Source organism: Cherax quadricarinatus, chromosome 85, assembly GCF_038502225.1.
Source record: "Cherax quadricarinatus isolate ZL_2023a chromosome 85, ASM3850222v1, whole genome shotgun sequence".
Taxonomy (NCBI): Eukaryota; Metazoa; Arthropoda; class Malacostraca; order Decapoda; family Parastacidae; genus Cherax; species Cherax quadricarinatus.
In genome coordinates, this window is record NC_091376.1 from 6,382,659 (window position 1) to 6,454,747 (window position 72,089).

Here is a 72,089-nt window from a genome sequence, read left to right on the forward strand (position 1 = left end):
AATGCTCCTGCAACACAGGTGTCACTGCAGTGAATACCCTCACCCACCTTGGTGCTAGAGTGAAGACTAGAGATTTTTTTTTTTTTTAACAAGTCGGCCGTCTCCCACCGAGGCAGGGTGACCCAAAAAAAGAAAGAAAATCCCCAAAAACAAAATACTTTCATCATCATTCAACACTTTCACCTCACTCACACATAAACACTGTTTTTGCAGAGGTGCTCAGAACACAACAGCTTAGAAGCATATACCTATAAAGATACACAACATATCCTTCCAAACTGCCAATATCCCGAACCCCTCCTTTAGAGTGCAGGCACTGTACTTCCCATTTCCAGAACTCAAGTCCGGCTATATAAAAATAACCGGTTTCCCTGAATCCCTTCAATAAATATTACCCTGCTCACACTCCAACAGATCGTCAGGTCCCAAATACTGTACCATTTGTCTCCATTCACTCCTATCTAACACGCTCACGCACGCTTGCTGGAAGTCCAGGCTCCTCGCCCACAAAAACCTCCTTTACCCCCTCCCTCCAACCTTTTCGAGGACGACCCCTACCCCGCCTTCCTTCTCCTACAGATTTATACGCTCTCCATGTCATTCTACTTTGATCCATTCTCTCTAAATGACCAAACCACCTCAACAACCCCTCTTCAGCCCTCTGACTAATACTTTTATTAACTCCACACCTTCTCCTAATTTCCACACTCCGAATTTTCTGCATAATATTTACACCACACATTGCCCTTAGACAGTACATCTCCACTGCCTCCAACCGCCTCCTCGCTGCTGCATTCACAACCCAAGCTTCACACCAATATAAGAGTGTTGGTACTACTATACTTTAATACATTCCCTTCTTTGCCTCCATAGATAACGTTTTTTGTCTCCAAATATACCTCAACGCACCACTCACCTTTTTTCCCTCAACTTTAATACTTTAATACTGGAATAATGTGCTGAAATGCATTTAATAATGTGTATAGATTTCTTAACTGAAATTTTCACATTCACTGTTCACTTTATGATGAAAACATAACTGAACACGAGATGCCAGGATGGCCAAGTGTGACAAAACTTCAATCTGATGTCCATAAACTTTAAGATGCTTTCAATATGAACTTATAGTAAATAAAATTACCAAAGCAAAATAATTCATAATATTTAACACATACGTGTACTACAATTGAAGGTAATCCCTATTCCAACAAATTCCATTCCAGGTTTGAACCTTCAACTCACAAGATTCATCACCATTAATGTAAAAAAAAAAAAAACATTATATCACATAGTATTCTAAACAAAAATCTAAATCCATCATTTCAGAAACAACAGACAATGATTTTTAATACTACTACTTTTGCCTATGTGAACCAAAGTATTCTTCTAAAATGGGTGAGCTAGCTATCAAACAATCACAACTCATCATTTGTTTGTTTCACAATTTTTTTCTAATATATAACAACTGTACCACTTCTTGTCTCAAAATGTAACCTGATAGCTTCCTTTAGAGAACAAAGCCTCAGCAAATCCTAATACAGACTCCCCCTTTGCTCCTATCACCATTTTTAAGACTGAATCCAAAGCCTCTTAATTTCTGAAACTGTTACAAGTATTAAAAATATATACAGTAGTCCCCCAGTATCCGTGGGGTATAAGTTCCAAGACTTACCACGGATACCCAAAATTGCAGATAGTAGCGAACCCTATATATATATATATAAAAGTCATTTTTCGTTTACATACATACCTATGATAAAGTTTAATTGATAAATTACACACAGTAAATCAAGACTCACGAAATCGTAATGACATGATTGCAAACAAGCCATACCACAGGCGGGGATAGAACCCACGATCAGAGAGTCTCAAAACTCCAGACTGTCGCGTTAGCCACTGGACCAGCTAGCCACAATAAGATTCATCCAACTAGGTATATTTCTACACCATAGGAAGGTTAGCATAGGAACCACTGTGACCACAAATGCAACTTTTTACAGACGAACCTCCAGCTCGTCACGGCCACGCTAGCCGGAGATTCGTCTGTAAAAACTTGCATTTGTGGTCACGGTGGTGCCTATGCTAACCTTCCTATAGTGTAGAAATATACCTAGTTGGACGAATCTTATTGTGGCTAGCTGGTCCAGTGGCTAACGCGACGGTCTGGAGTTTTGAGACTCTCTGATCACGGGTTCTATCCCTGCCCGTGGTATGGTTAGTAAATCGAGAATTAGCATTTTTTTACTGATTGGAACCACTTCACAACTTCTCTTAGGCTTTGAAGAACTGTAATCACTACTATGTAACCATTATTAAGCAAAAGTAAGGCTTTATTTTTGGACTATGGTAAGCCCTGGATATGTAAAGTAAAAAGACACAAGTGCAACTAATGTTACATTTTATTGTGGCAACGTTTCGCTCTCCAGGAGCGGCTTGACAAAGCTCCTGGAGAGCGAAACATTGCCACAATAAAATGTCACATTAGTTGCACTTGTGTCCTTTTACTTTACATATTGTCGGTAACTCTACCAACATTATTACAAGCCCTGGATGACTGAAACTGCAGAAACCGTATGCACGGATACAGGGGTTCTACTGAAAGCTGAATATTTTTAATTGAAATATTCCTGTGTCCTGTGGGCATTGCAAGCTGCAGGTAGCAATAGCATGACAATTCCACTGGTCACTAACAAAACTCAGCATCAGGATGGGTTAAGAAAATAAAAAACTCTCAAAACTAGCTACAGGTAAAATCATATTAAATAAATTTTCTAGATAAAATTCAAAACACTAATTTACAATGTCTGATGTTTCAATTTGAATTTAACATAAAGAATATTTTTTTAGCATCCATATTTTTTAAAAACTACCCTAAAGTTTGCTAGCATGTATAGTATGCATACTCACCTACATAGTGTTGCAGGGTTGAGATGTAGTTCCTGGGCCTGCCTCTTACTCTATGCTTGATCAGTGCAGATGATTCCTATTTCCTTAGGAGCTACCTTGCCTTTTTTAACGCTGAGTATGGTGTCAGCCTCCAATATCTACTAGCTTTCTTATTCACTATTCTTCCTACTAAAAAGTTCTTTCCAACATCTCTGGTGTATTCAGAAGTGCAGCTTTCATCTATGCCAACTTTTCTTCCAAATTATCCTTGGCATTCATACCGATGTGCCTCAGAATCTTGTGTTGTGAACATATCCCATCTAGATCCTTAATCTCTGAGTATCATGAGATCTAGTTATTGTAGTTTACCCTTACAGGTCACGCCCTTTTGTCCCTGAACTAATCTAATGGAAAACATCTAGTTTCTTCAGCTTTACTGTATGTCTGTACTAAGATTAACCTTGCATATATGTATGCACTGTATAATATTTTAAACAGGTTCCAGAAGACTGTATTAAAGTTTGCTAATGTCACAATTTTTATTAGTTTCTCAAAGAAGAAATTTGGTGCAATGTTTACCCTTATTAGCCTTGATGTTTACTGCACTACAGGAGTCTCCTTCCAGTATGATGTCTCCAGTATCATTTCCCACTTAGTTTAATCATCATGTCTTTGTCAAAGTTGAATATCACCAGCCATCTACAGAGCCATTCCTCTAGTCCATCGTGATCATGTAGTTTGTTACACTTATCCACTGTACCTTAATAATTTCACTCATCAGTCTTTGCCACTTGGAGAGGAAATGGCTTCTGTAAATTTTTTGGGACTGCTAATGTAAGTGCCAACCTACTATGGATACAGGAAAAACAGCATATACAGAACATTAAATATAATGACAGTGTATTTGCCCCTGCTACTCTCCAAGTTACTTGAACAATGTCTAAGTAAATTAAGTTGAGGAAGTTGTCAATGTTTGTACATTCTTAGGATGTTCTCATGTTATGAACATCCTATTTCCTGGCAGTACAAAGGAACAAAAGAAATATTTGTACTTCAGAGTTCAAGGTTGTGCTGCACTCCTTCATTTCTTCTTGCTTTTATCTTTAATAGTATATTTCAAATTGTTGAGAACACGGAGGGCCCGGGTTCGATTCCCGGCGGGTGGAAACATTTCGACACGTTTCCTTACACCTGTTGTCCTGTTCACCTAGCAGCAAATAGGTACCTGGGTGTTAGTCGACTGGTGTGGGTTGTTGAGAAATGGCATTACCAGCTAAGCTTAATTTTAAATTTAAATATAGGGAACACTTAGCTGATAAAAGACAGCAAATCGTCTACACAGCCGCCCCTGCAGATGAGGTCTTGAAATGTTGTCAAAGTCATCTCTCAATGGGCTGTAAAGAGTTATAATTTGTAAGATTATAAATTACCCCTTGGGGGTGTTATGTCAGCATATTTCATTCACTGATGGCTGACAAACTTACTTGTTTGGACTCAAAAGTCCGCACCTTACTGCCGACTATAGGTTGATTACAAACTCCTTGCGACTCAAGAACTGCGCAGTCCCCCGTACTACAAGAAATTCGTAACCTACCTTGCTCTTGTAGCGTGAGCTATGGTGTTCTTCACACCTTCGACAGGTATCGGTGACTTGATAGAAGCTGAAGTGTCCTTGGATGTCCACGTCTTCCATAGTCTAGGAAACGCACACTGGTACACTATGTTCCACAAGATTTGTCTTTATTGTTCACAATCTTATCACTAAAGAAGCTGATCACACTTCTCTTAAGTGTTTATTGTGTTTTATGAGACACTTTGTTCACACTAACGCACAGATCGTTCTTTGTTGGTTATCCTGGCGTCAGTGTCACTCTCAGTAGAGTCAAAAGTAATCTGAAGACGCCACAGCGCCCCACGCCGTCACTGCCCCCAGCACAAAGGAAAAGCTGACCTAGTACTTTTGCTTCCTTGCCACTTCCTCGATGAAGCAAAGCAGAATGTTTGATTCTTGCTGTCTTAAGCATAGACAACAATGTCCACTATCTTTACTATGGTAATAAAGTGGGAGCAGGATTTTCCTTAATTGTCCTGCTAAGGTAAGAGATGTACTGTCTCTTATTAAAATACACTCTGCAACACTGGACTGCAAGGAGTGGTGGTCGCTTGACCACGTCGCATACTCGTACTGCATCTGCGATCAATTACTCGCTGTAGCAGTAAACAAGACATTTGCCCCTTCTGAGAGGGCTGGGCCCCTCAGGGCTGAAAGGGGCTGAAGGGGGCTGATATCCCCCTCCTGGAGAAAATTTCTCCACACTGGGGGGCGGCGGAGGTTCGCTGCAGGTGAACTATTCATCACTTAACATTAATTTGATTTTCTCACTCGCCACCACTGCTGCTTGTCTTTTCTGAACAGCTTTAGTCTGTGTGGTTTCTGGAGAATCACTAATTTTGTTTTCAACACTGTGTAATTCTAACGGCACTAGTTTATTTATTGTCCGCTTATTCACTACACCTTTGCTCAAAACATCAACTGTCCTGATGATTCCATTTGCATCAGGATATATGGTCACAATTTTTCCAAGTGGCCATTGGGACCTCGGACCATCATTGTCAATAATCACTATGTCACCAGGTCTTAAGGACTTATGATTTTCAGGAACACCAGCTCCATAGAAGTGTTCTCTCAATGAGGTGAGATAGTCTTCTCGCCAAATTTTCTCCCAACGTTCAATCACTTTATTAAGGTGTTTGAATTTACGTCTGAGTTGCTCAGGTTCGAAATAAGTAGGATCCTCTATGATTTCTTTATCATTCATGGGAGGAACAGGTTCGAGCCTTCTGCCATGGAGTAAATGAGATGGACTTAACACTTCTAAATTGTCCAGATCATCGGTAACATAAGTTAGAGGTCTGTTGTTGACTCTATTTTCTATTTCAGTCACAACTGTACGGAATTCTTCTAAGTCGATTCTCTGACGATGAAGAGTCTTCCTTAAACAACGTTTTACAATGCCGATCATTCTTTCATAAAATCCGCCGTGCCATGGAGATTTAGGAGGAATGTATCTCCAACGACAACTGCGTTGATTCAGCATCTGTTGTACTTCTGGTTGATCAAAGATCTTGCTTATATAAGCAGCACCAGCAACAAAGTTCGTTGCATTATCTGAAATCATCAGTCTGGGACATGCCCTTCTGGCTGCAAACCTTCTGAATAATTTGATAAAGGTTTCAGCAGACATGTCAGTGGCTACTTCTAGATGTACTGCTCTAGTTGTAGCACAAGTGAACAAACAGATGTACACCTTGATGGGAACTTTGTCAACTGTTTTGGTTAAAATTATTGGTCCAGTGTAATCTACACCTGTCACCTCAAATGGAGTGATATGACAAACTCTTTCAGAGGGATATGGAGGTGGACCTGGATACTGACATACTCGCATATCGTAGTGACGACAAGTAATACAGTCCTTTATTTGTTTTTTCACACTTTGTCGACCTTGAGGTATCCAGTAGGATTGTCGTATATGACAAAGTGTGTCAGCTACCCCACCATGTAACACGTTACTGTGGGCGTTTTGCACAATCAGTTTTGTTAGCCAATGATTCTTGGGGATCAATATTGGATGTATGGCTTCTTTAGGTAGTGAAGAATTATGAATTCTTCCTCGACATCTTATAATCTTTTCTGAGTCGAGATAAAGTCCTAAAGAATTAATCATAACAGGTTTCTTTGGGGATTTATCTTGTGTTTCTAGAAATTTATATTCTGTAGAGAAAACATCTTTCTGTATTAGTTTCACCCAGTATTTAATGGGTTCAAGACATTCATAATCAGGTTTTATTCCTTTAATGAATTTAAAGACAAGAGCTGTAACTCTTAAGAGTTTACCCAAAGATGAGTATTTAGATCCATCAATGACTATTTCTGTTGTGTCTGCAGTATTTACACAACTTATTTCTGCTGTGTTCAAGCAGACTGTTTCTTCTGGCATAATGTGAGCTTTTTGCTGAGGCCAGTTATTTTCATTAGAGAGCCAGTTCGGTCCGTGGAGCCATAATTTATTATCCACAAATTTCTTGAGTGGGACACCACGTGACAACATGTCAGCTGGATTCTCTTGGGTAGAGACGTGGAGAAAGAGATAATCTCTCTGCATCTCTTTTATTTCTGCTACTCTGTTCTGTACATAGACCAACTTACTCTTATTATTTCTTAACCACTGGAGAACTGCTTCATTATCACTCCAGATCACGGTTTTTTCAATAGTGAGATGATCAAGTACTTTGTTGAGATAGACAGCTAATTTTGTACCTACATAGAGTGCTGTCAGTTCCAATTGTGGTACTGTTCTGACCTTCAAGGGTGCTACCCTGGCCTTTGAAGTAATTAGTGTACTTCCTTCAGCATTACTCATGTAAGCTACAGCGCCATAACCTCTGGTTGACGCATCACAGAACACATGTAATGTGTACTTGTTTCCCTCTTGACCTATTTGTCTGGGAAATTTAATTTGATGAAGTTGCTTAAACTCCCTGGATATTTCATCCCATGCTTGACTCATTTCTAGAGGCAAGTTCTCATCCCATCCAATTTTGAGCTTCCATGCATCTTGCATAAGCATTTTACCCTTTATGGTAATTGGTGAGACGAGTCCTAGAGGATCAAAACATTGTGATACCTCTGACAGTAAACTACGTTTAGTGAGTGTACTGCATGATTTATTGTTTATCTTTTGAGACTCAAAGTATCTTCCTGTGTGTTCCAATTAAGTCCCAGCATATTGTTGCAATCAGGAATTTCAGCTTCAGGGAAATCTTCTTTGATAAGTTCCCTTAATTGCTTTGAATTTGTATTCCACATCCTTAGAGGCATATTTGCTTCTTTCATCTCCTTGTTAGCTTCTCTGTATAAGGATTTCAAATCCTCCTCTTTATTCACAGTACCTTGAAGATTGTCCACATAGAAACTTTTCTTTAAGATTTCTTTGAAGGGACTTTCAGATTTCTTCAAATGTGTATTTAGAGTAGCTTCTAGTAAGAATGGAGAGGATGTTGCACCAAATAATACTGATTTGAAACGATAAGTTTTCACAGGACTTTGAGGATCATGTGGATTTTCAGGCCACAAGAATCGAGTATAATCTCTATCTATTTCTTGTAGTCCTACTCTTAAGAAAGCTTTGGAAATATCAGCCGTGTAGGCATATGGGTTTGTGCGAAATTTCATAAGCACGTCTCCAAGCTTCTCAGTTAGTGAGGGTCCGGTCATCAGACAGTCATTAAGACTTGCTACATCTTTATTTGCACGTGCGCTGCAATTATATACAACACGTAGTGGAGTGGTTTCAGAATCTTTTCTGACTCCATGGTGCGGGAGATAATGAGCTTCTGTCTTCAACTTATCTTCGACTATTTCCTCAATGAATTTATTGTCCAACTGTTCTTGTATGATATTATCATAGACAGTCAGTAGCTCTGGATTCTTCCTGAGCTCATGTATTTGTGCTTTCATTTGTCCGAAAGCCATGCGATAATTGCTAGGCAGATGTGGTGGATTTAATTTCCATGGTAACCTAACCCAATACTGTCCATCTTTATATTTGACAGTGTCCAAATATTGGTTATAAGTCTGAGACTCTTGTGGGCTTGGTTTATTTACATCAATACCTATCGCATCTAAATCCCACAACTTATCAACTGGTTCATTCATTTCTTCCAGTAATGATAATTTTTGCTGTGGTACATGATCAGCGGTTATTCTCGTAACTAGTACATTTTCCACTGAATCAATATCAGCTTCTTTCCCACTTTGAGAGGGAATGGGACCACATATCATGTGGCCTCCTGCTGTTTTCAGCAAGTGAACATCATGTTTACTTACTATATTTTGCACAAAACAGTGATAATAATCACTTCCAATGATTAAATCAATTGGACTAATAGTGTCCGTCTGTATGTCAGGACAGGCTAACTTGACCTTAGCTGCTTTCAGTGCTGCAACTGTTTCTTTTAATCCCTGGATCTGCACAGACTTAGGCAAATCATCTACTACCACAGCTTCTACTGTCTTTTTCCTGTTTCCTAGACCAACAGTGATTCTGGCTAGGTCATATGTCTGTTTACCAGAATTGTGGAAAAAAACAGCTATATCTAACTGTATTTTGGCATAGGGTTGTTTATTCAGTTTCTGCAACACTGTTCTTCTTATGAAGGACCTTTGTGAGCCTTGATCAAATAGTGTTAGCACATTGGTTTTGTGTAATTTATTAGATAACTCAACTCGAGCTATCGGGAGAGCAGTTGCTTTAAACTTATCTCTCACATTTAATGCTGTTGCTTGTTGACTTCCTGATTCTGTGGAAGTCTTCTGCTGTTCAGCAAAAGTATTTGGGCATAATGCTGTATGATGCATACCCTTGCATTTAAAACACTTCTTCAGTGAGCATTTTCCTCCCTTGTGTTCACCTAAACACTTGATGCACCTTTTCAGCTGATGAACACGTTGTTTACGTGCCTCCATTGATGTGTATTGAATACAATACTGTGCCCAATGTGTTCCATCACAAAGTACACATTTTGGAGTACGTTTATGTGTGACAGTCTGTTTACTGTCTGTTGTATTCACAGCTTGATAAATGCCTATATGGGATTTCCCATTCTGTGGTTTAGTGGGAGTAGGTATACTCTTTTTATACTGAGTTGAAGGTTTATTATCCACTGGATTTGTGGATTTTTCATCTTGTCTCGTTGCTTGCATGCATGAAACTATTGTTTGTAAACCATTGCTAATTTCTTCACAAGTGAAATAGCGTTTATTGAACATAATATTTAATCGTTCAATAGTTTGTGGTGACAACTTATCTTGTACAATACCACTGATAAACCAATCACATTGCCTTAGGTCATATTTAGCACCTAGAGATCTGAGACTATTGTCTAATGTGATTCTAAATGCCTGTAAGTCTGAAAAACAATGTTTGGGTGGCTTCAAGCTTGATATTAAGACTGCATGTCTAACTCTAGCCTTGTCAGCATCAAAGTAATTGTCTGCTAAGACACGTAAGGCTATTTGATAATTGCCTTTAACCACCGGAAATGACTTAATCAGTTCATAGGGTTCTCCCTTCACAAGACATTTAAGATAATTGAACTTAGCAATCTCATCTATGTCAGTTCGTGAATTTACTATGGATTGAAAACCACTAATGAATTCTTCATAATTATGACCTTGGAAAATAGGTAATGACAATGTAGGTAAGCTTGGTAATGGGACACTTGTTGTTGTTACAGGTGTAACAGGTGTTTGACCACTAGTTACAGTAGGTCTCTGTGACAGAGTTTTGCGGCAGATAGCCTGTACTCCTGTCCACCTTAATTGTTGATTACTAAAAGTATCCAAAACATTTTTAATTTCATCCTCAGATGGATCTGATTCAAGAAATTTATTTTCATAATGTGTATAGTCTGAATTAATTATTTCCAGACGTTGTGTAAGTAATTCAAATTTGACCTCAAGATCATCAAAATCTATGTTTGTATCTTGAGTTAATCCTATACAGACTGAAATTAGATTTTCTAATTGTGTAATCTTAGTCTGTAAAGACTGAAACTGAGTTTTCAAACAAGCCATTTTAATGGTATACTGAAAATTCTAGCACCACACTTAGAGTGTTTAAAAAACACTGTACTGCTATAAACAGCTGAGTTTTTGTTATGCTTAAGTCAGCAATAATCGAGTCAGACACTACTGACCCACTAAGCTTAACCTCAGGGTCAATGACCATGAAGGGTACAGAGTACATGTGGCTGGTGTTTATGGCTTGAGTTTGCTGTGTCAGCCTGACCACGATGATTAATCGTAAATAACGATGTTATACACTTCATTCACTATACACTATAAATGTCACTGTATAACTGTAAATCACACGTGAATATTACTTACACATATATAAATGTCACTGTTAATATATATTTGAAAGCTTACACTTTATATATAAGTTCCTTTAATATAACAGGTAGATCTATAAGAAACAAACTTTAACACAATCTTGTCTCTTAATTTCTGTCTATAAACATTATAAACACTATGTGTATATACACTCAGACAAACTGAACATCAGTTGGGTTGTTGTTGTCTTAGTCAGCGTTTCTCGAGATTGGAGCAGTGGATGCAGGGTGCCATCCCCCGTTTTCTTGTTGGGTGAGTCACCCAGCTCCCGTTTTCTTTGGGTGAACGCTGGGTGAGCGCCCGTTTTCTTTTGGCTGCCCATTCTCTGTGATTGAGTCTGGAGGGACTCATTTATACTGATTTATATTGTAAAACACTAGTTTTACAGCTTTTTTCGAAGGACCTTGGCTCGTAGGTTATTTGTACACTGTAGTACAACATATTTGGACCACAGTGTGGCCTTTATCCGGTTCGAGCACGACCAATATGTTGAGAAATGGCATTACCAGCTAAGCTTAATTTTAAATTTAAATATAGGGAACACTTAGCTGATAAAAGACAGCAAATCGTCTACACAGCCGCCCCTGCAGACGAGGTCTTGAAAAGCTGTCGAAGTCATCTCTCAACGGGCTGTAAAGAGTTATAATTTGTAAGATTATAAATTACCCCTAGGGGGTGTTATGTCAGCATATTTCATTCACTGATGGCTGACAAACTTACTTGTGTGGACTCAAAAGTCCGCACCTTACTGCCGACTATAGGTTGATTACAAACTCCTTGCGACTCAAGAACTGCGCAGTCCCCCGTACTACAAGAAATTCGTAACCTACCTTGCTCTTGTAGCGTGAGCTATGGTGTTCTTCACACCTTCGACAGATATCGGTGACTTGATAGAAGCTGAAGTGTCCTTGGATGTCCACGTCTTCCATAGTCTAGGAAAACGCACACTGGTACACTATGTTCCACAAGATTTGTCTTTATTGTTCACAATCTTATCACTAAAGAAGCTGATCACACTTCTCTTAAGTGTTTATTGTGTTTTATGAGACACTTTGTTCACACTAACGCACAGATCGTTCTTTGTTGGTTATCCTGGCGTCAGTGTCACTCTCAGTAGAGTCAAAAGTAATCTGAAGACGCCACAGCGCCCCACGCCGTCACTGCCCCTAGCACAAAGGAAAAGTTGACATAGTACTTTTGCTTCCTTGCCACTTCCTCGATGAAGCAAAGCAGAATGTTTGATTCTTGCTGTCTTAAGCATAGACAACAATGTCCACTATCTTTACTATGGTAATAAAGTGGGAGCAGGATTTTCCTTAATTGTCCTGCTAAGGTAAGAGATGTACTGTCTCTTATTAAAATACACTTTGCAACACAGGACTGCAAGGAGCGTCGGTCAAACTTGACCACGTCACATACTCGTACTGCATCTGGGGTCAATTACTCGCTGTAGCAGTAAAGAAGATATTTGCCCCTTCTGAGAGGGCTGGGCCCTCAGGGCTGAAAGGGGCTGAAGGGGGCCGATACCCCCCTCCAGGAGAAAATTTCTCCACAAAGTCACCACTCATAGTACCTGCATGTGATTCTTCCTTTTCTACAGATGCATCACTCACTAGTCGGACATCATCACGAACATCAAAATGAAACAGTGGTCCGCTCTTGCCCCGGGCCTAAAGAAAAAAAGTAATTGAGAGCTAAGATACTAGGTAGTAGGTTCATAGACAGCAACAGCCCAGGGAAGTACTACCATCCTGCCAAGTAAGTGCGAAACAGAAGCCTGTAATTGTTTTACATTGTTAAACATGAAACAGAACCAGTTTCCAACAGACAGTCTATAAGAAACTCTGTTGTCCTAAGAAAATCCTATGAGGAGGAAGTTTCTGTCAATGTCACACAAAATAAAAGCAGTTTAAAGACCTATCCTGGGACCTTGATCAAGGTCTCAGGACCAAAACATTTCCCAATAATTATGCCCTAGTGTCTGTTCATGTCTCTTTTTAAACCAATTTATCAGTCTCAATTACCAAGGTTTATACCAAAATAAAAGAAGTCCAAGTGAATCAAGTAGCAGTGTGTATACCTGCTTAAAATCTGACAAAATTATTTCTTTTGTAAATACAAAGGGTGTGTGAGGGACCTCGTACGTAAAGTTCATATTAAAACAGCAGGAAATAATCTAACAAATGTAGTTGACAAAAGTGCAAATGAAATTCAACGTTCAATGCTGTGCACCCACAGGTCCAGATGATGGTCATGAAGTTTATCCTAACAGGTGCTGGACTAACCATGTTACACATCTTCTTTTCAAATCCAATGATGGCTAATATGAAACTATAAAAAATGTAGTAGCAGTAGATGCAGACAATGATTTCTTGTGCTTATTAGAAAATGCTCTGCTAGTTGGGCAAATACCAGACATGGGAATACTAAAAAAAAGAATGCATCAACAGCAGATCACCTAATATGAAAAACTCCCACTATAGATACAAAGACTTGAAATAATTAAGTGAAAACAGGATTCCTGAAGTGGAGTTCCACAAACAAAAACAAGTGAACAAATCTGATACCAATGAAAGTCATGTGTCAAATGTGTTTTACAGCATCTTCAGAAGAGTACTGCAAAAGTGGGAGTGCCTATAGGAGCAAGTACAGCATATTCTATTCTAATGGTTACTGCTTGTAACCAATGGTTACACTGAAGGTTTAGGCTTCACAAAGGTACTATAGGTAACATCACTCACAGCCACCACCCTGTCTACAGAAGAAAAATCTGCAGAACTGAACAAGCATGCTACAAGTTTAACTTGCATTACAATAACTATGTATATAACTAACTGACAGGTCACGAATACTTGCTCTTCTACTGTTAGGAAGAGAAATTAAATGCCACAATCGGCTGCTTGTCTAGCAATTCAACTAGCATCTCACAGCAAAAACAAAGTTATCAGTCTTCTGTGTAGCTTTGGACTGTCTGTTAATTACAACCATCTTTTCAGGTTTTAATGAAGAAATAATGCTGAATAATGAATATACTCTTCTCCAAGTTTTATCAATGGATGGTATATTTGTTTTTTGCCATAGACAATGTGAACATTGTAGAGAATACCCATGATGATAAAAGGACACTCCATTCCAAAGCTATGGCAATTTTCCAATGCCATCAATCTGGTGACAAGAAAAGCCAGGTACATTTGCCCTTGATGCACAACCGGTGGACCTACTCAGATATGTTCATTCACACTATGCAAACATTCTCATTCTTGCCTTTAGACAATACCCAGAATTACAAGATTCATCAATCATAACATAAGTTGGAAAAAAGCACTGAAGATTTTCCCTAAAACTGTTGTGGTCTGAGCACCTCTGCAAAAACAGTGATTATGTGTGAGTGAGGTGAAAGTGTTGAATGATGATGAAAGTATTTTCTTTTTGGGGATTTTCTTTCTTTTTTTGGGTCACCCTGCCTCAGTGGGAGACAGCTGACTTGTTAAAAAAAAAAAAAAAAAAAAAAAAAAAAAAAAGCAAGAGTGCTGCTGCCTTTCCTGGATTCCACTCCTTTACAAGGGCTGACATCATTCCAGTGAGGAAATCATTTCAGCCTTTGACAGTCGTAGCAAGACAATCAAACAGACAACACTGCAGACACAGGAACAGTTTGTCAGTTGCAGCTTCCTCAAATATACATCTATAAGGTAAAAGATTTAAGATGGTGAGTATTTAAGAAGAAAATAAGCTCAAGTCTGAAAGCTGCCATCAACAAAAGAAGCACTGAAATATGCAATCCTCAGAATATATTGCCAAGCAGTGATCGGGAATAATGATCAAACTATCCAACATTCCATCACCCCAAGAATAGTTCAGATATGCTTGATGGCTGATGGGTTGAAGAACCACACCACTCCCAGCACCAGATCCACTTATTTAACTGATGAAGTGCAACTGCAGTACCCTTAAGTGCCCCAAGGCATTGCAAGTGCAGAAATGCTGGAGTGAAATATACTGTATTAACTGTATTAGTTCTTTAGTTCTATTAATGAGTGTGCAAATGTGAATATGGCTTCAACAGTTAAGAAGGAGGAAGACAGTGAGGATGACTAAGTTCATACTTATTATATCTAACTGGGGACTAGGAACTTGGGCATCCAATAGGTTTATACAAATGTGTTAGACAGCATACTCTACCAATATTCAAAAGTCTAAAACTGCTCACCGTTAAGAACATCCATACTTATTCATGTGCCTACTACATACATAGAACACTACACTCAAATATAAACCCTCCACTCAAACTTCTCACCAATCTTAACAGGACACACATCCACAACACATGACACAGATCTCTTTTTGATGTACCCTGTGTCCACATCTCACTGTGTAAAAACTGTATGAACATAAAGGGCCCCAAAATTTGGAATTCATTACCAGTAAATACTAAAGTAACTAGGTCTGAACACCAGTTTAACCCTTTGACTGTTTCAGGCCCCTCTCTGAAACTGTCATTCTATGTCACTCAATTTTTAAAAAAAAAAAATAATTTTTTCTTATGAAATGATAGAGAATCTTTTCCCGATGGTAATGACACCAAAAGATCGAAATCTGGTCGAAAACTCATGGAATTATGCTCCTGCAAAGTTAGCGGTCTCAGCGACATATGCGTATCGGCGATTTCGCCGACTTTGAGCCCTATTTTCAGCCAATTCCATTGTTCCAGTTGACCAAACTCATAGCTGTTTCTTTAGAACTCCATTTTATCTATCAGCTGAGTACAAGAAACCTCCCATTTACTAATTTGGACTACCCAATATGGTGGTCAGAAATTGGCAATTTGGCCAATTTCACGCAAACTAAAAAAGATGCCAATTTCAAAATAGGGTCCAGAATAAACAAGGTAGACATTCGTGGCACTAAAATAACATATGCTATGTTCATTAGTCACATTTCTACGCCCCTCTTATATTATTATTGCTTTCTATTTTGATTTTTTATTCATACAAAAAAATACAAAATTTACTGTTATGCAGACTACTGCATTATTGTAAAAATGGTATAAATAATATCAGTGCACTAGTGAAAGAATATTAGACTCCCCAGTCGACGTGTATTGGACGTGTGGTGTGATTTATTTACTCCTGAACATTGGTAAAAATCGAACATTTCCGCTACTTTGAGCTCAGTTTCAAGGTCGTTTTCATTGTCAAAATAATGAAAATCATCTCTATTTCTGTAATATGTTTTCCATTTTATCACCTAAGACCATGAAAATGCGAATACAACGATAAATACTATATGAAAATACACCTCAAAGTCGGCGTTTTATTCCAAAAAAAACGATCAGTTTTTTTTTCTCATTACGCAATGTGTGCTGCAGGATTTTTTTTATGTGGTGCACACTGACCACACAGACCCATTCTCTCACATGTGGGCCTACCAGCTTTCTCCCGCTTGATTTGAAGCCGCTAGAATTATTGAGTATATATACGTCAGAAACATTGGCTCGCAAGACGTATTTATACGTCGAAAACAGTCAAAGAGTTAAGGCTCTTCTCAAAAACCACCTACTCACCCTAAACTAAATACTCTGTACTCAATCTTTAAATTTACCATAAAATTATCCAAATTTTAAAACTTCAAATCTAAACGCCCAATATTCATACATTATTAATCCTACTTTGTAGTATAAATACCTACCCAAAACAATACTGCCTTACACCCAACTGTAGCATTCTCATACTGTAAACTACTTTCAACAACTCACAATGTTATATTCCCATAATTTAATTTCAATATTCATTATTGAAACTATTGTAATCAGAGTAAAACTACTGTCTGCTATAAACAAAGAAGATGTATAACTTAAACAAACTATGATCAATTTCTTTAGTATTAAGAAGTATGTAAGCCATTAAATTAAGTGTGTCCATAATGCCTAGGCAAGATTTCATAATCCCAGTGTAACCTTGCAAAGAAATAAACTTTGTTTGTTTGATTATTTGTTTGTTTGTTTGGAGACAAGTGGTTTTATGACCTGATGTGCTGTAGGAGTGTAAGCAAGGTAACATTTATGAAGGAAATCAGGGAAACTGGTTAGCCGGACTTCCTGAAAGTGGAAACACAGCGTCTGCACCCTGAAGGAGAGGTGGGAATGTTGCTGTTTAGGTCATTTGAACTGTGATATCAGTACGCTTCTGGAAAAGCAGTGATTGAATAAGTGACGTTGAAAGTGTTTCCTCTTTTTCGGGGCACTCTACCTTGATGGGATGGCCGGTGTTACAAAATACATATGTGAGCTTATGCCTAGAGGTGAATACACAACATCATGAGTAGATGATCTCTTACAATGATTGTACAAGAGCTACACTCTTATAGCTACATGTAAAATACATGTCAATAAAAACCATTTTGAATAATTATGTATTGTTTCTTTTCAGTTCACACTCCTAATTTATACAAAAGAATACTGGAATGCCTAACATAACCAATAATATACTTTTTTGTACTGTATAAATTTTATGTTATTAGAAGAATAGTTTGAAATTAGTATCAACAATTCTGAACTATTATCTGAAAATTTTGTTATCAATATCATTACGTTCAATTACTTTTAAAATTAAGACTGGAAGTCCAATTCAAAATAATAAATTTATGGTATCACTGCAATTCATTTACTTCATGATGTAAACTTAACACAAATACAGTACCTTATTAACAATAAAATCATAGAATGTATAATGATGAGGTATAATCAGATCCTCCTTTATGTACATAAGGTGATCCGCAGACACAGAGCGCAGCTCATTGAACTCCTTACGAAGAATTTCTAGACCTCGTTGGAGAAACTGATACACGCTGTTTCCTGCAAAATATTTAATAACGAAGATGAATTTTTCATTCTGAAGACAAATGTTGATTAAGTTTTAAAAATATTTAGTAAATAAAAACAACAGAATACAAGAGTACAATAATTTAGACACACTAATACAGTTAACATAAGAACATAAGAACGTAAGAACATAAGAAAGGAGGAACACTGCAGCAGGCCTGTTGGCCCATACTAGGCAGGTCCTTTACAATTCAATTGAACCCCTGTATCCACTGATTCGATATCCACGGTTTCAGTTATCCATGGTTTATTGTGGCCCAAAAATATCTCTTAATTCTGCATAATAATGGCCCCAAAGCACAAAAGTACAGAAGCTGGCAGGTCTTCAAAGCCTAAGAGAAGCTGTGAAGTGCTTCCCATCAGTGAAAAAGTAATAATTCTTAACTTACTGTGCATAATTTATCAATTAAACTTTATAATAAGTATGTATAGGACTTATAAATAGGGTGTGCTACTATCCACGGTTTCGGCATACATGGTAGGTTCTTTGAACTTATCCTCCCGTGGATACAAGAGTTCTACTGTATATAATCTGATATACAATATAGCCTGCTATTTTATAACTATTTATATATGGTACTTCTTATTCTTTGTAGTAATCCTTACAGGAAAAGGGGTTACTAGCCCATTGTTCCCGGCATCTTAGCTGACTTTTACAACACGCATGGTTTATGGAGGAAAGATTCTTATTCCACTTTCCCATGGATATAAAAGGAAAAGTAATAAGACCAAGAACTATTAAGATAAAATCAAAGAAAACTCAGATGAGTGTGTATAAATAAATGTGTACATGTATGTGTAGTGTGACCTAAGTGTAAGTAGAAGTAGCAAGACATACCTGTAATCATGCATATTTATGAGACAGACAAAAGACACCAGCAATCCTACCATCATGCAAAACAATTACAGGCTTTCGTTTCACACTCACTTGGCAGGACGGTAGTACAGTGGACCCCTGCATAACGATTACCTCCGAATGCGACCAATTATGTAAGTGTATTTATGTAAGTGCGTTTGTACGTGTATGTTTGAGGGTCTGAAATGGACTAATCTACTTCACAATATTCCTTATGGGAACAAATTCGGTCAGTACTGGCACCTGAACATACTTCTGGAGTGAAAAAATATCGTTAACCGGGGGTCCACTGTACCTCCCTGGGCATGCATGAGCGTGTTTGATAGGAGTGAATGGAGACGAATGGTATTTGGGACCTGACGATCTGTTGGAGTGTGAGCAGGGTAATATTTAGTGGATTCAGGGAAACCGGTTATTTTTATATAGCCGGACTCGAGTCCTGGAAATGGGAAGTACAATGCCTGCACTCTAAAGGAGGGGTTTCAGGATATTAGCAGTTTGGAGGGATATGTTGTGTATCTTTATACGTATATGCTTCTAAACTGTTGTGTTCTGAGCACCTCTGCAAAAACAGTGATTATGTGTGAGTGTGGTGAAAGTGTTGAATGATGATGAAAGTATTTTCTTTTTGGGGATTTTCTTTCTTTTTTTGGGTCACCCTGCCTCGGTGGGAGACGGCCGACTTGTTGAAAAAAAAAATATATATATGGTACAGGTGGGAGCAAGGAGCTAGTAACACCACATGCATAAATTAATAAATGTAAAAAGAAGAAATGCTTTCATTTATTCTTTTTTGGGTCACCATGTCTTAGTGGGAAATGGCCAGTGTGTAAAAAAAAAAAAAATACAGTACAGGAGTTCATGGAAAATTTCTCTGAATGTGATTTGATCATGTAGGATTAACATTTAAATTTATAGACTTCACTGTTGTAATAAAGTTGGTAGAATTACCGACAATATGTAAAGTAAAAGGACCCAAGTGCAACTAATGTGACATTTATTGTGGCAACGTTTCGCTCTCCAGGAGCTTTATCAAGCCATTACAAACAATACATGGACACAGAGGGTATATAAAGGCTCAGAGTGAGGTACCTCACTAGTATTCACCTCACTCTGAGCCTTTATATACCCTCTGTGTCCATGTATTGTTTGTAATGGCTTGATAAAGCTCCTGGAGAGCGAAACGTTGCCACAATAAATGTCACATTAGTTGCACTTGTGTCCTTTTACTTCACTGTTGCTCACCTACAATGCATCACCCAAATGCAATGCATACTGGTGGTTTCTTGTGCCTAACACTGTTTTATTACATGTAAACCACAATTTCACACCAGTTTTTTTTTTCAACGAACTGGCTGCATCCCACTGAGGTAAAGTGACCTAAAAAGAAAAATGAAAGTTTCACTTTTTAAAATTTAGTAATGTATACAGGAGAAGGGGTTACTAGCACCTCAGTTTCACACTCTGATGAGATAAATTTTTTGAATGGTAGTATTGGTGCACCACTGACAAGACAGTGATGGAGTGAATTATGGTGAAAGTGTTTCTTCTTTTCTGAGCCACCCTACCTTGGTGGGAAATGGCTGGTGTATTAAAAAAATAGAAATAAAATTTTATACTTGTATTTGCATAACTGGTTCTTACCTTTCTTCATCCGTACAGATCGTCTGTGACCTGAACCATCCCAGTAACTGAAGGTAATCTCAATTTCCTCATTCTTCATGGCTTCTTGTTTTGCTACCCATTCCTAAAATATATAAAAAAAAAATCAGCTTATAGGAAAATTTCCTGTAAACTGATTGTTTCCTGCATACATCAAGCAGTATGATTCATACACTGAGACATCTGGGAGTGACACGTATACAGTATTTAAGTTTATTCGAGGGACACTCCTAAAAAAATATATGTAATCTAAATAACTGAAGTTAGCGAATTCCAAGGGATTAAAATAAATATAATTGTAGCCTTCACTTTGAAGGAGGGGGTAGAGATATACTACAGTTTTTTAACTGCAGTACTGGCATGCCTCTGGCAGGATAGTGATGGAGCGAATAATGACAGAAGTGCTTTTTTTTGGGTCACCTTGCCTTAGTGGCAAATGGTTGATGTGTTAAAAAAAAATTGTAGCATGAATATGAACTCCAACAAGAGCCCTAAACTCAGGAGTGACTATCCTTGATGAAGACTTATTAACCCTTAAACGGTCCAAACGTATATAAACGTTGACTTAAGAAATCGTAATGACACGATTGCAAATAACGCTAACGCGACGGGCTGGAGTTTTGAGACTCTATGACCGCGGGTTCAATCCCGGCCGGGGGTATGGTATATAAACGTTTTTTCAACATTTGAAAGTATGTAAAAAAATGTACATCTTTTCTTTTTTTTACATTTGAAAATGTTTAAAAAAAACTTTTATCTACATTTTTTTTGTTATATTTGAAAATATGTAAAAAAAACATAGATCTACTTTTGGAGCACTACGGATTTGAATGTCGATCTATTTGGACCGTTTAAGGGTTAAGAATATCTTATGGTAATACTTGTGTTAGGCTGTGCTTCTTTGAGTTGTTAAAATTAATACAGTATTGATGTATTTGACCTGTATTTTAATGCACATCAATTCAACAAAAGATAAGTTTTAGCAAACACAAGATTGGTGTTTGGCAAATCCTCTTATTACCTGTCGTAGTTCTTCTCGGAGCCTATTTTCAGCATCTTCTCTGTCTCTGTCGGGTAAAAAACTGGTGTCAACATCGGGATTTTTAACCATCTTAAAATCCTTATCATTTCCATTAGTTTCAGAAACCTCCTCCTCTTCCTCCTCTTCTTCCTGCTCCTCCACCTTCTCCTCGTCCTTCTTTTCCTCCTCCTCCTCTGTTTTCTCTTCCTCTTCATCCTCCTCTTCATCATCAGGGCAAAAACTAAGCTTAGCAATCTGTGAAAGATTTCAAACAAAATTTTTAATTATAATAAAAGTTTCTCATGCCATTATACTGTGTTATTTTACAAATTATCTGTGTAGTATACAAACTGTAGTTTACATGTAATAAAATATTGTTAAGCACAAAGAAAGTGGTAAATTTTAATTGTCTATTATTATAAAAAAGAGCTAGTAAAAATTATAATTAGAAAAATTTATAGTAGAGGTAGCAAAACTAAATTAGATTTAGCTGGACTTGAGTCCTCGAAATGGGAAGTACACTTTAAAGGAGGAGTCTGGGATACTGACAGTTTGGAGGGACTTCTAAACTGTCGTATCTGAGCGCCTCTGCAAAGACAATGATCATGTATGAGTGAGGTGAAAGTGTTGAATGATGATGAAAGTATTTTCTTTTAGGGGATTTTCTTTCTTTTTGGGTCACCCTGCCTCAGTGGGAGATGACCGACTTGTTGAAAAAAAAAAAATAAAAAAAATTTACAATAATACAATTTTAGGTGTATAGGTATTAGACTGAATTAGGTAGGGTTATTTTTTTTTATTATTAACACACTGGCCGATTCCCACCAAGGCAGGGTGGCCCGAAAAAGAAAAACTTTCACCATCATTCGCTCCATCACTGTCTTGCCAGAAGGGTGCTTTACACTACACTTTTTAAACTGCAACATTAACACCCCTCCTTCAGAGTGCAGGCACTGTATTTCCCACATCCAGGACTCAAGTCCGGCCTGCCGGTTTCCCTGAACCCCTTCATAAATGTTACTTTGCTCACACTCCAACAGCACGTCAAGTATTAAAGACCATTTGTCTCCATTCGCTCCTATCAAACACGCTCACGCGTGCCCGCTGGAAGTCCAAGCCCCTTGCACACAAAACCTCCTTTACCCCCTCCCTCCAACCTTTCCTAGGCCGACCCCTACCCCGCCTTCCTTCCACTACAGACTGATACACTCTTGAAGTCATTCTGTTTCGCTCCATTCTCTCTACTTGTCCGAACCACCTCAACAACCCTTCCTCAGCCCTCTGGACAACAGTTTTGGCAATCCCAAACCTCCTCCTAACTTCCAAACTACGAATTCTCTGCATTATATTCACACCACACATTGCCCTCAGACATGACATCTCCACTGCCTCCAGCCTTCTCCTCGCTGCAACATTCATCACCCATGCTTCACACCCATATAAGAGCGTTGGTAAAACTATACTCTCATACATTCCCCTCTTTGCCTCCAAGGACAAAGTTCTTTGTCTCCACAGACTCCTAAGTGCACTGCTCACCCTTTTCCCCTCATCAGTTCTATGATTCACCTCATCTTTCATAGACCCATCCGCTGACACGTCCACTCCCAAATATCTGAAAACATTCACCTCCTCCATACTCTCTCTCTCCAATCTGATATCCAATCTTTCATCACCTAATCTTTTTATCCTCATAACCTTACTCTTTCCTGTATTCACTTTTAATTTTCTTCTTTTACATACCCTACCAAATTCATCCACCAACCTCTGCAACTTCTCTTCAGAATCTCCCAAGAGCACAGTGTCATCAGCAAAGAGCAACTGTGACAACTCCCACTTTATGTGTGATTCTTTATCTTTTAACTCCACGCCTCTTGCCAAGACCCTCGCATTTACTTCTCTTACAACCCCATCTATAAATATATTAAACAACCACGGTGACATCACACATCCTTGTCTAAGGCCTACTTTTACTGGGAAATAATCTCCCTCTTTCCTACATACTCTAACTTGAGCCTCATTTCTTCGTAAAAACTCTTCACTGCTTTCAGTAACCTACCTCCTATACCATACACCTGCAACATCTGCCACATTGCCCCCCTATCCACCCTGTCATACACCTTTTCCAAATCCATAAATGTTTACAGGAGAAGGGGTTACTAGCCCATTGCTCCCGGCATTTTAGTCGTATCATACGACACGCATGGCTTACGGAGGAAAGATTCTTTTCCACTTCCCCATGGACAATAGAAGAAATAAAGAGAACAAGAGCTATTTAGAAAAAGGAGAAAAACCTAGATGTATGTTTTTTTTTTGTTTTTTTTTCAACAAGTCGGTCGTCTCCCACCGAGGCAGGGTGACCCAAAAAAAAAGAAAGAAAATCCCCAAAAAGAAAATACTTTCATCATCATTCAACACTTTCACCACACTCACACATTATCACTGCTTTTGCAGAGGTGCTCAGAATAGAACAGCTTAGAAGCATATACATATAAAGATACACAACATATCCCTCCAAACTGCCAATATCCCAAACCCCTCCTTTAAAGTGCAGGCATTGTACTTCCCATTTCCAGGACTCATGTCCGACTATATGAAAATAACCGATTTCCCTGAATCCCTTCACTAAATATTACCCTGCTCACACTCCAACAGATCGTCAGGTCCCAAGTATCATTCGTCTCCATTCACTCCTATCTAACACGCTCATGCATGCTTGCTGGAAGTCCAAGCCCCTCGCCCACAAAACCTCCTTTACCCCCTCTTTCCAACCCTTTCGAGGACGACCCCTACCCCTCTTTCCTTCCCCTATAGATTTATATGCTTTCCATGTCATTCTACTTTGATCCATTCTCTCTATATGACCAAACCACCTCAACAACCCCTCTTCTGCCCTCTGACTAATGCTTTTATTAACTCCACACCTTCTCCTAATTTTCACACTCCGAATTTTCTGCATAATATTTACACCACACATTGCCCTTAGACAGGACATCTCCACTGCCTCCAACCGTCTCCTCGCTGCTGCATTTACCACCCAAGCTTCACATCCATATAAGAGTGTTGGTACTACTATACTTTTATACATTCCCTTCTTTGCCTCCATAGATAACGTTTTTTGACTCCACATATACCTCAACGCACCACTCACCTTGTTTCCCTCATCAATTCTATGATTAACCTCATCCTTCATAAATCCATCTGCCGACACTTCAACTCCCAAGTATCTGAAAACATTCACTTCTTCCATACTCCTCCTCCCCAATTTGATATCCAATTTTTCTTTATCTAAATCATTTGATACCCTCATCACCTTACTCTTTTCTATGTTCACTTTCAACTTTCTACCTTTACACACATTCTCAAACTCATTCACTAAATGGGATTAGGTCAGGGGTTTCAAATAGAGTTAGAGCTAAGAAGGAGTAGCAATAATGTTGAAGGATAAGCTATGGCAGGAAAAGAGGGACTACAAATGTATAAATTCAAGGATTATGTGGAGTAAAATAAAGATTGGATGTGAAAAGTGGGTTATAGTAAGCGTGTATGCACCTGGAGAAGAGAGAAGTGTAGAGGAGAGAGAGAGAGATTCTGGGAAATGTTGAGTGAATGCATGGGGAGTTTTGAATCAAGTGTGAGAGTAATGGTGGTTGGGGATTTCAATGCTAAAGTGGGTAAAAATATTATGGAGGGAGTTGTAGGTAAATTTGGGGTGCCAGGGGTAAATGTAAATGGGGAGCCTTTAATTGAGCTATGTGTAGAAAGAAATTTGGTAATAAGTAATAAATGTTTTATGAAAAAGAGGATAAATAAATATACAAGGTATGATGTAGCACGTAATGAAAGTAGTTTGTTAGATTATGTATTGGTGGATAAAAGGTTGATGGGTAGGCTCCAGGATGTACATGTTTACAGAGGGGCAACTGATATATCGGATCATTATTTAGTTGTAGCTACAGTTAGAGTAAGAGGTAGATGGGAAAAGAGGAAGGTGGCAACAACAAGTAAGAGGGAGGTGAAAGTGTATAAACTAAGGGAGGAGGAAGTTCGGGCGAGATATAAGCGACTATTGGCAGAAAGGTGGGCTAGTGCAAAGATGAGTAGTGGGGGGGTTGAAGAGGGTTGGAATAGTTTTAAAAATGCAGTATTAGAATGTGGGGCAGAAGTTTGTGGTCATAGGAGGGTGGGGGCAGGAGGAAAGAGGAGTGATTGGTGGAATGATGAAGTAAAGGGTGTGATAAAAGAGAAAAAGGTAGCTTACGAGAGGTTTTTACAAAGCAGAAGTGTTATAAGAAGAGCAGAGTATATGGAGAGTAAAAGAAAGGTGAAGAGAGTGGTGAGAGAGTGCAAAAGGAGAGCAGATGAAAGAGTGGGAGAGGCACTGTCAAGAAATTTTAATGAAAATAAGAAAAAATTTTGGAGTGAGTTAAACAAGTTAAAAAAGCCTAGGGAAAGTATGGATTTGTCAGTTAAAAACAGAGTAGGGGAGTTAGTAGATGGGGAGAGGGAGGTATTAGGTAGATGGAGAGAATATTTTGAGGAACTTTTAAATGTTGAGGAAGAAAGGGAGGCGGTAATTTCATGCATTGGCCAGGGAGGTATACCATCTTTTAGGAGTGAAGAAGAGCAGAATGTAAGTGTGGTGGAGGTACGTGAGGCATTACGTAGAATGAAAGGGGGTAAAGCAGCTGGAACTGATGGGATCATGACAGAAATGTTAAAAGCAGGGGGATATATAGTGTTGGAGTGGTTGGTACTTTTGTTTAATAAATGTATGAAAGAGGGGAAGGTACCTAGGGATTGGCGGAGATGTATGTATATTTTTTTTTTTTTTTTTTTTTTTCAACAAGTCGGCTGTGTCTGTGAAGTGTGACCAAAGTGTAAGTAGGAGTAGCAAGATATCCCTGTTATCTAGCTTGTTTATGAAAGAATTAGAGGTAAGACAGAATGTAGGAGCAAGGAGGTTTCAGAGTGGGTAGGGGATGTGTAGATCAAGTGTTTACATTGAAGCTTATATGTGAACAGTTTTTAGATAAAGGTAGGCAAATTTTTATTGCATTTATGGATTTAAAAAAGGCATATGATAGAGTGGATAGGGGAGCAATGTGGCAGATGTTGCAAGTGTATGGAATAGGTGGTAAGTTGCTAAATGCTGTAAAGAGTTTTTATGAGGACAGTGAGGCTCAGGTTAGGGTGTGTAGAAGAGAGGGAGACTACTTCCCGGTAAAAGTAGGTCTTAGACAGGGATGTGTAATGTCACCATGGTTGTTTAATATATTTATAGATGGGGTTGTAAAAGAAGTAAATGCTAGGGTGTTCGGGAGAGGGGTGGGATTAAACTATGGGGAATTAAATACTAAATGGGAAGTGACACAGTTACTTTTTGCTGTGCTTATGGGATACTGTGCTTATGGGAGATTCTAAAGAAAAATTGCAAAGGTAGGTTAGTGCACGAATTTGGGAGTGTGTGTAAAGGTAGAAAGTTGAAAGTGAACATAGAAAAGAGTACGGTGATGAGGGTATCAAATGATTTAGATAAAGAAAAATTGGATATCAAATTGGGGAGGAGGAGTATGGAAGAAGTGAATGTTTTCAGATATTTGGGAGTTGACATGTCAGCGGATGGATTTATGAAGGATGAGGTTAATCACAGATGATGAAGGATGAGGTTAATAATTAACCCTTTCAGGGTTTCGGCTATACTAGTAGGGCTTACGAGCCAGGGTTTTCGACGTACTAGTATGCCTAAATTCTAGCGCCCTCAAATCTAGTGAGAGAAAGCTGGTAGGCCTACATATGAAAGAATGGGTCTATGTGGTCAGTGTGCGTGGTATAAAAAAATCCTGAAGCACACAGTGTGTAATGAGAAAAAAAAAAGTTGACCGTGTTTTTGGATTAAAACAGCGACTTTGCACTGTATTTTCGTATGGTATTTATTGTTGTATTCTAGTTTTCTTGGTCTCATTTTATAGAATGGAAGGCATATTACAGAAATTGAGATGATTTTGACTGGTTTTACAAAGAAAACTACCTTGAAATTGAGCTCAAACTAGCAGAAATGTTCGATTTTTACCAAAGTTCAAAAGTAAACAAATCATGCTATGCGTCCAATACACATCAACTGGTGAGTCTAATATTCTTTCACAAGTGCGCTGATAATATTTATAACATTTCTACACCAATGCAGTAGTCTGCATAACAGTAAATCTTCTATTTTTTGTAAGAATAAAAATTCAAAGTGGAAAGCGAAAGAATGTAAGAGGGGCATGGGGACGTGACTAATGAACAGAGGAAATGTTATTTTAGTGCCAGGAATGTTTCTTGTTTATTCTGGACCCTATTTGGAAATTGGCATCTTTTGAAATTTGTGTGAAATTGGCAAAATTGCTAAATTCTAACCACTGTATTGGATAGATGAAATCGGTAAATGGGAGGTTTCTTGTACTCATTCAATAGAAAAAATGGAGTTCTAGCAAAATAGTTATGATTTTTGTCAACAAGTACACTGAATTGGCCGAAAATAGGGCTCAAAGTGGGCAAAACTGCCGATGCGTAAACATCGTCGAGACCGCTAACTTCGCAAGAGCATAATTCCGTAAGTTTTCCATCAAATTTCATATTTTTGGTGTCATTATGATCGGGAAAAGATACTATATCTTTTCATAAAAAATATTTTTTTTTTTTTTGAAATTTGGCCGACCCTGAGAACAAGTCTCTGAGAGGGCCTGTCGACCCTGAAAGGGTTAATGATGAAGGAAAAAAGGAAAGTGGTACATTGAGGTATATGTGGAGGCAAAAAATGTTATCTATGGAGGCAAAGAAGGTAATGTATGAAAGTATAGTAGTACCAACACTCTTATACGGGTGTGAAGCTTGGGTTGTGAATGCAGCAGCAAGGAGGCGGTTGGAGAGAGTGGAGATGTCCTGTCTAAAGGTAATCTGTGGTGCAAATATTATGCAGAAAATTCGGAGTGTGGAAATTAGGAGGAGGTGTGGAGTTAATAAAAGTATTAGTCAGAGGGCTGAAGAGGGGTTGTTGAGGTGGTTTGGTCATTTATAGAGAATGGATCAAAGTAGAATGACATGGAGAGCGTACAAATCTGTAGGGTAAGAAATGTGGGGTAGGGGTCGTCCTCGAAAAGGCTGGAGGAAGGGGGTAAAAGAGGAGTTGTGGGCGAGGGGTTTGGACTTCCAGCAAGCGTGAGTGAGCATGTTAGATAGGAGTGAATTGAGACGAATGGTATTTGGGACCTGACGAGCTGTTGGAGTGTGAGCAGGGTAATATTTAGTGAAGGGATTCCGGGAAACCGGTTATTTTATATAACCGGACTTGAGACCTGGAAATGGGAAGTACAATGCCTGCACTCTAAAGGAGGGGTTTGGGATATTGGCAGTTTGGAGGGATATATTATGTATGTTTTATATGTATATACTTCTAAACTGTTGTATTCTGGGCACCTCTGCAAAAACAGTGATTATGTGTGAGTGAGGAGAAAGTGTTTAATGAAGATGAAAGTATTTTCTTTTTGGGTCACCCTGCCTCGGTGGGAGACGGCCGACTAGTTGAAAAAAAAAAAAGTATTAGACTGTCATATTTCTATCTTTCAAAAATATTTAAAGTGATGATTGTTGTTTTTACTTCTTTGGATGATCCAACCTTTTGGGGAAATGAACAAAAAACGGAAATAAACAAAATTGTGCAGGGAAGAAGTCAAAATTACAGTATAGTGGAATACATCTGTTGATACCATTTTCCAGCTATATGTATACTGGTTTATGATTGTCTAAACCTTTTTGATGCATTAAAATATTAAAAAAAAAAAAAGTTCCAACTTTTTTTTTTTTTTGAGTCTACAGAATCTCATAAAACCAAAAATTATAATTTTAACCAAATTCATTTTATGGAGAAAATACTCAGTGGGCTCTAAGTATGTGATATTAAATTAAAAAGATAATTTTTTGCAGTGTTTTACTGGCAAAATATTTGTAATATAAAACAAACCTTCTCTCTCTGTTCCTTTTTCTTGGCCTGTTTGGCCTCAATTTCTTTTCTCAACAATTTTTCTTGTTCTTTCTTTTTTCTTGCTAGTTCCTTTTCTCTCTCTTTGACAACATCTTCTTGCTTAGCCTTCATTTCATTTAAAGTGACTAAACCAATTGTAGAACTCTGAAAGACCAAATAAATATTGTACTGCATATTTATAAAAAACTTATATCAGAAAATACATTCTTTTTGCTAAGACATCAAAAATGACAGTATTAAAAAATTATATAAAAAGTTTGTACTATGGTGACAGACCAGGCCGCGGGGGCGTTGACCCCCGAAACCCTCTCCAGGTATGAAACTTGCTGATAAACAGCTCAAGGAAGAAAAACTTTTCACCGCTTTCAATAACCTACCTCCTATTCCATACATTTGCAACATCTGCCACACTGCCCCCTATCCACCCTACCATATGCCTTTTCCAAATCCATACATGCCACAAAAACCTCCTTACCCTTATCTAAATACTGTTCACTCATGTGTTTCACTGAAAACACTTGGTCTACACACCCCCTACCTTTCCTAAAGCCTCCTTGTTGATCTGCTATCCTGCTCTCCATCTTACTCATAATTTTATCAATAATAACTCTACCATATACAGTGGACCCCCGGTTTACGATATTATTTCATTCCAGAAGTATGTTCAGGTGTCAGTACTGAACGAATTTGTTCCCATAAGGAATATTGTGAATTAGATTAGTCCATTTCAGACCCCCAAACATACACGTACAAACGCACTTACATAAATACACTTACATAATTGGTCACACTGGGAGCTGATCGTAAAGCGGGGGTCCACTGTACTTTACCAGGTATACTCAACAGACTTATTCCCCTATAATTTTTACACTCTCTTTTGTCCCCTTTGCCTTTATACAAAGGAACTATGCATGCTCTCTGCCAATCCCTAGGTACCTTACCCTCTTCCATGTATGGTTGGGATTCACTATTCACATTAATCTAGACCTAGCTGTACTGGCCTTAAGGCAGTCCCTGATAGAAAAGTCCTTGAAACCAGTCACAGGCACTGTATATATCCCTGGTCATATAGCACCTGGTGAATGAAAGGCTTAATCTAAGGGGAGGAGTAATTGGTTAGATTAAGCCTTTCACTAGCCTCAATGCTACCTCATTGAATGAAACCCTTCTTAATGCTTCATTCATTTCCACAAATTCTGTACAAAAATAGTGCTCGACAAGGTATACTGATTTTTAATTGGACAAGGTAGACTTTTAATGTTCAGAAGACAATAACTGATGTTTGTCTCACTGCACTTCCACTGTCTTGAGGTGACTTCACTCGTGTATAAAAAAAAGTCACTGCACTCCTACTGTCTTGAGATGACTTCATTTATGTATAGGTGAGGCCACTACGCTTCCACTGTCTTGAGATGATTTCATTCGTGTATAAGTGAAGTCACTGCACTCCCACTGTCTGGAGATTACTTCACTCATGTATAAGTGAAGCCATTGCACTCCCACTGTCTGGAGATTACTTCACTCATGTATAAGTGAAGCCATTGCACTCCCACTGTCTGGAGATGACCTCACTCATGTATAAGTGAAGTCACTGCACTATTACCCATAGGCTTTTTCAACATGTTCAACAATATCTTCACACCACAGAGCATAAAACACACAATAATCAGTGAGTAATTACTACTGACAACAAACTGCCCTGACTGATCCATTTGTGGCACATCATCCTTGGAGATAACATTTAAAGACCACACCGGAAATAAGACACACAATACTCAATGCTGCACTGACTTTCTTGGGTTATCCTGGGTGGCTTAACAGTTTGGGGTTAAAAATCCAAACAAGAATCTTACCTAATCTATCTTAACAATCGAAAAACTTTTGAATTTTGGAATTTCGAATGAAGAATTATCCACTGTACTTGTATTAGAATCAGTGATACTCAAATAACACAAAAAAAAGAGGAAAAATTCCCAGGTCTCATAGTAGACTTTTTTTTTTTTTTTTCAACAAGTCGGCCGTCTCCCACCGAGGCAGGGTGACCCAAAAAAAGAAAAAAAATCCCCTAAAAGAAAATACTTTCATCATCATTCAACACTTTCACCACACTCACACATTATCACTGCTTTTGCAGAGGTGCTCAGAATACAACAGTTTAGAAGCATATACGTATAAAGATACACAACATATCCCTCCAAACTGCCAATATCCCAAATCCCTCCTTTAACCCTTTGACTGTTTCAGGCCCCTCTCTGAAACTGTCATTCTATGTCGCCAAATATTCAAAAAAAAAAAAATTATTTTTTCTTATGAAAATGTTAAGATTATTTTTCTGAGTGTTTTAGTCCAAAAAAAAAAAAATTTGCCATCGGTACTTACCGAGATATAGAGCCGTGAAGTTTGCAGAAAATGAGCCGCGTATGGCAACAGCGGCGACTGCCGCTCACCCGGTAAACTTTAGTTTACTTGTAATTGAAGGTTTTTTGTTTTTTTTCACTATTTTATTTTTTCACATAACTTATGTGGCCTATGAGACCAAAGTAAGGTGCAATGTATATATATACACTCGTTGTATACAACACAATAAGCACACAAACATAATTATCAATATATTGTTTACAAAACTTGTTTACAAAAACAAACAAACAATCATCCTCCTCCTCCTCCTTCTCCTCCTCCTCCTCCTTCTCCTCCTCCTCCTCCTTCTCCTTCTCCTTCTCCTCCTCCTTCTCCTCCTCCTCCTTCTCCTCCTTCTCCTTCTCCTTCTCCTCCTCCTCCTTCTCCTCCTCCTTCTCCTCCTCCTTCTTCTCCTCCTCCTTCTTCTCCTCCTCCTTCTCCTCCTCCTCCTCCTCCTCCTTCTCCTTCTCCTCCTCCTCCTCCTCCTTCTCCTCCTTCTCCTTCTCCTCCTTCTCCTTCTCCTTCTCCTCCTTCTCCTTCTCCTCCTCCTTGTCTTGTGTGCGAGTGTGTGGCTTATAATTGTTTTGAGTCAGAAGTCGGCAGCTGTCAAAGTGACATATTGTCTCATTAGTCACTCCCCCTACCTCCTGTCAAAACAATGGGGTCGGATGCTGCTTCCCCTCCTCCATTCTATCTAATTATCTTTCTCCCTCATTCTATATCTTTCAATCTGTCTCTCTTTCTATCTGTCTGCCTATCTCTGTCTCACAGGTACACATAAATACAAGTATACATAGTGTAAATTACCTAGGATAACCCAAGAAATCCAGACAAAGTGCTATACTCTGCTTGAAGATGTGAGTAAACGTGATGACACAGTCTTGTGGCTCTCTCTGAGACAGAGAGCTAGATGGACAGACAGGGAGCTTGACAGACAGACAAATAGACAGACAGAAATGTTTGTGTACCAGCAAAAACAAAGGGAGGGCGATGGTCATGTAATATTACCCTCCTTTACGCTCATCAAAGTCAGCTCTTATCAGATGTTATCTCCCCTTATCTTGTCACTGTCATGGGGTGGACTTTTTTTTTTCTTGCTTCAAGGGAACAATATTATTACATCTTCTTCTTCCTCCTCCTCCTCCTCCTCTTCTCCTCCTCCTCCTCCTCCTCCTCCTCCTCTTCCTTCCCTCCTCCTCCTCCTCTTCCTCCCCTCCTCTCCCTCCTCCTCCTCCATTGCTTTTGGTCTCAAACTCCTCCAAATCATGAAATTGATCTTCACTGACACTTCCATCTGTGTTAGAGCATCACTTGGGAAGAGAAGAGTCCCAGATTTGCTGGGGAATCACATATTTCTTACCGCTAGACATGCTGAAAAAGGACAACTGAAATGGCATTCCCACAATGCACCACTGGCTCCCCGATTTTTTTTATATGGTGCACACTGACCATGGAGACCCATTCTCTCACATGTGGGCCTACCAGCTTTCTCCTGCTTGATTTGAAGCTGCTAGAATTTATGCGTATAAATACGTCAGAAACATTGGCTCGTAAGACGTATTTATACGTCGGAAACAGTCAAAGGGTTAAAGTGCAGGCATTGTGCTTTCCATTTCCAGGACTCAAGTCTGACTATATGAAAATAACCGGTTTCCCTGAATCCCTTCACTAAATATTACCCTGCTCACACTCCAACAGATCGTCAGGTCCCAAGTATCATTCGTCTCCATTCACTCCTATCTAACACGCTCATGCACGCTTGCTGGAAGTCCAAGCCCCTTGCCCACAAAAAATCCTTTACCCCCTCTTTCCAACCCTTTCGAGGACGACCCCTACCCCTGCTTCCTTCCCCTATAGATTTATATGCTTTCCATGTCATTCTACTTTGATCCATTCTCTCTAAATGACCAAACCACCTCAACAACCCCTCTTCTGCCCTCTGACTAATGCTTTTATTAACTCCACACCTTCTCCTAATTTCCACACTCCGAATTTTCTGCATAATATTTACACCACACATTGCCCTTAGACAGGACATCTCCACTGCCTCCAACCGTCTCCTCGCTGCTGCATTTACCACCCAAGCTTCACATCCATATAAGAGTGTTAGTACTACTATACTTTCATACATTCCCTTCTTTGTCTCCATAGATAACGTTTTTTGACTCCACATATACCTCAACGCACCACTCACCTTTTTTCCCTCATCAATTCTATGATTAACCTCATCCTTCATAAACCCATCCGCCGACAAGTCAACTCCCAATTATTATTATTATAATCAAAAAAGAAGCGCTAAGCCACAAGGACTATACGTCAACTCCCAAGCATCTGAAAACATTCACTTCTTCCATACTCCTCCTCCTCAATTTGATATCCAATTTTTCTTTATCTAAATCATTTGATACCCTCATCACCTTACTCTTTTCTATGTTCACTTTCAACTTTCTACCTTTACACACATTCTCAAACTCATCCACTAACCTTTGCAATTTTTCTTTAGAATCTCCCATAAGCACAGTATCATCAGCAAAAAGTAACTGTGTCAGTTCCCATTTTGAATTTGATTCCCCATAATTTAATCCAACCCCTCTCCCGAACACCCTAGCATTTACTTCTTTTACAACCCCATCTATAAATATATTAAACAACCATGGTGACATTACACATCCCTGTCTAAGACCTACTTTTACCGGGAAGTATTCTCCCTCTCTTCTACATACCCTAACCTGAGCCTCACTATCCTCATAAAAGCTCTTTACAGCATTTAGTAACTTACCACCTATTCCACATACTTGCAACATCTGCCACATTACTCCTCTATCCACTCTATCATATGCCTTTTCTAAATCCATAAATGCAATAAAAACTTCCCTACCTTTATCTAAATACTGTTCACATATATGCTTCAATGTAAACACTTGATCTACACATCCCCTACCCACTCTGAAGCCTCCCTGCTCATCCGCAATTCTACATTCTGTCTTACCTCTAATTCTTTCAATTATAACCCTACCGTATACTTTTCCTGGTATACTCAGTAAACTTATTCCTCTATAATTTTTACAATCTCTTTTGTCCCCTTTCCCTTTATATAAAGGGACTATACATGCTCTCCGCCAATCCCTAGGTACCTTCCCCTCTTTCATACATTTATTAAACAAAAGCACTAACCACTCCAACACTATATCCCCCCCTGCTTTTAACATTTCTGTCATGATCCCATCAGTTCCAGCTGCTTTACCCCCTTTCATTCTACGTAATGCCTCACGTACCTCCACCACACTTACATTCTGCTCTTCTTCACTCCTAAAAGATGGTATACCTCCCTGGCCAGTACATGAAATTACCGCCTCCCTTTCTTCCTCAACATTTAAAAGTTCCTCAAAATATTCTCGCCATCTACCTAATACCTCCCTCTCCCCATCTACTAACTCCCCTACTCTGTTTTTAACTGACAAATCCATACTTTCCCTAGGCTTTCTTAACAAACTGAAATTTAACACCAACATCCTGATCACAGACAAGGCACCGAGGGCATTGATCCCCAAAACCCTCTGCAGGTATACATCCAACACATATCAACAAAAATCTCTAAGACAGTAGGGATACTCTACAAAATTCCCTATTATGTTTGACAATCAATGCTCTTAACACTTCACCTTTCTTTCATCTACCCAGACCTCACATGTGGAATCAGTGTCTTGGGATCCACTTTGGCTAAATACCTCAAATTAATTATAACTCAACAAAAGGCAGCTCTCAGAATAATAATAATAATAATAATAATAATAATAATAATAATAATAATAATAATAATAATAATAATAATAATAATTTTTTTTTTTTAACAAGTCGGCCATCTCCCACCGAGGCAGGGTGACCCAAAAGAAAAGAAAGAAAATCCCCGAAAAGAAAATACTTTCATCATCATTCAACACTTTCACCTTACTCACACATAATCACTGTTTTTGCAGAGGTGCTCAGACCACAACAGTTTAGAAGCATATACCTATAAAGATACACAACATATCCGAACCCCTCCTTTAGAGTGCAGGCAGTGTACTTCCCATTTCCAGGACTCAAGTCCGGCTATATAAAAATAACCGGTTTCCCTGAATCCCTTCACTAAATATTACCCTGCTCACACTCCAACAGATCGTCAGGTCCCAAATACCATTCGTCTCCATTCACTCTTATCTAACACGCTCACGCACGCTTGCTGGAAGTCCAGGCCCCTTGCCCACAAAACCTCCTTTACCCCCTCCCAACAACCTTTTTGAGGATGACCCCTACCCCGCCTTCCTTCCCCTACAGATTTATACACTCTCCATGTCATTCTACTTTGATCCATTCCCTCTAAATGACCAAACCACTTCAACAACCCCTCTTCAGCTCTCTGACTAATACTTTTATTAACTCCACACCTTCTCCTAATTTCCACACTCTTAATTTTCTGCATAATATTTACACCACACATTGCCCTTAGACAATAATAATAATACTGTAGTTTATTTCAGCATAATACAATATTTGTAGAGATGGGTGACATTTAGGTGTACATACAGATAGCCCATTTTTATGCAGAGCATTTGAGCAAGCTTAACCCTTTCAGGGTCTGTGCTGTAGATCTATGGCTTTACGTTCAGGGTCCAAACCGTAGATCTACGCCATGAGCTCAGCTCACTCTGGTAAGCTGTGAGCGGTAAGTTTGGGCCTAGATATGAGAGAATACATCTATGTGGTATGTGTGCACCACATAAAACAAATTCTGCAGCACACTGTATAATGAGAGAAAAAACTGAGACCGTGATTTTCGATTAAAACAGCAACTTTGCAGTGTTTTTTGTATGTTTTTTATTGTTGTATTTACTATTTCTTGGTCTCATTTGATAGAATGGAAGACATATTAAAGAAATAGAGATGATTCTGATTGGTTTTAGTATTGAAAATGGCTTGAAACTGAGCTCAAAGTAGCGGAAATGTTAAATCTTTGTCGATGTTCAAGAGTAAACAAATGACCTCACACGTCTAATACACGCCAGCTGGTGAGTCTAATATACATTCACAAATGTGTTGATATTTTTTATACAATGATTACAATATTCCATGACAGTAAATCTTCTATTTTTTTGGTTTGAATAAAAATTCATTATGTGAATTAAAAATCAAAATGGAATTCATTTGTAAAGCCTGAAAAATGTAACTAATGAACAGAGGAAATGTTAGTTTAGTGCCAGGAATGCCTGCGTTGTTTATTCTGGAGCTTATTTTGAAATTGGAATATTTTGGGCTTTGCATTAAATTGGCCAAATTACCAATTTCCAATCACTTTATTTTGTAGTTGAAACAGCTGAGTTGGCGATTTCTTGTGCTCAATTGACAGAATAGAAGTAATACTAGCGAAATAGCTAAGAATTTGATTGGCTGGAATAAAGTAATTGGCCTAAAATGAGAGTCAAATTCAACAAAACTGCCAATGTGTAAATATCACTAACACATCAAAATTCATGAGAGCATAACTTCGTCAATTTTCCATCAAATTTTGTACTTTTTGTTTTATTACCTTCAGAAAGAGATTCTCTACCATTTCATAAGAAAACATAACAAAATTATTTTTTCAAAATTCTTGGATACTGGTGAACACTTTGAAATTTCGCCTCTGGACCCTAAAAGGGTTGAACTCTACCAGTACACAACACACTATATCCTTATTCAAATCCCCAAACCTACTAAATATAAATGCAATTTATATTTACTACTGTTCAATCCACATGTTCAAACCACTGCGCTGTAATGCTGATGATGAACTCAAACAATTCATAAAAAACTGTAACAGAACACACAGGCATCACACCAAACACCAATACCTCTTTGATATCCCTTGTATTCAATTCTCTATAAGGGTTACAATGTGGGGTTTACAGGTTTTGGGTATTGTGTGGTTTACATGTTATAAAATACTAATTACAGAGGGGGCCACTACGACACCTAGCATGGCTAGGCATTTCGAGCAGACTTAGATTAATTCTTAACATTAAATCCTTACGGATTATGGTATTAAGCCTAAGTGACTACATCGCATAATTTGTGAGTTTAGCAGTGTGAATGCTTTTGTTTTGGCACAATACAAGGCGTCTATATTGGAGTATCATAGGCAAACTTATGACTAGTTAGGATTTATTATTTTAAGATTAAGATTAGTATTTCTGGGTTTATAGTCAGTGGGTGAGTGAGTGTAATTGTGAACCACCAGGTGGTTATCATGTAGTTAGTTGTCGGGGTGGATCAGGGAGATAAGATGTTTTCTAACTGTAGTTTTGAAAGTGATGAATGTGTCTGCAGTTCTAGAGTTTTCAGGTAGGGTGTTCCAGATTTTAGGTCCTTTGAAATACATTGAATTTTTGTAAAGGTTTAGTCGGACACGGGGAATGTCATAGAGATGTTTGTTTCTGGTGCTATGCCCGTGGATCCTGTCACAACTATCAAGAAAGCATTTTAGGTCAAGGTTAATATTGGAATTTAAGGTCCTGTAGATATAGATTGCATAGTAGTAAGTGTGGATGTTCTGAACAGGGAGTAAGTTTAGATCTATGAAGAGTGGGGGGGTGTGTTGCCAGGGATGGGATTAAGTGATTATTCTTACTGCGGCTTTTTGTTGGGTTATTATTGGCTTTAGGTGTGATGCTGCAGTTGAACCCCAAGTACAGATAGCATAGGTGAGGTATGGATATATAAGTGAATGGTATAGTGTGAGAAGGGCAGTTTGCAGTACGTAGTATCGTATCTTGGAGAGGATCCCCACCGTTTTGGATACTTTTTTTGTTATGTGTTGGATATGGGTGCTGAAATTTAGGTTGTTGTCGAGGTATAGGCCAAGGAATTTGCCCTCATTATGTCTGGCAATTAGAGTGTTGTCGATCTTAATGTTAAGTTGCGCAACACCTGCTCTGCTACCAAACATAATATAGTAGGTTTTGCCAGTGTTAAGTGTAAGTTTATTGGCTGTCATCCAAGTCGATATTTTGAGCAGCTCCTCATTAACAATGGTGTTGAGGGTGGCAAGATTAGGGTGAGAGATGACATAAGTCATGTCGTCAGCAAAGAGAATGGGTTTCAGGTGTTGGGATATGTTTGGAAGATCATTTATGTAAATGAGGAAGAGCAGGGGTCCAAGGACACTTCCCTGCGGAACTCCAGTATCAAGTGGCCGTATTGATGAGGCTGTGTCTTTAATGGTGACATACTGATACCTATTAGAAAGGTAGGATTTAAAATATGCAAGCGCATGGCCTCTTATACCATAGTGGTCAAGTTTGTGGAGTAGGATGCCATGGTCTACTGTGTCAAACACTTTTCTTAGGACAATAAAAATTCCTAGTGGATATTCCTTATTTTCCAATGCTGTGTAAAGCAGGTCTAGCATTTTTATAATTGCATCATTAGTGCTTTTACTTTTCCTGAATCCAAATTAGCAGGGGTTGAGTATGTTTTGTGACGTTATAAATGAATATAGTCTCCTGTGCACGAGTTTCTCGAAGATTTTGGATAGCAATGGTAAGTTTGATATTGGCCTATAGTTGTTTACGTCTGTAGGGTCATCACCTTTATGTATTGGTGTAACCCTTGCTGTCTTGAGTAGTGTCGGGAAAGTGCTAGTTTCTAGTGACCTGTTAAAAAGTAATGTAATAGCATGCGAAAGGACATGAGCCGCTCGCTTGTACAATAATGGTGGGACGTGAGACAGATTCCCCGAGTTATTTTTAAGTAACTTTATGATCGTGGTGACTTTCGTGGGCTCAGTTGGTACAAGATAGAAGGAATTTGGGAAATTCCCATCTAGGTAGTCCCCGGCACGGGCATTGGTACATGGGATTTTACTGGCGAGATTAGATCCTATGTTTGAGAAAAAGTCGTTTATCTCGTTAGCTGTATCAGTGGGATGCAGTGGTGTTTCATGAGGTTTAGTTAGGACAATATTCTTGTTTTTTTTTTTCAGTTTGTGGGTCCCCAGAATCTGGGAAAGTGTTTTCCAGGTCTTTTTTTATATCTCCTCTTGTGTCAGTGAATCTGCTGGAGTAGTACAGTTGTTTGGCTTTCTTTATTAATTTGGTGAGAACTGTTGAATATTAAGAATATCTTTGTGTATTAAGTCCTGTCTATATTGCTTTTCATATTGGTGTTTCTTATCAATGGATTTCAGAATGCTGCAGGTTAGCCATGGGCAGTGGAACATCTACAGAAACTCTAAGCAAATTAAAGAACCAGAGATGTTGAACAACTTATAAAAGGAGCTGAAAAACTGCAACAATCTTAGTAGAACAGGCACTGTGAGCCTAGATACTGTAGTCAAATAATTTTACCCCCTCTCTGTTGATAATTATCCTTTACTGTTGTGTTTTGGTTTCTCTATAAGAGCACTGATACTACAATATACTGTACTGAGCTTTGTTACTTAGGAAGGTTGTTAGATTAGGTTAGGTTAGGTTAGGTTAAGTTAAAATGTCTTTATATACATAAATTCTTAGGAATCCACCTTGATAATAGACTCAAATTTCAAACACATGTACAACAAATTTCCAAGAAAATTTCCAAGACCGTAGGCATACTATCAAAGATACGGTACTATGTTCCACAGTCAGCCCTCCTGGCCTTATATCACTCACTTATTTACCCCTATCTCACCTATGGAATTTGTGCATGGGGCTCAACAACAATAAACCATCTCAGACCATTAATTACCCAACAAAAGGCTGCAGTGAGAATGATAACAAATTCCCACTACAGGCAGCACACTCCACCAATATTCAAAACTCTAAACCTACTCACCATACAAAACATCCATACTTATTATTGTACCTACTACATACATAGAACACTTAACTCGGATATAAACCCTCCCCTCAAACGTCTCCTTACCAACCTCAACAGAACACATGACCATAACACAAGGCACAGATCACTTTTTGATGTTCCGCATGTCCATCTAACAGTATGCAAAAACTCAATGCACATAAAAGGCCCAAAAATCTGGAATTCATTACCTGTGAATATAAAAGAAACACTGTCTATTTATAAATTCAAGTCTCTTCTTAAAAATCACTTACTCACCCTCAACTAAATAAATACTGAATAATTGTATCTCATAAATGTTTACCCTGTGACCCAATCAAACTTTGTTATTTTTAATTACATTACCTAACAGAATACTCCATTCTACTGAATGCTCAGCAGCATAGTAAATGACCATATGACCTGTCTTTGAAATACTCATTTGTGCTTAATTTTTATTTGTTTACAATAATGTTTACCACTGAACATATCATTGCTTAGTTAATCTTAAGTTAATTTTAAGCCTGCCCATAATGCTCTGCATACAAGGGGCTTTGGCATGTTACACTTAACCACTGTATTTCTTTGTACTTCCATGTATCATGTTCACATTAATAAATAAATAAATAAATGTAAAATACTTACTGTCCTCTTCAGTTAGGTTTAAGCTTGCTTGAAATCCTCTCTATAACCAGGGACTTTCCACATGCAATGACATGTAAACATTATCCATTTCTGTACAAATGATGAATCGTGCAGAAATAAGGAAATTGGATTTATGTACAACATGTACCTTATGATAAATTAAACTTTTAAATTATTTCATCTATAATTCTAATCCATATTATTCTAAAAATCAAATCAGAATTGACTTACACATGCTCACTTTACCTTCAGCTGCTGCTCCACTGCATCATAATGAACAGCAAACTTATTTTCAATCTTATTTATTTTTAATGATTCTTCTAACTTTCTTTTCTTCTGCTCCATTTCCTCTTGTTCTCGTTCCCTTCTTTTTTTAATCTGCATGGCCCGACCAGCCTCGCTGGCTGCTCCTTTATACTGTGCCATTTTACCTGGTCACCCTCTTGCCTTTCTGTAGTAAAAAGTATATTGTAAAATACATATACATATAGTATAAGAATTTAAAAAATATTAACATAGTACACATAATTACAAAAGAAAATTTAAATCACTGTAAAGTGAATCATAACCTTTTTTCACTTAAAATATTTTCGTCTTTAGCTTATAGTGAGTGGTGAATATAGCCTGAATAAATGAAGAATGGGCATAACTGAAAACTGCTGTATTAGTAAAAAGCTGTAAAATGGGGCCTGCCTGTATGTACAAAACAGGAAGCTCAATTTACTCAATGTTTGCTTAGCTGGCTTCCTCAGGAATAACAAAGAACAGATAGAGACAGAGAGGCTTACAATACAGACATCCCTTGTTTTATGGTGTAGTAGTATTCCAGGCCCATGGCAGCTGTACCAAGATCATTCACGACATAAATACAGTGGACCCCCGATTAACGATCACCTCCCAATGCGACCAATTATGTAAGTGTATTTATGTAAGTGCATTTGTACGTGTATGTTTGGGGGTCTGAAATGGACTAATCTACTTCACAAAATTCCTTATGGGAACAAATTCGGTCAGTACTGGCACCTGAACATACTTCTGGAATGAAAAAAATATCGTTAACCGGGGGTCCACTGTACTTAATTATACATGATTAAAATCTTCACAGTGCTTTGCAAACCACACAGATCACATCATCTTCCTTCAGCAAACCAGACGAATCCCACCAAGGCAGGGTGGCCCAAAAAGAAAAACGAAAGTTTCTCTTATTAAATTTAGTAATTTATACAGGAGAAGGGGTTACTAGCCTCTTGCCCCTGGCATTTTAGTTGCCTCTTACAACATGCATGGCTTACGGAGAAAAAATTCTGTTCCACTTCCCCATGGAGATAAGAGGAAATAAACAAGAATAAGAACTAGTAAGAGAATAGAAGAAAATCCAGAGGGGTGTGTATATACATATGTATATGCTTATACATGCAAGTGTAGTGTGATCTAAGTGTAAGTAAAAGTAGCAAGACGTACCCGAAATCTTACACGTTTATGAAACAGAAAAAAGACACCAGCAATCCTACCATCATGTAAAACAATTACAGGCTTTCGTTTTACACTCACTTGGCAGGACGGTAGTATGTACCTCCCTGGGCGGTTGCTGTCTACCAACCTACTACCTAGGCACAGATCACATATGGTAACCATATATCACATACATGTCATTACTGATATTAAAATAGGACAGCATAATTGTAATTATGTGTGCCTGTACCTAAATAAATGTACTTTCTAAGACATCACATACAAATGAAACATAAAGCAAGGGAGACCTGTATATATTATAGCGTGAGAGTGAATTAGGAAACATTACAAGGATAATTCTGCACAAAAACCAAATCCTGGAAAATATTGAAAATAGATTTGATTGTTTAAAATAAAAAATAAACATCGATGATGACAAAGACAAAATAGAAGGTTACTATTATTATTTTTATATACTGTATAGTATATTTATACATCAGGCTCTCCTTGCTTAATGACAAGGGTTCCATTCCTACAAGTAGGTCGTTAAGCAAGGAGCATACTATATGTAATGGTAGTAGGTTTGTGTCAACCATCTTTAAATATTATTTTAATGTCACCTTTGAATCATTTATAACATTTGTAGTATATTTTTAAATGTTTATACAGTAGTGTACTGTATACTGTAATAAACAGAATGGTACCAACAAAAAATAATGAATAATCAACACCATCTACATAACAACCTCTAGTAAAAACGATTTAAGAATAACAGAACCTTGTGAATTACTGTACAGTGTTCTAACTGAAATACACATGGGAAGGTATTGCATACGTGTGTGTACAAGAAATGATTTAGTTTGCAATCCAAGACAAGACTTGTATAGTATAGCAAAACACTAAAGAATTTAAGGTTTGAAAATTGTGCCTCAAATTTAAGTACATATTGGCTGGAACTGTTTACCACCCATCCACCAACAGTTCCTTGATCACGAGGCTAAGGTAGTATCTGTACAGTATATAAAATTACACACTAACGATGAAACAATAATACTGGCTAACTTCAACATTTGTCTCTATTTCCGAATTCTGGAAATAAATAATTATGGTACAGTAAAAGTAGCTAATAAATTAGGAGAATCAATCTGGATAATGCAGGTCGAGCTACCATACTTTACATTTGTTATGAGACAATACACAAATATCCTGCACATAGCAGAGTGAAACTTATGTTGACATTTCAGTCCCACTTGGATTACTGACTAGTAACGGTGTAACTAACAGTCCTGGAGTATACCTGGAGAGGGTTTCGGGGGTCAACGCCCCCACGGCTCGGTCTGAGACCAGGCCTCATGGTGGATCAGGGTCTGATCAGCCTGGCCACTTGCAAACTGACATATGAACCACAGTCCGGCTGGTCAGGTACTGACTTTAGGCGCCTGTCCAGTGCCCTCTTGAGGACAGCCAGGGGTCTATTGGTAATCCCCCTTATGTATGCCGGGAGACAGTTGAACAGTCTTAGGCCCTTGACACTTACTGTGTTGTCTCTCAGTGTACTCGTGGCACCCCTGCTTTTTGTTGGGGAAATGTTGCATCTCCTGCCGAGTCTTTTGCTTTCATTGGGAGTGACTTTTGTGTGCAAGTTTGGTACTAATCCTTCTCGGATTTTCCAAGTGTATATTATCATGTCTCTCTCGTCTGTGTTTCAGGGAATACAAATCAAGGGATTTCAACCGTTCCCAGTAATTCAGGTGCCTTATCATACTTATGTGTGCTGTGAAAGTTCTTTGTACACTCTCCAGGTCAGCAATTTCACCTGCACTGAAGGGGGCAGTTAGTGTACAGCAGTATTCCAGCCTAGAGAGAACAAGCGATTTAAAGAGAATCATCATGGGCTTGGCATCCCTAGTTTTAACCCTTTCAGGGTCCATCCCATAGATCTACGGCTTTACGTTCAGGGTCCAAACCGTAGATCTACACCATGAGCTCAGCTCACTCTGATAAACTGTGAGTGGTAAATTTGGGCCTAGATATGAGAGAATACATCTATGTGGTATGTGTGCACCACATAAAACAAATCCTGCAGCACACTGTGTATAATGAGAGAAAAAAACTGAGACCGTGATTTTCGATTAAAACAGCAACTTTGCAGTATTTTTTTTTTGTGTTTTTTGTAGTTGTATTTGCGATTTCTTGGTCTCATTTGATAGAATGGAAGACATATTACAGAAATAGAGATGATTTTGATTGGTTTTAGCACTGGAAATGGCTTGAAACTGAGCTCAAAACAGCAGAAATGTTAAATTTTTGCCAATATTCAAGAGTAAACAAACGACCTCACACGTCTAATACACACCAGCTGGTGGGTCTAATATACATTCACAAATGTGGTGATGATATTTATACAAGTATTACAATATTGCATAACAGTAAATCTTCTATTTTTTGGTGTGAATAAAAATTCATTATGTGAATAAAAAATCAAAATGGAATTTATTTGTAAAGCCTCAAAACATAACTAATGAACAGAGGAAATGTTAGTTTAGTGCCAGGAATACCTACATTGTTTATTCTGGACCCTATTTTGAAACTGGAATATTTTGAACTTTGTGTTAAATTGGCCATATTACCAATTTCCGATCACTTTATTTTGTAGTTGAAACAGTTGACTTGGCGATTTCTTGTGCTCACTCGATAGAATAGAAGTAATACTAGTTAAATAGCTAAGAATTTGGTCGACTGGAATAATGTAATTGGCCTAAAATGGGAGTCAAAGTCGGCAAAATCGCCGATTCGTAAATATCGCTGACACATCAAAGTTCGCGAGAGCATAATTTCGTCAATTTTACATCAAATTTCGTACTTTTTGTTTTATTACCTTCACAAAAAGATTCTCTACCATTTCATAAGAAAAAATAACAATTTTTTTTTTTAATTCTTGGACACTGGGGCACCACTTCAGATTTTGGCCTTGGACCCTGAAAGGGTTAAACGTTCTCATTATACATCCTATAATTTTCCTAGCGGATGCGGTAGATACATTGTTGTGGTCTCTTTGAAGGCGAGATCCTCTGACATTATCATTCCCAGATCCTTCACATTACTATGTATTTTGCTCTATTGTAAGGTTAGAATTTGTTGTATACCCTGATACAGTTTTAATTCCATAAGTTTTCCATATCTGAGTAAAGTAGGGCCCCACTTACACGACAGGTTAGGTTCCAGGCTATCCTCAAAAAGCAGGCATCACTGGAAAGCAGAACGACATTTTTTTCCATTTATAAACGCATATAAATGCCAGACAAGTTTACACTAATTTATACGTATTAAGTTAGTAATAGAACTAGGCATTAAAAAACACAATAAAAAGTAAAATACTTACACAGTACATTCATTACTTGCCTTAAAATATTTGTAGTCTTATTAATGTAGGGTGAGAGGTGAGCAGTATTTATCTGTAGGAAGTCAGGTGTAGGTAGCCCTGGCTCCCCGTCCCAAACTTAATATACGATATTTAAAGCAGCCCAGAGAGTTAAAATACACATACAGTACACTCATTATTTACCTTAAAATATGTGTTGTCTTAATGTTGGATGAGGGGTGAGTAGTATTTATCTGCCTGGGCTACACCTACCGGCTACCTACACTGTGGCCCAGAGCCATACTATTACCATTGACATACCTTGTTCACTGAATTTAATCATTTCTAACAACTACCTGTAGATGCCATCATAAACGAAGGGAGAAGTAATGAACAAATCATGCCGAGAACTGTAAACAAAAGTAGAGTGACTAGGCCCAACGCAGATTCATACACGTTTTCATTGGTGCTGAACCAGAGAAAACGTAATGTTTTCCCTCCGCCCAGCATATAAACATAGCATGTTTATGTGCTATGTAACGTGTTTCTTATGTAATTTTGAAGAAAATATCATAGATGGATTAATGAAAATGTCTATATTAACATAAAATAAGACATTTAATGTGCCCAAGAGTGATTATTATTATTATATACTATTAGTATTACTATGGCGCAAAGACTAGAGGGACACTCTTGGTGATTTTAACCCTTTGACTGTTGACGTCGTATATATACGTCTTACGAGGTACCATGTTTGACGTATATATACTCATAAATTCTAGCGGCTTCAAATCAAGCAGGAGAAAGCTGGTAGGCCCACATGTGAGAGAATGGGTCTGTGTGGTCAGTGTGCACCATATAAAAAAAATCTTGGAGCATGCAGTGCATAATGAGAAAAAAAAACTCCAACCTTTTTTTTTTAATTAAAATGGCGAATTTGTGGTCTATTTTTGTATAGTATTTATGGTTGTATTCTCGTTTTCTTGGTCTCACTTGATAGAATGGAAAGCATATTATAGAAATAGAGGTGATTTTGATTGATTTTACTATAAAAAGAACCTAGAAATGGAGCTCAAAGTAGGGGAAATGTTTGATTTTTGCCGATGTTCAAAAGTAAACAAATGATGTCATTATCCAATAAGTGTCCAACTAGCCATTCTAATGTGAAGTCATGAATGGGTTGATGTTATTTGTACAATTATTACAGTATTGCAGTAGTCTGCATAACAGTAAATCTTCTATTTTTTGTTTGAATAAAAATTCAAAATAGAAAGCAAGAGTAATATCAGAGGGGCTTGGAGATGTGACTGATGAACAAAGAAAATGTTATTTTAGAGCCAGGAATGTCTGTATTGTTCATTCTGGACCGTATTTTGAAATTGTCATATTTTTTAATTTTCGTGAAATTGGCCAAATTGAAAATTTCTGACCATGTTATTGGGTAGTTGAAATCGGTAAATGGGCAGTTTCTTGTACTCAATCGATAGAAAAAATGGAGTTCTAAAGAAATATCTATGAGTTAGATCAACTGGAACAATGGAATTAGCCGAAAATAGGGGTCAAAGTGGGAGAAATCGCCGATTTGTAAATATCGCCGAGGTCGCTAACTTCGCGAGAGCGTAATTCCGTCAGTTTTCCATCAAATTTCATGGTTTTGGTGTCATTACAATCGGCAAAAGATTCTCTGTCATTTCATGAGAATTTTTTTTTTTTTTTTTGAAATTTTGCGACACCAAGAGACACTTCAGGATTGGGGGTTGCGACAGTCAAGGGGTTAATGTGTACCTGCATGCCAGCACAGTGTGTAAGTATATTTAGGTACAGGTACACAAGTATTATTATCAGAACATATATAAAACATTTAATAACTTTAAAACACTTGAAATTTTGGAAAGTTTCCAGACATAATAGAGATATGCTCACAGAGAATGTAAACAAACCGGGTGGCACGCCGTATTAGAAAGACAGATTGCTGTATGGTGAGTTTTGGTCATAATTTGAAAACATCATATTAGCAGAGCGCCAAAAGGCAAAACGCCATAAAGCAGGGCCCTACTGTAGTTGAAGTTTCTCTTCATTAACCCTTAAACGGTCCAAACGTATACGTATATACGTTTTTTCAACATCTGAAAGTATGTAAAAAAATGTAATCTTTTTTTTTGTTTTACATTCGAAAACGTGTAAAAAACTTTTATCTACATTATTTTTTTTGTTATATTTGAAAATATGTAAAAAAATAGATCTACTTTTGTAGCACTATGAATTTGAACGTCGATCTGTTTGGACCATTTAAGGGTTAAACTGTCATATTGCTCTGAGTGGCCCATTTGATTGATGTCCACTTGGAGTCTTGCAGTGTCTTCGATGAAGGTCACTGTCATGGCAATTTGGGTGACATCTGCAAAAGAAGACATGAAGCTATGGCTTACATCCTTGTCTATGTCAGATATGAGGATGAAGAATAGGATGGGAGCAAGTACTGTGCCTTGTGGAACAGAGATTTTTCACTTTAGCTGCCTCGGACTTTACTCTGTTTACTATTACTCTCTGTTCTATTTGTCAGGAAGTTATAGATCCATCTACGAACTTTTCCTGTTATTCCTTCGTTGTGCATTTTGTGTGCTAATACACCATGGTTACACTTGTCAAAGGCTTTTGCAAAGTCTGTGTATACTACATCTGTATTTTATTTATCCTCTACGGCATCCAAGACCTTGTCATAGTGGTCCAGTAGCTGGGACAGGCTGGAGCGACCTGCTCTAAACCCATGCTGCCCTGGATTGTGTAAGTGATGGGTATCTAGGTGGTTGGCGATTTTGCTTCTTAGAACCCTTTCAAAGATTTTTATGATATGAGATGTTAATGATATCGGTCTGTAGTTCTTTGCAATTGCTTTACTGCCACCTTTGTAAAGCAGGGTTTTTGTCTGTTGTTTTTAGTGAGTGTGGGATGACCACTGTGTCCATGCTCCCTCTCCACAGAATGGTGAAGGCATGTGACAGGGGTTTCTTGCAGTTCTTCATGAACATGGAGTTCCATGAATCTAGGCCTGGGGCAGAGTGCATGGGCATGTCATTTATTGCCTTTTCAAAGTCTTGTGGTGTTAGGATAATATCCGAGATTTTTGAGATGATCAAATTTTGAGTCTCGTTCATGAAGAATTCATTTGGAATGTCAACCCTTAGTCTGGGTAGCGACTCGCTGAACAGTGAATTGTATAGGGACTCAAGTATCTCATTCATTTCTTGGCTGTCATCTGTGTTTGTCCCATCTCACCTAAGCAGGGGCCCAATACTGAATGCTGTGTTTCCCTTAGATTTGGCATAAGAGTAGTATTTTTTTTTTTTCAATTTCCTTTATGGCTTTTAGCTCTTTCTGCAATTCTTGTCTCCTATAAGATTCCTTCAGCTTAAGTTTAATACTTGCAATTTCACTGACCAGTGCCTCCTTTCATATTTCAGATGTATTGGCCCCTCTCAGCAGCTCTGTGACTCTTCGCCTTCGTCTGTATAAGGAGCATCTCTCTCTTTCTAGTTTAAATCTTCTCTTTCTTTTTCTTAATGGAATGTGCCTTGAGCAGATCTCAAGAACCAGAGGGTTTTTTTTCTAGGCAAAGCTCCATGTTCGATCAAAACATCATCATAAGCTGCATTCTCCTATGAGTGGATTATTAGTGTATTGTTCCAGTCACAGTAATGTGCCTTTTTATTCCAAATGTTACAAGATTACCATATAATAATCATTCATCATTCCTATAGAACTAGATACGTAATCATTTTATTTATCACTTGAAAATCAAATAGGACTGCCCAGGGTAATCACAATGGGATCAATGAAGAGCCAGATTACAGTCTCTCCTCACATAGTGACATACTCGTTTACCGACGACTCGGACTTATGATGGGCTCTCTGTCCAGTATGCATATCTCAATAATGTATATTAGAGCTGATTTCCTTTATTCTTATTACAACATACAGTATACTACTGTATAAATATTTAAAAATATAGCAGAAATTTTATAAATAGTGCAAAGGTGACATAAAACAACATCAAAGATGGTTGACACAAACCCACTACTACAAGTCCTCCATCACAAATCCGGCATCACTGGGAGCTGTAGTGTGCCGGATTACTGAGTTTGCCGAATTACAGAGTGGTTAGGTTAGAATACACTTAATAAAATTAACCAACCTGACTTACACAGTTCATTGAACATCGGCAAAACTCGAACATTTCCACTACTTTGAGCTCAATTTCAAGGTACTTTTCGTCATGAAAGCAATCAAAATCATGTCTATTTCTGTAATATATCTTCCATTCTATCAAATGAGCCCCAAAAAATGAGAATACATCCATAAAAACCTTACGAAAATATACTGCAAAGAGGCGGCTAATGGCTGAGAAGTTAACTCCCTTATTTATCGTCCGTCTTTTTTATTTTTGTTTTACGTTAAGAAGCATCTTTCCATCATACATTGCCCAAGTTTCAATGAGAGACCCCAACAAACAACCGAGAAAAAAAAAACATTTACCAAAAATCATATATGGCAAGCCCAAGCCAGGTACTGAAAATAAGTCACTTTGTCTGACTTTTCTGGGTTATCCTAGGTTCTCTATACATACGCTGCTATGTATGATAATCTATGTAACTGTATTTGTGTATAACTGAATAAACTTATTTACTTCTAGTCTGTCAACTGAGTACAAGAAACTGCCCATTCACTTATTTCAACTACCCAATAAAGTGGTCAGAAATTGGCAATTTGGCCGATTTCACACAAATTTCAACAGATGCCAATTTCAAAATAGGACCCAGAATAAACAATGCAGACATTCCTGGCACTAAAATAACATTTTCTCTGTTCATTAGTCATGGCTACAGGCCCCTCTTATATTACTCTTGCTTTCATTTGGAAGTTTTATTCACAAAAAAATAGAAGATTTACTGTTATGCAGACTGCCACATTATTGTAATAATTGTATAAATAATGTCAAGCCATTCTTGAGTCCGTACTGGAATTTGGACTGGCAGGCGGACAGGTATTAGACGGTGACGTCATTTGTTTACTCTTGAGCTTCGCTAAAGAATAGAACATTTTCACTACTGTGAGCGCAATTTCAAGGTACTTTTCGTCATGAAAGCAATCAAAATCATATCTATTTCTGTAATATATCTTTCATTCTATTAAATGAGACTGAAAAAATGAGAATATAACCATAACAACCATACAAAAATATACCGCTAAGCGGCCGCTAATGGCTGAGAAGTGAACTCTGCTATTTATGGTTTGATTTCTTTCATTTTTGGTGTACGTGAAGAAGTATCTTTCCATCATACATTGCCCAAATTTGAATAAGATAACCCAACAAACAACTGAGAAAGTAATATAATAATAATAATAATAATAATAATAATAATAATAATAATAATAATAATTAATAATAATAGTAATAATAATAATAATAATATCTTTATTTACTACACGCACACGTACATGGTATACAGGCCTAGCTGACATCAGTGACATACTACTATATAGAAAGCTGCTTGTTATGCAGAGTATTTCAAGAAAATTAGGTCAGTGTCCCAGGATAACACCCACACTAGTTGGCTAACACCCAGGTACCCATTTACTGATGGGTAAACATAGACAACAGGTGTAAAGAAACACACCTAATGTTTCTACCCTGGCTGGGAATCGAATATTTACCAAAAATCATATATGGCTAACCCAAGCCAGGTACTAAAAATAAGCCACATTGACTTTTTTTGGGTTATCCTAGGTTCTCTACACATATGCTGCTATGTGTAACAATCTATAGAGAGAAAATAACTTTTTTGTTTCATGTTTATGGTGGAGTACGAGTATATATCACAGTTAGTCCTGTGCTACAGTCCGTTTTCTCTAATATAAGCCACCAAGACAGGGATAGGAGAATGGTATTTGTATACCATATCCTCTTCATACCTCCGTCGAACTGCTCGGTATTATGCCAAATATTATTTATTCTCGAGTATTTAACATGTTTTATGTTATTTATATTGTTTCTTATGTCATATTAGATCAATTGTGATTGGCAAATAAGCTGTAGTGTTGATATTAGCATAATAATAAAGCATATTCTCCTGCATCATGAGACTGAGCTCATGACAACCGACAGTGGCTTCAAAGCCACCTTATCTTTAATGGATAATGTACTGTGTAGGTGCTTTACATAATGAGAAGCATTTCTTTTATTCATTGGAACCATGGCTAGGGCTAAAAGCAAGCAGGTTAAAACAATAAATGGAGAAAAAGAAATTGGAATGACTTATGCAGCAAGTAGCGCCACCAAACTTACCTCATAATTTTGTAATATTTTAAACTTAAGATTTAATATAAGTCTGCTCGAAATGCCTAGCCATGCTAGGTGTTCTAGTGGTACACTCTGTAATTATTATTTTACTACATGTAAACCACACAATAACCAAATTATGTAAACTCAGCATTGTAATCCTTATAGAGAATAAACTTTGAATTGAAACAGTACCAGCAGGTTGGTGTGGCGACCCTGGAAATTTGAAATTATGCTAGCCAAAATTTGTGCCGAATAACTGAAGGAACCGAATAACTGATTGCCGGATTTGTGATGGCGGACCTGTATTATAGTATGCTCCTCACTTAGCAATGAATTTATTTACTGACGTGGTCTTAGAAATGGAACTAAGTCGTTAAGTGAGGAGAGGATGTATTACAATCAAAACTAAGCACTAAATCCACAAGGGTCATTCTGAAGAGCAGGAGTGAAGAATCATTAATATGGGTACTCAGATTACAAAGCAGTAAAAACTGCAAATCAGTTATTGATGTTTTGAATTTTATAATGACTGTGTTCAGCACAACAGTGTTATAAATATACAGTAAAGACTGAATCCAAAATACCCCAACAAATGGTTAGGAATCCAGATAACTTTGGGTAATACTGTATTGAGTTTAGGTCCTTCTGGGACTCAAGGGTTTATTTATAATTTAAAATGCCCAGCATTAAGTAGCTTTTACAGTGCATAAATTTGTATTATGTGAAAAAAAAATTGGTGCATTTTGTCTCAAGAGTTAACAGCAAAAAAGGCAATTTTTTAACCAAAATTTAGAGCAGCCAACATATGAACAGCAATTTGAGAGCAGCTTGGATAAAAAACAGTAGAATATAGACATCCTGTACAAGGACACCTATACAAGGATAACCTATACAAAGACAGCCTGCACAAGAAGATCCTGTATAAGAACATCTCATGCAAGAGCATCCTGGACAAGAACAGCCCACACTGGAACAGCCTACACTGGAATTGCCTGCACTGGAACAGCCTACACTAGAACAGCACTACACTGGGACTGCCTGCACTGGAACAGCATGCACTGGAACAGCCTGCACTGGAACAGCCTACACTGGAACTGCCTGCAGTGGAACAGCCTACACTGAAACAGCCTGCACTGGAACAGCCTACACTGGAATTGCCTGCACTGGAACAGCCTACATTGGAATTGCCTGCACTGGAACAGCATGCACTGGAACAGCTTGCACTGGAACAGCCTACACTAGAACTGCCTGCACTGGAACAGCCTACACTGGAAGAGCCTGCAATGGAACAGCCTATACTGGAACTGCCTGCAGTGGAACAGCCTGCACTGGAATAGTCTACAATGGCACAGCCTGCAGTGGAACAGCCTACACTGGAACTGCCTGCAGTGGAACAGCCTACACTGGAACTGCCTGCACAGGAACAGCATGCACTGGAACAGCTTGCCCTGGAACAGCCTACACTAGAACTGCCTGCACTGGAACAGCCTACACTGGAACAGCCTGCAGTGGAACAGCCTACACTGGAATTGCCTGCAGTGGAACAGCCTACACTGGAACAGCCTGCACTGGAATAGTCTACACTGGCACAGCCAGCACTGGAACAGATTACACTGGAACAGTCTACACTGGAACAGCCTGCACTGGAACTGCTTACACTGGAACTGCCTGTACTGGAACAGAATGCACTGGAACAGCATGCATTGCAAAAGCCTACACCGGAACTGCCTGCACTAGAACAGCCTACACTGGAACAGATTACACTTGAACTGTTTGCACAAAAACACCTTATACAGGATCAGCCAGTACAAGAACAGTCAGTACAAGAACAACCAGCACAAGAACAACCAGCACAAGAACAACCAGCACAAGAACAATCAGCACAATAGCAACCAGCACAAGTACAACCAGTACAAGAACAACCAGCACAAGAACAACCATCACAAGAACAACCATCACAAGAACAACCATCACAAGAACAACCAGCACAAGAACAACCAGCACAAGAACAACCAGTACAAGAACAACCAGTACAAGAACAACCAGTACAAGAACAACCATCACAAGAACCAGCACAAGAACAACCAGCAAAAGAACAACCAGTACAAGAACAACCAGAACAAGAACAGCTGGTCAGGTACCGACTTTAGGTGCTTGTCCAGTGCCAGCTTGAAGACAGCCAGGGGTCTATTGGTAATCCCCCTTATGTATGCTGGGAGGCAGTTGAACAGTCTTGGGCCCCTGACACTTATTGTGTTGTCTCTTAACGTGCTAGTGACACCCCTGGTTTTCATTGGAGGGATTACATCGTCTGCCAAGTCTTTTGCTTTCGTAGAGAGATATTTTCGTGTGCAAGTTTGGTACTAGTCCCTCTAGGATTTTCCAGGTGTATATAATCATGTATCTCTCCCGCCTGCATTCCAGGGAGTACAGGTTCAGGAACTTCAAGCACTACCGGTAATTGAGGTGCTTTATCTCCGTTTTGCGTGCTGTGAAGGTTCTCTGTGCATTTTCTAGGTCAGCAATTTCACCTGCCTTGAAAGGTGCTGTTAGTGTGTAGCAATATTCCAGGTGTGTAGCAATATTTCAAGGTCCCAGGACCGAAACGTTTTCTAATAAATATGTTATAGTGTTTGCTTACGTGTCTTTCTAAACCAGCAATATTCCAGCCTAGATAGAACAAGCGACCTGAAGAGTGTCATCATGGGCTTGGCATCCCCAGTTTTGAAGGTTCTCATTATCCATCCTGTCATTTTTCTAACAGATGCGATTGATATAATGTTATGGCCCTTGAAGGTGAGATCCTCCGACATGATCACTCCCAGGTCTTTGACGTTAGTTTCTCGCTCTATTGTGTGGCTGGAATTTGTTTTATACTCTGATGAAGTTTTAATTTCCTCATGTTTACCATATCGGAGTAGTTGAAATTTCTCATCGTTGAACTTCATATTGTTTTCTGCAGCCCATTGAAAGATTTGGTTAATGTCCGCCTGGAGCCTTGCAGTGTCTGCAATGGAAGACACTGTCATGCAGATTCGGGTGTCATCTGCAAAGGAAAACACGGTGTTGTGGCTGACACCCTTGTCTATGTCAGATATGAGGATGAGAAACAAGATGGGAGCGAGTACTGTGCCTTGCAGAACAGAGCTTTTCACCGTAGCTGCCTCAGACTTTACTCTGTTGACCACTATTCTTTGTGTTCTGTTTGTCGGGAAATTATAGATCCATCTACCAACTTTTCCTGTTATTCCTTTAGCACGCATTTTGTGCGCTATTACGCCATAGTCACACTTGTCGAAGGCTTTTGCAGTCTGTATATACATCTGCATTCTTTTTGTCTTCTAGTGCATCTAGGACCTTGTCGTAGTGATCCAGTAGTTGGGAGACAGGAGCCACCTGCTCTGAACCCATGTTGCCCTGGGTTGTGTAATTGATGGGTTTCTAGATGGATGGCGATCTTGCTTCTTAGGACCCTTTCAAAGATTTTTAAGATATGGGATGTTAGCGCTATCGGTCTGTAGTTCTTTGCTATATTGCTTTACTGCCCCCTTTGTGGAGTGGGGCTATGTCTGTTTTTAGGATGGTAAAAGCACGTGATAGGGGATTCTTGCAGTTCTTGATGAACACGGAGTTCCATGAGTCTGGCCCTGGGGCAGAGTGCATGGGTATGTCATTTATCGCCTGTTCAACGTCATTTGGCGTCAGGATAACATCAGATAGGCTTGTGTTTACCAATTTCTGTGGCTCTCTCATAAACAAAAATCATTTAGATCTTCGACTCTCAGTCTGGTTAGCGGCTTGCTAAAAACCGAGTCATATTGGGACTTGAGTAGCTCACTCATTTCCTTGCTGTCATCTGTGTAGGACCCATCTTGTTTAAGTAGGGGTCCAATACTGGATGTTGTTCTCGACTTTGATTTGGCATAAGAAAAGAAATACTTTGGGTTTCTTTCGATTTCATATATGGCTTTTAGTTCTTCCCGCGATTCCTGACTCCTATAAGATTCCTTTAGCTTTAGTTCGATGTTTGCTGTTTTTCTGACCAGTGTCTGGAGTTTACCTGGAGAGAGTTCCGGGGGTCAACGCCCCCGCAGCCCGGTCTGTGACCAGGCCTCATGGTGGATCAGAGCCTGATCAACCAGGCTGTTACTGCTGGCTGCACGCAATCCAACGTACGAGCCACAGCCCGGCTGGTCAGGTACCGACTTTAGGTGCTTGTCCAGTGCCTGCTTGAAGACGCATTGCAGATATATTGGCCTCTTTTAGCCGCTCTGTTATTCTTTTCCGTCGCCTGTAAAGGGATCGCCTGTCTCTTTCTATTTTACATCTACTCCTCCTTTTTCTTAAAGGAATATGCCTTGAGCATACATCATAATCTGTTCTAGGCATAAGCTGGGGTCTGCTGCTTAGTCTATCTTCCCAGCTTATATCGTTTAAGACTTGGTTTACTTGGTCCCACTTTATGTTCTTGTTATTGAAGTTGAATTTGGTGAAGGCTCGCTCGTGACTGATCCCATTATGTCGGTCTGGGGCTCCGTGCATACATGTCTGAACCTCGATTATGTTGTGATCCGAGTATATTGTTTTTGATATGGTGACATTTCGTATCAGATCATCATTGTTAGTGAAGATGAGGTCCAGTGTATTCTTCAGTCTAGTAGGCTCTATTATTTGCTGGTTTAAGTTGAATTTTGTGCAGAGATTTAAAAGCTCGTGTGTGTGTGTGAGTTCTCGTCTGAGTTGCCTCCTGGTGTTATCACTGCAACAACATTTGCTATATTCCTCCATTTTAGGTGCCTTAAGTTGAAATCCCACAGGAGCAAGATGTTCGGGGCAGGAGCTGGCAGATTTTCCAGACAGTGGTCAATTTTCAACAGCTGTTCCTGGAATTGCTGGGACGTTGCATCCGGAGGCTTGTAGACTACCACAATGACTAGATTTTGGTTCTCGATCTTTACTGCTAAAACTTCAACTGCATTATTTGAAGCATTAAGCAGTTCTGTGCAAATAAGTGACTGCGATATACAGGCTAACCCCCGTACCCCCCGTTTTGCCTGTTCACTCTGTCGCATCTGTATAGGTTGTAACTTGGGATCCATATTTCTGTATCTGTTGGTTTGGATTGGAGGCCCTCGACTGTGAATCCACTCCAGAAATGACTGGAGTTGGTGCACGATTTCTGCCATTTCCTGCCAGTTTTTGTTTTTTCTTCCTGGCACTAGAAAACCTCTCCCTCTTGAGTAGCTGTGGCTACCCAGGTTTTCCCATGGCCTGGATGTTTTGCATCTTTTTGTCCTTTTTAGATGGTATGCCTGGCAATTTAAGTTACAGCACAGTCTTTCCTGTACTGAAGAGGGACACATTTCCGGGTGAAAAAACTCACAGAGAGGGAGTTTGCATTTTTTACAGCTCTTGTCTGCATTCCCCCATGCATACAGTTAATGTCTACCAGGACAGCACCTCCAGCCTCACAAGAACACAACAACAACCAGCACAAGAACAACCAGCACAAGAACAACCAGAACAAGAACAACCAGAACAAGAACAACCAGCACAAGAACACCCAGTACAAGAACAACCAGTACAAGAACAACAAGAACAAGAACAACCAGTACAAGAACACCCAGTACAAGAACAACCAGTACAAGAACAACCAGCACAAGAACAACCAGCACAAGAACAACCAGAACAAGAACAACCAGTATAAGAACAACCAGCACAAGAACAACCAGAACAAGAACAACCAGAACAAGAACAACCAGAACAAGAACAACCAGTACAAGAACACCCAGTACAAGAACAACCAGTACAAGAACAACCAGCACAAGAACAACCAGAACAAGAACAACCAGTATAAGAACAACCAGCACACGAACAACCAGCACAAGAACAACCCAAACAAGAACCAGCACAAGAACAACTAGAACAAGAAGAACAAGAACAGTCAGCACAAGAAGAACCAGCACAAGAACAACTAGAACAAGAAGAACAAGAACAGCCAGCACAAGAAGAACCAGCACAAGAACAACCTGTACAAGAACAGCCTGTACAGGAACAACCAGTACAAGAACAGCCTGTACAGGAACAACCAGTACAAGAACAACCAGCACAAGAACAGCCTGTACAAGAACAACCAGTACAAGAACAGCCTGTACAGGAACAACCAGTACAAGGAAAACCAGCACAAGAACAACCTGTACAAGAACAACTTGTACAAGAACAACCAGTACAAGAACAACCAGTACAAGAACAACCAGTACAAGAACAGCCTGTACAGGAACAACCAGTACAAGAACAACCAGCACAAGAACAGCCTGTACAAGAACAACCAGTACAAGAACAACCAGTAAAAGAACAGCCTGAACAAGAACAAACAGTACAAGAACACCAAGTACAAGAACAACCTATACAAGAACAACCAGTACAAGAACAACCAGTACAAGATCAGCCTATACAAAAACCAGAACAAGAACAACCAGCACAAGAACAACCAGCACAAGAACAACCAGTACAAGAACAACCAGTACAAGAACAACCAGTACAAGAACAACCAGCACAAGAACAACCAGTACAAGAACAACCAGTACAAGAACAACCAGTACAAGAACAACCAGTACAAGAACAACCAGCACAAGAACAACCAGTACAAGAACAACCAGCACAAGAACAACCAGTACAAGAACAACCAGTACAAGAACAACCAGCACAAGAACAACCAGTACAAGAACAACCAGTACAAGAACAACCAGCACAAGAACAACCAGTACAAGAACAACCAGCACAAGAACAACCAGCACAAGAACAACCAGCATAAGAACAATGAACACAAGAACAACCAGCACAAGAACAACCAGTACAAGAACAACCAGTACAAGAACAACCAGTACAAGAACAACCAGCACAAGAACAACCAGCACAAGAACAACCAGCACAAGAACAATGAACACAAGAACAACCAGCACAAGAACAACCAGCACAAGAACAACCAGCACAAGAACCAGTACAAGAACAACCAGCACAAGAACAACCAGTACAAGAACAACCAGCACAAGAACAACCAGTACAAGAACAACCAGTACAAGAACAACCAGTACAAGAACAACCAGCACAAGAACAACCAGCACAAGAACCAGTACAAGAACAACCAGCACAAGAACAACCAGTACAAGAACAACCAGCACAAAAACAACCAGCACAAGAACAACCAGCACAAGAACAACCAGCACAAGAACAACCAATACAAGAACAACCTGCACAAAAATGTTCATATAAGAACAAGAACACGCAGCAGGCTACAATACCAGCCAGTACAAAAACAGCCGGCATACCACAAGCCGAAGACTTCATCACACACAACACACAATCAAAATCAATATAATAAGAACATAGAAGTGTACAGCAACAAAAACAGAGTAATAACAACATAAATAACAGCACATAAGAGAATATTACTCAACCTTCACTCAAGTTTGTTTGTGTGTGACGTCACACTCACCGCGGTGTTCGCATCCTCTGCCGCCACAATTTTTTTTTTTTATTTTTGATTTTGGGAATTATATTTTTGTGTGGCTCTAGTGGTGCTTTTAGGAATATTGTGTCTTCGAGTTTTGGTTCGTGTGTTATGAGTAGTGAGGTTAATGGTCAAATATCGCAGCCGGTTCGAAAGCAGTCAATACGAATATTAATTGTGATGAATGGTTTGAAAAACCGACAAGTTGAAGATTGAGACACTTATGCAGCATATGGGAATCTTTATTCAGGAAACGTTTCGCCACACAGTGGCTTCATCAGTCCAATACAAAGAGGAAGGCGTAAGGGTACCATTCATCACAACTGTCAGACACTGCAGCATCATGGGATCTTTTTACAAAGAATTCTTCAACACTTGTTCAACCTTTGGACAAAGACCTACTTCGACTAGTGGATGGTACCACTATGACCCCGCCTCCGCCTGCTTCACATCACCTCACTACAGTATATAAGCCACGTCTACGTTTGTCCTGTTTCCTGACGAACCTTACCTAACCTAACCTATGCTGTCAGATTCTCCTCCACCACGATGCTGTGAACACTAACTCCAAAGCCGAGGGACTGATTACCTCATCTTTTGTATATAGTTCTACTGTCTTCCTATTATGTCCTAGAATCTGTATTGATAAAGCCACTGGATGGCGAAACGTCTACAATAAAGATATCCAGATGTTGCACATGTGTCTTAACTTTCATATTGTCGGTATTTTATACCTTTCTTGCACAAATGTGACACCACCTATGACTGCTACACCTCTCCTGCCATACGGTTTATAAGCTGCTTCTCCGCACATATGCCGTATTCTACTCAAGATTGATGGACTGAACACATCGACTCAAGGTTGAGGGGACTGATTACCTCATTCTCCTCCTGTTCTTCAAGTTTCTCCTACGTATGGACTCTTCCCTTCCCTCTTCAAAGCTGCTACTGCTATCCTCCTTCCTAAACCCAATAAAGACCACTCTGACCCTAGAAACTATCGCCCTATCAGCCTCCTCGAAACTTTAGGAAAACTCTTTGAAAAACTCATTAATCATCGCCTTCGCAGATACCTGGAACATAATTCTCTACTTTCAGATGGCCAGTTTGGCTTCAGAACACACAGATCCACACAGGATGCCATTAACATCATTCTCAACTACATCCACATAAACACAAAACAAAGAAACAGGACAGCCCTGGTTGCAAAAGACGTTGAAAAAGCTTTTGACACTGTGTAGCACGAGGGGCTCAAGTACAAACTCTGCACTAACTTCAACCTGCCTCTCAATACTCGTAAACTCCTCTGCAACTTCCTAGACGGCCGTACCATGAGAATCAAATTCCAAGGCTGTTACTCTGACTACTTCACACTAAATGCTGGAGTACCCCAGGGATCTGTCCTTTCCCCTACCCTCTACATTTTATACACTAACGACATTCCAACACCTGTATACCACAACTCCATCACACTAGCCTATGCAGACGACATTACACAACTTATCACTCATGCCAATATAGATACACTCACACACAAAACACAAAATGAGGTTGACAGGATAGCCATCTGGGAACAAAAATGGAGGATCAAAACCAATGCAGCAAAATCCAGCATTACGTATTTTAACTACAGGAAACGTGATCCTCCATTACCTGTCGAACTCAGAACAGCTGACACCCGCACTTACTTCCCTATCACACAATCTGTCACTGTCCTTGGCGTTAATCTTGACTACCTTCTTCGTTTACACGGACACATTCACTCAAGGCATGCAATAGCTAGTAAGGCCCTTGCGGGCCTCTACAAGCTGAAACATGCCTCTCAACGCACCAAACTACACCTTTACAAATCCCTAATACGTCCTCTGATAACTTACTCTCCTCTAGCTCTCTCTCTTGCAGCAAAAACAAACTTACTTAAACTGCAGCGTGTCCAGAACAAGGCGCTGCGCTGGGTGCTTGATGTCAGATGGGAGGACTTCGCCACAAGCGAGTCTCTCCATGCCCAGTTAGACGTCCCTGCGCTGAATCTGTACTGGAAGAGGCTCAGTGACAGACAGACAAACTTGAGACACGACATGACTACTGGACCTCTCTCCTTGACGAAGACATTCGCAGACCCACAAACCAACACAACCTTTTCTACTCCTTGCATGATCCTGCTCCTAACCCTACTTACAAATAACCTTGGATCCGCTGACAGGTACCTTCTAAGACAGGTACCATTCTCTGACCCACGTTCGCCTTAGCATTTTTGGGTTAAGACATGACTCAGTTCTGCACTCCTTTCTAGCTCTAAACGTCGCAAGTCCCTTACTTCCAGCTCACCCCACCGGAGTCCCAACAGAAGAACCTGAATTTCTCTTTTCAATATCTGTCCCACGATCGCCTTTGCTGCTGGGTTAAGCCCTGGCTCTATTTCTACGAATAACACTCCTCTCCAGCACTATTCTTCGTCTGTCCCGTCTTCCCCGCTCATCCCATTTGGGATCTTACCTGAACTTTCGTTCGTTCACCCCTCCCCCCTATGCTGTACATTCTACAAGATTGATGGACTGAACACATCGACTCCAGGTTGAGGGACTGATTACCTCATTCTCCTCCTCTCCTTACGCCTTCCTCTTTGTATTGGACTGATGAAGCCACTGTGTGGTGAAACGTTTCCTGAATAAAGATTCCCATACCTGGATATGCTGCATAAGTGTCTCAATCTTCAACTTGTCGGTTTTTCAAACCATTCATCACAACTGTCAGACACTGCAGCATCATGGGATCTTGTTACAAAGAATTCTTCAACACTTGTTCAACCTTTGGACCAAGACCTACTTCGACTAGTGGATGGTACCACTATGACCCCGCCTCCGCCTGCTTCACCTCACCTCACTACAGTATATAAGCCACGTCTACGGCCCTATGCTGTACATTCTACAAGATTGATGGACTGAACACATCGACTCCAGGTTGAGGGACTGATTACCTCATTCTCCTCCTCTCCTTACGCCTTCCTCTTTGTATTGGACTGATGAAGCCACTGTGTGGCGAAACGTTTCCTGAATAAAGATTCCCATATGCTGCATAAGTGTCTCAATCACGAATATTAATTCTTTATAGAAAGTACATGTAATTATTATAATCAAAACTAGCGATAAACCAGTAAAAAATACAGGCATGAGTATGACAGTGTGGGATTATTTTACATATACTCATTTGGAAGAGTGAAAATAAGGCAATATTTTTTTTCATTTGTTACATTATTATTATTATTATTATTATTATTATTATTATTATTATTACTGTTATAAAAATGAAGCTCTAACCCTGCAAGGGTCATACAGCTTCAGTTACAAAAACTTGTATAATTCTTTTTTTAACACATCGGCCGTCTCCCACCAAGGCAGGGTGGCCCGAAAAAATAAAGCTTTTACCATCATTCACTCCATCACTGTCTTGCCAGAGGGATGCTATACACTACAGTTATAAAACTGCAACATTAACACCCGTCCTTCAGAGTGCAGATACTGTACCCACCATCTCCAGGACTCAAGTGGCCAGGTGGCCTGGTGGCTAAAGCTCCCGCTTCACACACGGAGGGCCCGGGTTCGATTCCCGGCGGGTGGAAACATTTCGACACGTTTCCTTACACCTATTGTCCTGTTCACCTAACAGCAAATAGGTACCTGGGTGTTAGTCGACTGGTGTGGATCGCATCCTGGGGGACAAGATTAATTAAGGACCCCAATGGAAATAAGTTAGACAGTCCTCGATGACGCACTGACTTTCTTGGGTTATCCTGGGTGACTAACCCCCCGGGGTTAAAAATCCGAACGAAATCTTATCTTATCTTAAGTCCGGCCTGCCAGTTTCCCTGAATCCCTTCATAAATGTTACTTTGCTTACACTCCAACAGCACGTCAAGTCCTAAAAACTGTCTCCATTGGCTCCTAACACGCTCACACATGCTTGCTGGAAGTCCAAGCCCCTCTCACACAAAGCCTCCTTTATCCCCTCCCTCCAACCTTTCCCAGGCTGATCCCTGACCCGCCTTCCATCCACTACAGATTTATACACTCGAAGTCATTCCATTTCATTCCATCCTCTATACAACAGATTAACTTGGTGGCACTCGATAACAGAGCGGCTAAAAGAGGTCAATATATCTGAAATGCGTAGGGAGACACTGGTCAGAGAAATAGCAAGCATCGAACTCAAGCTAAAGGAATCTTATAGGAGTCAGGAATCGCGGGAAGAACTAAAAGCCATAAATGAAATCGAAAGAAACCCAAAGTATTTCTTCTCCTATGCCAAATCAAAGTCGAGAACAACGTCCAGTATTGGGCCCCTATGCATAGTATAAGTGGCTTTGGCATACTGCTCTTATCTGTATTTTTTTGTACCTCTGTATGTGTGCACAAATTTATAATAATAATAATAATAATAATAAATAAACAAGATGGGTCCTACACAGATGACAGCATGGAAATGAGTGAGCTAATCAAGTCCCAATATGACTCAGTTTTTAGCAAGCCGCTAACCAGACTGAGAGTCGAAGATCAAAATTAATTTTTTTATGAGAGAGCCACAGAATTTGGTTAACACAAGCCTATCCGATGTTATCCTGACGCCAAATGACTTCGAACAGGCGATAAATGACATGCCCATGCACTCTGCCCCAGTGCCAGACTCATGGAACTCCGTGTTCATCAAGAACTGCAAGAAGCCTCTATCACGAGCCTTTACTAGCTCCCTTAAGGTTTACTATACTAATAGCAGGAGTGTAAGAAATAAGATAGATGAGCTAAGATTAATTGCAATTGCAGGAATCATAGATATTATTGCTATAACAGAGACCTGGCTCAATCTGAAAGATAGAGAGATGCCCTCTGAATGTCACATACAAGGCTATAAATTATTCCACACTGACAGGGTCAACAGGAAAGGTGGTGGAGTAACGATGTATGTCAGAGACAATTTAAATTGTTGTGTTAGACAAGATATAAAATTAGAAGCGTCAGCCACTGAATCTGTTTGGTTACAGCTTCTCGAGGGCCGAGAAAAACTAATTTTGGGTGTGATTTACAGGGCCCCAAATCTTGATAGGGAGTGCAGTAAATTTCTATGGGACGAAATTCGTAAGGCATCTACATACGAAAATGTTGTGCTAATGGGAGATTTCAACTATAGACAGACTGACTGGAGCAATTTGACAGGAAATTTAGAGTCAGGTGACTTTCTTGATACGATCCAGGATTGTTTTTTAAAACAGTTTGTGACAGAGCCAACTAGGGGAAATAACCTCCTTGACTTGGTTCTTGCCAGTAGGGAAACACTAATTAATAATGTTGAGGTTAATGATGAGCTTGGGGAAAGTGATCACAAATCACTCAGTTTTAATATATCATGGAATTCCCCTAATAATGGCAATCAAGTCTCCGTCCCTGACTTTCACTTGGCTGATTTCATAGGACTGAAAAATTACTTAGGTGGGTTGAACTGGAATGACCTGACTAAGGGTCAGGTAGGTGGTGATGGTTGCCGATATGATGCTTTCCAGGGCATAGTTCTAGCTGCTCAGTCAAATTATGTTCCAAATAGGGAAATCAGATCAAACAAAAATGATCCTAAATGGATGAACAATAGATTAAAATATCTGACTGGTCAAAAGAGAGGCATATATAGGCAAATCGAAAGAAGAGAGGGGCAATTAAGAAATCAATATATTCAGTTAAAGAGAGAAATAAAAAAGGGAATTAGAAAAGCAAAAAGAGATTATGAGGTTAAAGTTGCAAGAGAATCGAAGACTAACCCAAAAGGATTCTTTCAGGTATACAGAAGTAAGATCAGGGACAAGATAGGCCCACTCAAAAGTTCCTCGGGTCAGCTCACTGACAGTGATAAGGAAATGTGTAGAATTTTTAACACATACTTCCTCTCAGTTTTTACACAGGAGGATACCAGCGATATTCCAGAAATGATAAATTATGTAGAACAGAACGATAATAAACTGTGCACGATTAGGGTCACAAGTGACATGGTCCATAGGCAAATAGATAAATTAAAACCTAACAAATCCCCAGGCCCTGATGAACTGTATGCAAGGGTTCTAAAGGAATGTAAAGAGGAGCTTAGCAAACCTTTGGCTAATCTTTCAACATATTACTACAATATGTAAAGTAAAAGGACACAAGTGCAACTATGTAATGTGACATTTATTGTAGCAACGTTTCGCTCTCCAGGAGCTTTATCAAGCCAATGTAATGGCTTGATAAAGCTCCTGGAGAGCGAAACGTTGCCACAATAAATGTCACATTAGTTGCACTTGTGTCCTTTTACTTTACATATTGTCGGTAATTCTACCAACTTTATTACATATCACTACAAACTGGCATGGTGCCAGATAAGTGGAAAATAGCAAATGTGATACCTATTTTCAAAGCAGGTGACAGGTCCTTAGCTTCGAACTATAGACCAATAAGCCTAACCTCCATAGTGGGAAAATTTATGAAGTCAATAATTGCCGAGGCAGTTTGTAGCCACCTTGAAAAGCATAAATTAATCAACGAATCTCAGCATGGTTTTACAAAGGGGCGTTCCTGCCTTACGAATTTATTAACTTTTTTCACTAAGGTATTTGAGGAGGTAGATCATGGTAATGAATATGATATTGTGTATATGGACTTCAGTAAGGCTTTTGACAGGGTCCCACATCAGAGACTATTGAGGAAAATTAAGGCACATGGAATAGGAGGAGAAATTTTTTCCTGGATAGAGGCATGGTTGACAAATAGGCAGAAGAGAGTTTGCATAAATGGGGAGAAATCAGAGTGGGGAAGCGTCACGAGCGGTGTTCCACAGGGGTCAGTGTTGGGCCCCCCTGCTGTTCACAATCTACATAAACGACATAGATGTCATCGCAAGTTTGCCGATGACACCAAAATAGGCCGTCGAATTCATTCTGACGAGGACATTAGAGCACTCCAGGAAGATTTGAATAGACTGATGCAGTGGTCGGAGAAATGGCAGATGCAGTTTAATATAGACAAATGCAAAGTTCTAAATGTTGGACAGTACGATAACCATGCCACATATAAACTAAATAATACAGTGTGTAAAGATCTTAATATTACGGATTGCGAAAAAGATTTAGGAGTTCTGGTTAGCAGTAAAATGAAACCAAGACAACAGTGCATAAGTGTTCGCAATAAAGCTAGTAGAATCCTTGGCTTCATATCAAGAAGCATAAATAATAGGAGTCCTCAGGTTGTTCTTCAACTCTATACATCCTTGGTAGGCCTCATTTAGATTATGCTGCACAGTTTTGGTCACCGTATTACAGAATGGATATAAATGCTCTGGAAAATGTACAAAGGAGGATGACAAAGTTGATCTCATGTATCAGAAACCTTCCCTATGAAGATAGACTAAGGGCCCTGAATCTGCACTCTCTAGAAAGACGTAGAATTAGGGGGGATATGATTGAGGTGTATAAATGGAAGACAGAAATAATTAAAGGGGATGTAAATAGTGTGCTGAAAATATCTAGCCTAGACAGGACTCGCAGCAATGGTTTTAAGTTGGAAAAATTCAGATTCAGGAAGGATATAGGAAAGTACTGGTTTGGTAATAGAGTTGTGGATGAGTGGAACAAACTCCCGAGTACAGTTATAGAGGCCACAACGTTGTGTAGCTTTAAAAATAGGTTGGATAAATACATGAGTGGATGTGGGTGGGTGTGAGTTGGACCTGATAGCTTGTGCTACCAGGTCGGTTGCCGTGTTCCTCCCTTAAGTCAATGTGACCTGACCTGACTAGGAGGTAGGAGACTTGGACCTGCCTCGCATGGGCCAGGAGGCCTTCTGCAGTGTTCCTTCGTTCTTATGTTCTTATATAGGCGGAGAGTGAGGTGTGACGCACGTGACCTGAGGAATGTCATAAGAACATAAGAATAGAGGAACACTGTAGAAGGCCTACTGGCTCATGCGAGGCAGGTCTTTATCAAAACAACCTCTACCTATGATGAGGACGGGTAGACGATGAAATCATGTGACTCCTGTGTTGTTGGGTTGGTGCTGCTTAAGTATCATGTATGCCAATGTTTTTGAAATTTTGTAGTTTCCAGTGTTGCGTTCTAGTGTCGGTGACGGCGATTAGTGAGGCTTCTAGGCAAGCAGCACCAACCCAACAACACAGGAGTTACATGATTTCATCGTCTACCCGTCCTCATCATAGGTAGAGGTTGTTTTGATAAGGACCTGCCTCGCATGGGCCAGTAGGCCTTCTACAGTGTTCCTCCATTCTTATGTTCTTATGACATTCCTCAGGTCACGTGCGTCACATCTCACTCTCCGCCTATATATATAATGTCTTTCTACCTCTGTATGTTAGAAGTGATCAAGGTCCCAGGACCGAAACGTTTTCTAATAAATATGTTACAGTGTTTGCTTACGTGTCTTTCTAAACCAGAGTTGTAGATGCGTGGAACAGTCTTCCCAGTAGGGTGATAGAGGCTAGGACCTTGGGTAGCTTTAAGAAGAGACTGGACAAATATATGAGTGGGAGGGGCTGGGTTTGATTGGTGTCATGGGGTACGGGAGTTATTTCTTGGGTAGCTTTAGGTAGAGGTCGTTTTGATAAGGACCTGCCTCGTATGGGCCAGTAGGCCTTCTGCAGTGTTCCTACATTCTTATGTTCTTATGGAGAGGGAGCATGGACACGGGGGTCGTCCCACAGTTACTAAAAACAGACATAGCCCCACTCCACAAAGGGGGCAGTAAAGCAACAGCAAAGAACTACGGACCGATAGCACTAACATCCCATATCATAAAAATCTTTGAAAGGGTCCTAAGAAGCAAGATCACCACCCATCTAGAAACCCATCAGTTACACAACCCAGGGCAACATGGGTTTAGAACAGGTCGCTCCTATCTGTCTCAACTATTGGATCACTACGACAAGGTCCTAGATGCACTAGAAGACAAAAAGAATGCAGATGTAATATATACAGACTTCGCAAAAGCCTTCGACAAGTGTGACCATGGCGTAATAGCGCACAAAATGCGTGCTAAAGGAATAACAGGAAAAGTCGGTCGATGGATCTATAATTTCCTCACTAACAGAACACAGAGAGTAGTCGTCAACAGAGTAAAGTCCGAGGCAGCTACGGTGAAAAGCTCTGTTCCACAAGGCACAGCACTCGCTCCCATCTTGTTCCTCATCCTCATATCCGACATAGACAAGGATGTCAGCCACAGCACCGTGTCTTCCTTTGCAGATGACACCCGAATCTGCACGACAGTGTCTTCCATTGCAGACACTGCAAGGCTCCAGGCGGACATCAACCAAATCTTTCAGTGGGCTGCAGAAAACAATATGAAGTTCAACGATGAGAAATTTCAATTACTCAGATATGGTAAACACGAGGAAATTAAATCTTCATCAGAGTACAAAACAAATTCTGGCCACAAAATAGAGCGAAACACCAACGTCAAAGACCTGGGAGTGATCATGTCGGAGGATCTCACCTTCAAGGACCATAACATTGTATCAATCGCATCTGCTAGAAAAATGACAGGATGGATAATGAGAACCTTCAAAACTAGGGAGGCCAAGCCCATGATGACACTCTTCAGGTCACTTGTTCTATCTAGGCTGGAATATTGCTGCACACTAACAGCACCTTTCAAGGCAGGTGAAATTGCTGACCTAGAAAATGTAGAGAGAACCTTCACGGCGCACATAACGGAGATAAAACACCTCAGTTACTGGGAGCGCTTGAGGTTCCTAAACCTGTATTCCCTGGAACGCAGGCGGGAGAGATACATGATTATATACACCTGGAAAATCCTAGAGGGACTAGTACTGAACTTGCACACGAAAATCACTCACTACGAAAGCAAAAGACAGAAGACAAAAAGAATGCAGATGTAATATATACAGACTTCGCAAAAGCCTTCGACAAGTGTGACCATGGCGTAATAGCGCACAAAATGCGTGCTAAAGGAATAACAGGAAAAGTCGGTCGATGGATCTATAATTTCCTCACTAACAGAACACAGAGAGTAGTCGTCAACAGAGTAAAGTCCGAGGCAGCTACGGTGAAAAGCTCTGTTCCACAAGGTACAGTACTCGCTTCCATCTTGTTCCTCATCCTCATATCCGACATAGACAAGGATGTCAGCCACAGCACCGTGTCTTCCTTTGCAGATGACACCCGAATCTGCACGACAGTGTCTTCCATTGCAGACACTGCAAGGCTCCAGGCGGACATCAACCAAATCTTTCAGTGGGCTGCAGAAAACAATATGAAGTTCAACGATGAGAAATTTCAATTACTCAGATATGGTAAACACGAGGAAATTAAATCTTCATCAGAGTACAAAACAAATTCTGGCCACAAAATAGAGCGAAACACCAACGTCAAAGACCTGGGAGTGATCATGTCGGAGGATCTCACCTTCAAGGACCATAACATTGTATCAATCGCATCTGCTAGAAAAATGACAGGATGGATAATGAGAACCTTCAAAACTAGGGAGGCCAAGCCCATGATGACACTCTTCAGGTCACTTGTTCTATCTAGGCTGGAATATTGCTGCACACTAACAGCACCTTTCAAGGCAGGTGAAATTGCTGACCTAGAAAATGTAGAGAGAACCTTCACGGCGCACATAACGGAGATAAAACACCTCAGTTACTGGGAGCGCTTGAGGTTCCTAAACCTGTATTCCCTGGAACGTAGGCGGGAGAGATACATGATTATATACACCTGGAAAATCCTAGAGGGACTAGTACTGAACTTGCACACGAAAATCACTCACTACGAAAGCAAAAGACTTGGCACACGATGCAACATCCCCCCAATGAAAAGCAGGGGTGTCACTAGCACGTTAAGAGACCATACAATAAGTGTCAGGGGCCCGAGACTGTTCAACTGCCTCCCAGCATACATAAGGGGGATTACCAACAGACCCCTGGCAGTCTTCAAGCTGGCACTGGACAAGCACCTAAAGTCGGTTTCTGACCAGCCGGGCTGTGGCTCGTACGTTGGTTTGTGTGCAGCCAGCAGTAACAGCCTGGTTGATCAGGCTCTGATCCACCAGGAGGCCTGGTCACAGACCAGGCCACGGGGGCGTTGACCCCCGGAACTCTCTCCAGGTAAACTCCAGGTACATGTCCGAACCAACCCCTCCTCAGCCCTCTAGGAAATAGTTTTAGTAATCCCACACCTTCCAATTTTCAAACTATGAATTCTCTTCATTATATTCACGGCACACATTGCAGACATGACATCTCTACTGGAGTTTACCTGGAGAGAGTTCTGGGGGTCAACGCCCCCACGGCCCGGTCTGTGGCCAGGCCTCATGGTGAATCAGGGTCTGATCAACCAGGCAGTTACTGCTGGCCGCATGCAATCCAACGTACGAACCACAGCCCAGCTCGTCAGGTACTGACTTTAGGTGCTTGTCCAGTAACTGCTTGAAGACAGCCAGGGGCCTATTGGTAATCCCCCTTATGTATGCTGGGAGGTAGTTGAACAGTCTTGGGCCCCTAACACTTACTGTGTTGTCTCTTAATGTGCTAGTGGCACCCCTATAGCCTTCTCCTTGATGCAACATTCACACCCATATATGAGTGTTGGTATAATTATACTCTCATACATTCCCCTCTATGCTTCCATGGATAAAGTTCTTTGTCTCTACAGATTCCTCAGTGCACCACTCACCTTTTTTTCCGTCATCAATTCTATGATTCATCTCATCTTTCATAGACCCATCTGCTGACATGTCCACTCCTAAATATCTGAATACATTCACCTCCTCCATACTCCCTCTCTCCAATCTGATATCCAATCTTTCATTACTTAATTTTTTATCCTCATAACCTAACTATTTCCTATATTCACTTTTTATTTTCTTCTTTTATATACCCTACTAAACTCATCCACCAACCTCTGCAACTTCTCTTCAGAATTTCCCAAAAGCACAGTGTCATCAGGAAAGAGCAACTGTGACAACTCTCACTTTGTGTTAGAATCTTTATCTTTTAACCCCACACCTCTTGCCAACCTCCGAACATTCACTTCTCTTACAACCCCACCTATAAATATACTGAACAACCATGGTGACATCACACATCCTTGTCTAAGGCCTACTTTTACTGGAAAATAATCTCCCTCTCTCCTACATACTCTAACCTGAGCCTCACTATCCTCGTAAAAGCTCTTCACTGCTTTCAGTAACCTACCTCCTGTTCCCTACATTTGCAATATCTGCCACA

At 39.5% G+C, this 72,089-nt stretch overlaps 1 protein-coding gene across 1 annotated transcript; it reads right to left on the reverse strand.

Moving 5' to 3' along the window:
* Positions 1-991: 991 nt before the first annotated feature.
* Positions 992-59,806, reverse strand: LOC138855205 (protein FAM50A). Its single transcript, XM_070103239.1, has 8 exons — positions 59,764-59,806; positions 41,400-41,604; positions 29,259-29,423; positions 21,260-21,514; positions 20,221-20,323; positions 17,539-17,693; positions 12,313-12,510; positions 992-1,108 (listed from the first exon to the last, which is right to left on the reverse strand). Exons 2-8 carry the CDS (start codon positions 41,577-41,579, stop codon positions 992-994), a joined length of 1,173 nt encoding a protein of 390 aa, XP_069959340.1. The 5' UTR covers positions 41,580-41,604; positions 59,764-59,806.
* Positions 59,807-72,089: the final 12,283 nt, after the last annotated feature.

Excerpts from the sequence above, each read along its gene's own strand:
- LOC138855205 (XM_070103239.1), bottom strand. The coding sequence starts at position 41,579 with ATGGCACAGTATAAAGGAGCAGCCAGCGAGGCTGGTCGGGCCATGCAG. Across the intron at positions 29,424-41,399 it reads CAGTGGAGCAGCAGCTGAAG|AGTTCTACAATTGGTTTAGT; the intron begins GTAAAGTGAGCA and ends TTGGTCTTTCAG. Across the intron at positions 1,109-12,312 it reads GCCCAGCCCTCTCAGAAGGG|CATCTTAAAGTTTATGGACA; the intron begins GCAAATATCTTC and ends TCATATTGAAAG.